This window comes from Sphaerodactylus townsendi, linkage group LG14 (assembly GCF_021028975.2).
Source record: "Sphaerodactylus townsendi isolate TG3544 linkage group LG14, MPM_Stown_v2.3, whole genome shotgun sequence".
NCBI classification, from domain to species: domain Eukaryota; kingdom Metazoa; phylum Chordata; class Lepidosauria; order Squamata; family Sphaerodactylidae; genus Sphaerodactylus; species Sphaerodactylus townsendi.
Genome location: NC_059438.1, coordinates 9,995,374 through 10,067,462, shown reverse-complemented (window position 1 = coordinate 10,067,462; position 72,089 = coordinate 9,995,374). Strand labels below are relative to the sequence as shown.

Genomic DNA, 72,089 nt, shown 5'->3' with positions numbered 1-72,089 from the left:
AGACTCACTACAAGCATCTTATGAAAGAAGACCAAAGCCTACAAAAGCTTCTCCCACGATAAGCCTGTTCATCCTTCAAGTGCCAAAAGACTCCCTCCTTTTTCTCCTTTGAACTCTGATATATTGGATGTAAAATAGCTTTAGTGATTAATTCCTAATGAACAATGGTGTAAGTGCGCAGCAAAAACATTGATTTGATTTGTGACTCTACCACTCCCTCCCCCCCAATGATGAGTGTGTCCTGGCACCCTGGAGTCCTCATGTAATACTCATTGGGTGGGATAGGATTGCTCCATCTTAAGAATCCTTATTCTGGCAGCGCATAACACTGTAGCACCAAAGGGAAAATGTTTGTGTTTCCCAGCGATGTTTGTAATGCCAGCAAAAGTGGTGGCATGATTTTTAAAATCCCGCTGAAGCCTCCCAAGTGAAGAGATGTCCCCCTCCCAACAGCAACCTCCACCTCCTACCCAATGACCACAATGAACAACAAGATCCCACTAACTCTGCAGGACTGTATAAGGCCCTGGAGAAGGAATGACAGTTCTCATATGTCAAGATGCATGATGTGGGGACGCCTCGGCTCTCCCACTGCCCCATCTCCAGAAAAGGAGTCTGCTTCCACACACAGATTTTGCCCCAGTTTTGTGTCTAAAATAGGAGGAGGAGAAAGAGGGCTAGATACAACCAAGAATAATCTAGATACAACCAAGTTTCAAAAGAATCGGCACCTTTTCATCCAGGTTCCAACATCCTCACTGCAGCATGTTTCTAGTGAAGACGTCTAGCCCTGCCCCTTGGGGGGTGGGGTGCCTGCTATCAGGGGTGCAATTGTTAAGCTAGAAGCACCAAAATTTCATAGTATCTTTAGGGGTCCCTCCTGATGATACCACCCAGGTTTGGTGAAGTTTGATTCATGGGGACCAAAGTTATGGACCCTGAAATGTGTATCCCCCATCTCCTATTAGCTCCCATTGGAGTATTTTTTTCAAAAAGGTGCATATACAAGCAGGTCCAGGAAAATCCCGTGATAAGGGTGGGGGGAGCGCCAGAAACGGGACTGATCTGTGGTGTTCTGCGGTTCGGCAGTGGGGAAATACCAAAGAAACCTGGATATTTCGGGTGACTATCCCAGGATTAATCGCCAGTGGGAAATTGCCAGAGGAGTAGTAGTTTGGCTTTATACCCCCCCCCCACCTTTCTCTCCTGTAAGGAGACTCAAAGGGGCTTACAATCTCTTTTCCTTTTCCCCCTCACAGCAAACACCCTGAATTGGTGTGCCATTGTATTGTCAAAGGCTTTCACAGCCGGAATCACTGGAGTGTTTTGCAGATCCCGTGTGCATACCAGTGCAATTTTTGTCCTGTCTTTTTGCCTTCAGATCCTCTGAAAATGCCAGTCACAATGCACGCGAAACGTCAGGAGAAAATGCTCCAAGGCCCCTTCCGCACAGGCAAAATAATGCGTTTTCAAACCACTTTCACAACTGTTTGCAAGTGGATTTTGCCACTCCGCACAGCTTCAAAGAGCGCTGAAAGCTTGGCAACACCCCACTGTTGCTCTATGGCTACTGTAAATGCATTGGCAGCTGAAATGGAAAGAATGTAGAAAATTGCCACATTGTGGATGTAGTGCTGGTCTTTCAGGGACAACAGGACTCCTTGTGGGTTTTATGGTGACTATGAAGTGGTACAGTGGTTATTGTTTAACTAAGATCTGGCAGATTCTGGTACAGACTCCTATTCTGCTATGAAAGCTTCCTAGGAGACCTTGAGCTAGTCACTCTCAACCTAACCTACCTCACAGGATTGTTGTGAGAATAAAATGGAGAAGAGAAAAATGATGTACACCACCTTGGGTGTCCCCACTGGGGAGAAAAGTGGGGTGTAAATGAAAACTGTTGGAATTTGTTTAGCATGGACACAGCCTTTTTTTTTCACAAGGAATGATCAGAGAACACTGAGAGAGAACAAGATGAAGATGGAACTGTGGTATCCAGTATTAGAATGTAGGGGTGGAAATATTGCATTTGCTGATCCACTGTTTTCCTCTCTGTGTAGAGGATAAGCTGAGGGGGCACAACCCCCACCCCTACATCACTTTAAGAACTCCCCACCACCACCACGGAGATTGTTAAACAAAAGTGCCGGCTTTTTTAATGGAGATGGTTGACTTTTTCATCCAGTAATATCTGAGATTGTATTATGCTGATATTTGTCGTGTCGTAGAACCGAAGTGTTTCTGTTGAGTCTTTCCAAGTCCACCAGGTTCTTTTTTCCCCCTCCATTTTTAAAATTCCATAATGAAGCATGCCATTCATATAACACTTTGGCAGTCTAGACGCGCCATGTGGGGAGTAGCCCAGCTTCTGGATCATATCTTCACAAATTACAGACCATGTGAAATCTGCCCGTTTGCTTTCAGACTCCAAGATTCAAAACAAGGCCAAGTTTACATAAACAGCGCAGGAAGGTGGAACACTTGTATCATTTCAGAAAGCATCTGGACTCTCCTGTGATTGCAGGTTCCCTCATATATATACACTAGCAATAAAATGGTACATGCGTGCAACCACGGCTGCACCTCCTCCCATGCGCTCTCCCTTCCCCATCTCTCCCACACATCACTTCGGCCAGGTTCTCTAGACCCCTGCCTGTAGTTCTGCTTATCGGTTTCCCTGTTGCCTGGATAAGGGAACTTTGGAGGTGGAGAAATCCAGGAGGGCAACAGCCATCCTGCTCCTGCTGCTCCTGTGCTGCCTGCGCTGCTCCAGGTGGCAGCATCTCAGCCAGCCTCGCTTCTGTTCTTCGTCTGGCCACACCCTTGTGGCTACACTTCCAAGGACCATCCCAGGCTGTCAAACCCAGCATGGAGCTCATGGGGAACAGACCTGGAACGCCCAGCCCAGCCCAGCCCAGCCCAGAGGGACGTCCTCCACCCGAGAGGGCAAGCAGTACAATCTTCCCAGTGGCTTTCACCGGAGGGATGTAGGGGGCAATTTTGCACCCCCATGTGATCAAAAGAGTGGCACCTGGGGACATGTGACCCCACATGTTCCTCTGGCAGATACGCCACTGTGCATATGTGTGTGTGTATGTATGTGTATATATATATATATATGTATATGTACACACACACACACATATTCGCTCCCTTCATACAGAAAATTAGATGCCAAGGTGATGGCATCTGATGTGCTAGTTTTCTTACTGTAAGGGATTTTTTTCCTCCCAAAGACAAGGATATCATCATGCAAAACCCCATTTGCAGTCTGAAATGGCACACATATCGATCACTTCCTTGATTAAAAATACCTATGTTGTTTCCACACACTCAATTATCCATGGACCTGTCATTGTGGTTTTCCTCATCTGTGCTTAATTTTACTCCTCCTGACTAGCGGCAGCCCCCCTCCCGTCCCCCCAGGTTATGGAAGGATTTTTTTTAAAAAAAGAAAATATCAGTAATGGAACACATCGGTCCCACAACATCAGGATGGCAGTTCTGCAAAGTCAGGCTTGGGCTGAATCCAGGGCCACAGGCAGGTGCGGCTACACCTGCTGTCTACAAAACCTTGGCTCTGGGCATGCCAACTTTGGCGCACAAGGCCAAGAGCTGGGCCAAGCTGAAACTCACTTGGCGGTGAGATGCAAAGCAGGCAAGGGTTTGTGCGTGATTCCTCCATGAGCTGGAAGCTGGTAGGTGTCAGAAGAGGTGGGGGGAAAGAGAGGAGAAGTGTCTCCGGGAAAAGACAGGGCCACGGCCGTGTTGTTCAGGTGACACAGAGCTGCTCCTCCTGATTCATGGACTTGCAATTGCCCTCGGGGTGTTTTCAGGCAGCGCTCACAGCCGTGTTGCTTCCTCAGGGCAACATGGGGATGTTTTGTCTTCTCAAATTTCCATGCAGTGACGCCTTCCTCCAGTCTGGCCCAGTGTTCCAGATCCTTCAGTTTTGCCTTGGTGAGAGAATCACCCAGTCTTGTTTGGCAATGTTTTCCGAGACTGGTGCCAGAATGTTGTTCTCTGGGAACCTTCCCCCTCACATCGCGTTGGATTCATAGCAGGGGCAAGGAGCTCTGTGATTGGATCTCCCTGTAATATTTGTTTTTTTTTCTTTTTAATTGGGTAGAATTTTGCAGCAACATATTTGCTGTTTCCTTTGAGACTGAGGAGTACCAACCAAGATGCAAGCGTGGTGTAGTGGTTAAGAGCAGGTGCACTCTAATCTGGAGAACCGGGTTTGATTCCCCACTCTGCCCCTTGAGCTGTGGAGGCTTATCTGGTGAACTAGATTAGCTTGTGCACTCCAACACATGCCAGCTGGGTGATCTTGGGCTAGTCACAGTTCTTCAGAGCTCTCTCAGCCCCATCCACCTCACAGGGTGTTTGTTGTGGGGGAGGGGGGCCAGGAAGGGCAAGGAGATTGTAAGCCCCTTTGAGTCTCTTTACAGGAGAGAAAGGGGGGAATATAAATCCAAACTCCTCTTCTCTTGATTCATATTATGCTAAGAATTCTAGGAAGTAAATTTCATAGCTTTGTAACAAATATGTTGATAGCAGCTAGGATTTTATTTTCACGGTCACGGAAAGCAAGTCCCAATAAATAATTTTGCTCAAATAAATAAAGCATCCCCCTATTCTGTGGATGTAGATCTCTTAAATGTCGATCAAACTAAGAATGAAGAACAATTGTCTACATTATTAGGGAAATGTACTGAAGAGCATATGACTTCTTATGGGCTGATTTTAGCAGTTCCTATGAATGTACACATTTGAGTCTGTAAAAGCAAGTGTGCCTTCAAATTCCATTTGAGAAGGGCTTTCTGTCACCTTCTCAGCAGAAAAAAATCTTCTTTTCTTATCAGAGTAAAGGGACCTTTTCTACAGAACCTATATTGCTAGGGGCTACACATAATTAAAGTTTCAGTTTAGGATGCGGAAAGCCCATGTTCAAATCTTCATTCGGCCATGGAGGCTCACTGAGTGCTCTTGGGCCATTCATAAAGAATCGGCCTTGCCTGCCTCACCGTATGAAAGATAGGAGAACAATATTGTAAGCTCCTTTTGGGTCTTTGTTGTGGACACCCAGTGCCGTCTCCATCCCCAAACCAGGTTGAAGCGAGACGGCTAAGAAGTATGATGCCTCAAAATTCAAAATGTAAAGAACAGCAATTATTTTGGTCTTCGAATACAAAGAACAACAATTATGTATAAATCTTCAAACAACAAGGTTTAGAATGCCTCACTGTAATTAATATGCTTGGTCTGCTTCTACAAGGTGAGCATTCACAAATTTGATTTCACTGGAGCTGCGCACATGCAGAGGCATGAACATTGGCAACGAAGCTTCCACGTGGTGAATTTTCTGCACACTTCCTTTCATCCCCCCCCCCCATATTTTCCTTTCCACAATGCTCTACCTGTTGGCTCTTGGGGAATATGGTCACAATGGCTACCATAGCCACTCACTGCCCTGTATTTTTCTTCACTACAGCACACCACTGGACATATAAATAGTATTGCAGCCTTCCCTCCCTATTCATTTCCAGACAACCAGAACAAACACTGTCCTACATTTCCCCTTATATCTCAGCAAGAAAAAAGGATCTGAGTTTTTAAAAAAAGAAAACTTGGAATTCAGAGGAACTACATTCTGAAATATAAATAGGTACATGGCGATAGATCGTTGTACTGTCATAGCACAATAGCAATAGTCAGTGTGGGTTTTTTTAATTGCAAAAAGCTCTGCAGTGACTCACCAGGAAAAACTGCTGGGCAAATGGCACCTGCAAAGAGCTTTCATTAAGAAAATGGTGCAGATGTGGACCATTTCTTTCACATGATAAGCTAATGCACTTGGCCTGTGTTGTTTGGAAAGAGGGCAATTAGAGCACAGCATCATGCGGATGTTCCAAAACAAAAATGCTCCAGTTTGGAAGCCAAGTTTGGAAGTAGGCTTGGAAATTTACACACCCACACACCCACACACCCACACACACCTCTTTTAAAAATAAATGCTGGATATAGGATCCAAGCCTTAAGAAGAAGAGGAGGAGGAGTTTGGATTTATATCCCACCTTTCTCTCCTGTAAGGAGACTCAAGGTGGCTTACAAGGTAGGTGGGCCTGAGAGAGTTCCAAAGAACTGTGACTAGCCCAAGGTCACCCAGCAGGAATGTAGGAGTGCGGAAACACATCTGGTTCACCAGGTAAGCCTCTGCCAGGTGGAGGAGTGGGGAATCAAACCCAGTTCTGCTCTTAACCACTGCACCACACTGGCTCTCAGAGCATTATCCATAACTGCTGTTACAACTCAGGTCAGCATTATCATTATAACTCACATCAAATTGCATACATATGTTATACACATGACCCAATGTGGTGTAATGGCTAGAGCATTGGACAAGGATCTGGGAGAGACCCAGGTGAGAATCCTCACTCTGCCATGCAAGCTTGGGCCAGTCACTTTCTTCCAACCTAACCTTTCTCTCAGGGTGGTTGTGTTGAGGATAAAATGAAGGATGGGAGAACAATGTTGTAAGTGGCTTTGGGTTCCCAATGGGAAAAAAGCAGGGTATACATTAATAGTTACATAAATGTAAAAATTGTCAACAGGTATTAATAATTGCCCAAGGAAAACGACCATTACAATGATAAAATATCATGCCTCAGTCAGAGAAAATGTCTGCTTTGAAAACAAAATCCTGGTCACCCAGATACAGATCCACCAATAAACCTCAATCAGATCAAACAGAATCAAAGGCATTGCTCTGTGGCCGAAGCCCAAACTCTCGTCGATGGTTTTGATGACTGCGGAGTTTCTCTCTGAGCCAAGCCCAGAGTCAGCTGGATTCTTTCAATCATATGTCAGCACCTTAAAATCACAACCTTAATTACTCCTTAAAACAAATTTGCAAAAGGGATTTTGCAGCTGATCACAATAAGTGTGTGGGAGGGGGAGTTTGGGTTTTACACATAGATCAAAGCTCTTAATTAGCTTTTATTTCATTTGGAGCAGCGTGAAGGTCTTGGAACATGGTTATCGATGGCTTTGTAGCTGGGTAACTGTGGTTGGTCCTGACCTAGATGGCTCAGGCTATCCATCAGATCTTGGAAGCTAAACAGGGTCAATCCTAGGGTTTTGTGGGTTTTCCGGGGTGTATGGCCGTGTTCCAGTAGCATTTTCTCCTGACGTTTTGCCTGCATCGGTGTCTGGCATCTTCAGAGGATCATCTGAAGATGCCAGCCACAGAAGCAGGCAAAATGTCAGGAGAAAATGCTACTGGAACACGGCCATACAACCTGGAAAACCCACAATACCCTAGTGATTCCAGCCATGAAAGCCTCCAACAATACAAGGTCAATCCTGGTTAGTACATGGGTAGAAGACCACTAAGGAAGTCCAGAGTTGTAATACAGTAATTGCAAGCCACCTCGGTTTGTCTCTTACTTTGAAAACCGTACATCAGTAGTCCCCAACCTTTTTTGAGCTTGCAGGCCCATTTGGAATTCTGACACGGCATGAAGGGTGCAGCACCAAAATGGCTACCACAAAATGGCTACCGCAGGAGGTGGAGCCACCCACACATGATTACCACAGCTTAACTTCAGTCACGAAGTGTAGATCCTTGTGCTGTGGTGGCAGCTGCTGCCAAAACAATATCTGCACAGCCAATCAAATCTCCAATAGTTAATCAGAAGCTTTGCTGGGCAAAACCCCCAACTGGCCCTACCTGCTTCTTAGAAACACTGGGATAGGGTCAGAAAAGGTATCAGTGGTCCCCATGAGGACGCTGTCTGACATGGTCCCCATTGGTTGGCTGAGACTTGATGGCTCTTTATACCTTTAAAATGTAGTGATTGTAGAAGAGTTGGCTGAAAACAAGGTTTTATAACGAGACAGGGTGATGGTGCTCAGATGTCCGTAACAAATATTTGTATATAATAATTAAGTATTTCAGGTGATATTTTTCTCTTACGTAAATTCAATTGGGAAGTAACAGAGAAGGGGGTTACTTTAACTGCCCTTCCACTCAAGTTACTATAAGCCGGCACTTTCAAGAGCAAGATGCAATTCCTTTCCATTGTCTTTACTTCAAGGTTGGTTCTTAAACATCCCTTGGCATGAACGACATTGTTCTCTTTGCCTTTCCTATACTGACTCTCTTGAACACATCTTGCTCTCCTGCACAAAATATAATAGCTTTAGGCCCAATTTCTGTGCCTTAACTAAGCTGACCAGACGTCCCGCTTTTGGCGGGACAGTCCCGCCTTCAAACTATTTGTCCCACATCTCGCGGGTTATTTAAATTGTCCCCACGCGCCTCCCACGCGCGCGGCAGCCTCCCACGAGCGTGGCCGCAGGAACATGGCCTTCTGGGGCTTGTCTGTGACAGGGCAGGCAAGCCCCAGAAGGCAGTGCGCTCCTGCAGCTGCGCACGTGCAGCCGCCTACCCCCTGTCCTGGTTCACAAAGGTGACCATCTGGTCACCTTAGCCTTAAACTCCAGTGGTGGATCTAGTGCAGTGGTTCGCACTCCTAACTTCGCAGAACCGTTGTTAAAATGGTGTCGCTTGTAAACAAACTTCAGTTGTTAAATTCATTTGAATCCCAACCACTGGAACCATTGTTTCTGAGTTAAATTTACTTCTTGAATCCCACCACTGCCTTTAACTCATATTATTGGTTCTTGATCCTCTCTACCAACAGCAGAGCATGATTCCTTCTTCCGCCTTCAATAATCCCGATGCTGAAATAGTGGAAATCATAACCACATTTTTGCTGCGCACTTTGAATAAGGTTCCCTTGGCTTCTGTTCACACTATTTTCACTGTTCTCTATTGGGTTTACTTTTTCCTTTTGTCCACATGTTGTGGACAAAGGTCTCTGAATCTATAAGCCCTATGGGGATGGAGAAATCTATAAGCCCTATGGGGATGGAGAAAGGTACTGTTTCTTTCAGGTATATAAGGCTGTTTTCTAGGGTTCCCAGGTCCTGGCCATCATTGTGTGGGGGGTGGGGGGGGAGAGGGTTGCCAGGTTCAAGTTGGGAAACTCCTGAAGATTTAGGGATGTCACTTGGGGAGGGCAGGGACCTCAGTGGGGTTCAATGCCCGTAGAGTCTATCTCCCAAATCATTTTTTTTGGAGATGAGATATAATTCCAAGGGAGATGAGATATAATTCCATAAGACTGATAGATAAATAAATAAATAAATAAATAAATAAATAAATAAATAAATATTAAAAAAAAAATCTCCAGGTCCCACCTGTAAGCCGGCATCCCTATAATTTTTGCAAGTTTCTGTGGTTTTGATTATGATATTTGTATAAAAGATTCCTCTCATACACATCTGGAAAAGTGAATCCTGACCCATGAAACCTTATGGCAGAACAAACTTGGTTAGTCTTAAAAGTTCTAGGTGGCTCCTCTTTTACTTTGCTACGACAGCCTTATGTGGCTTCCCTTTTAGAATTGGTATGATCCAGGGATTCCTTAAATATTTTTTTTTAATTTTTCTATGGATCCTAGTAATAAAACAGCGGAAAAGCCAGCAGAAATGAAACAAACATTTTAATTTAAAACTAGCCGTGAAGGAGCAAAAGGACCACCAGCAGTGATGAAAAATAAAACAGAGCAGGATAAACCAATCGATCAGCGGGCATTTTCCCACTTACCTAGCCTCCGCTTTGCTGCGTGCTTCTCTCAGCGGGTGTCATTCCAGGTGCGTGCCCCGGCTTCCCCACGGCGGTCATCAAAAGGCGCCGTTGCAAAGAGCACCTGGAATGATGCGCGCTGAGGGGGCGCGACAGCAGCAGCGTCGGGGCGGCTGCGTTGTCACCGCCCCTGTAGTGGGGTGGCGCGGGGGAACCCACGCTACTTGCAAGCAGCAAAAGGTAAGTGGGAAAACACCCAGTGTTATTTATTGCTGTCCAAGGCCAGCATATAACAAATACAATAGAATAGAATAGAATAGAATAGAATAGAATCTTTATTGGCCAAGTGTGATTGGACACACAAGGAATTTGTCTCCGGTGCATATGCTCTCAGTGTACATAAAAGAAAATACATTTGTCAAGAATCATAAGGTACAGCACTTAATGATTGTCATATAGGTCTAGTAAGCAATCAGGAAACAATCAATAGTAATAAAAACATAAAATGTAAAATCATAAAATAAAATGAAATGTCAGCACAGGCTATAGTCATACAGCTTCGCAAATTGGGAGGAGATGGGTAATAGGAATCGATGAAAAAAAAGGTAAGTGCAGTAATTATATAATAAATATATAATAAATAGTTTGACATTATCGAGGGAATTCATTTGTTTTAACAGAGTGATGCAGACATTCGGGAAAAAACTGTTCTTATGTCTAGTTGTCTTGGTGTGCAGTGCTCTGTAGCGACGCTTTAGAGGGGTGGCAGAGTTGGAAACAGTTTCATGGTCCAGGGATGCGAGGGGTCAGTAAATATTTTCACAGCCCTTTTTTTGATCCGTACAGGTATATGCTATGGTCCCTCAAATGGAAGGCAGGTTAGCAGCAATTGTTTTTTTCTGCAGTTCTGATTATTCTCTGGAAGTCTGTGCTTATGCGATCTTGTTGGGTTGCAGAACCAAAACCACACAGTTATAGAGGTGCAGATGACAGACTCCAATGATTCCTCTGTATGAACTGTATCAGCCCAGCTCCTTGGGCAGTTTTAGAGCTTCCTGAGTTGGCGCAGAAAGAACATTCTTTGTTGTGCTTTTTTAATGACATTTTTTGATATTAGGTGTCCATTTTGAAAGGTCAGTGAGATATGATGGAGCCTTAGAAATTCTAAAAGGTCTCTACTGTTGATACTTGTGTTGTCTAGTATTGTGGAGGAGGAGGGTAGGATGGGAGTGGTTTCTCCTGAAATCTACCTACCATTTCTACGCTTTTAAAGTGTGTTCAGTCTCTAGATTTCTGTTCCAGTGGCACCACGAGGGCTAGTTGTTCAACCTCCCGTCTGTATGCGGGTTTCTATCAAGAAACTCGAATGAGACCAATCGACTGTTGTAATCATCTGCAAATTCTCAGGTATTTTAACAGATGGATCATTTGAGATGCAGTCATTGGTTAAGCAGAGAGAGAAAGAGAAGTGGTGAAAAGTACACAACCTAAATGGGGCCCCTGTGCTCATTCTTACAGGTGTCTGATGTAATTTTTCCTAGCTTCACCTGCTGTTTCCTATCTGTTAGGAAGCTTGTTGTGATCCACTCTTACAAAATATGCCTGTAGTGTACCCTGCTAGCTGATTTAGTTTGAGTTTAGGAAGAATGTCCTGGGTCTCGATAGTATTGAATGCTGAACTAAAGTCAACAAAGAGGACCCTGTGTATAGGTCTTTGGCGCATTCAAGATGCTGTAGGATATAGTGCAAAGCCATATTAACAGCATCATCTGGTCGGCATCTATTTGTCCTTTCGGTATGCAAATTGCAAGGGGTCCAACAGTGGATCCGGGTGATGGTTTCTCTAAAATGGTACATCACTAGCTCCTTTTCAAAAGTTTTCATAACTACAGATGTTAGAGCAACTGGTCTGTAGTCGTGCTCAGTTCCCTTTGATGGAAGGCTTCTTCCGACACTTTGGGGACGATAGTGGGAGCTGCTTGAAAGCAGGAAGGAACATAGCACATCTCCCTAGCATTGATTTGTTAAAAGATTTGGGTGAAGATGGGGGCCAATTTGGACAGCACAGGACTCTTTTAAGGCAAGAAGGTGTTATCTCTTGTCTGGGCCTGGTGCTCTCTTCCCAGGCTTCCTGTCTGTGAAATAGGATCTTGCACTCTCCTTTCTTCTTGGAGAGATCACCAGGCTTGTAAAACCCAGCAATGAAATGGAGTCTTCAGTTATAGGAAGTTCTGGCCATTGTGGTTGGTGCATCTTGAGATAGAGGTTGTGGAGAAAGGTGCTCAGGTACTGCTAGCTGATTTAGTTTGGTTAGAAGAATGTCCGGTCTGATATGTTCTTATGGTGTGTTTCATTGTGTCAATAGAGTTTAGGGAACATATGAATGTTCTTTCCTGCCATGGGATCTTTTAGTGTCTCCCAACCAGTACTTTTGAGGGAACAACATTAAGCTGAGCTAACATAAAAGCTTTATGATGAGAAAGATCATCTAAATTATATAAATATTGAGACACTCTCCCATAGAAAGTTGATAATTTTAATACAGCAGGCGAACAAAAAGGTGGTTGAGCTGGAAACATTTTTTTTGGTATTCCAGATCTAATAATCTCTGTTTTAGGGTTCTGAATACATGAGACTCAAGTGAGAGTCCGAAAGAGTCAATTGAGAATCCAATACGTTGAATTTTGGTCTTTATATTGGAGAACCGTGAAATAATGTAGGGGTCATTTTTTAAGATGAAACATCAGGGAATTCGGATTCTCTTTAAAGAGAATTTTGATCCAGAACCTCAAGACACTTAGCCGAGCCTTAGGCTCATTCCGCACAGAATAACGCACTTTCAAACTGCTTTCAGTGCTCTTTGAAGCTGTGCGGAATAGCAAAATCCACTTGCAAACAGTTGTGAAAGTGGTTTGAAAACGCATTATTTTGCGTATGCGGAAGGAGCCTTAGTTTCAAGAAGGTGCTGACTCAGTTCAACACAGATGACAGAGTAGGGCACATATTTAGGAACTCCTAGGAGTTGGAGAAAACAATTTGCCTGGATACCTTCAGTGTTATTATCACATGCTTTTATCCAGACAGGAACTCCGTATAACTCCGTGCCAAAATCTTGGCCTCAAAGATTTTAATAACGGCCTGGAGATGTTGGTTATGTGATTATGTGAATTAAAAATGCTAATAAATTATGGCTTCCCAGAGCGAGTAATGAGAGCCCCATTCCACTGGTGATTTGTATCGCTGTAAGATCATTCTGAAATGGTTCAATTTTGGAGAGGGAATTTGATGTTGGGCATCAGTGCTGTAAACGGACTTGGGACTCGAATTCTGGAATCGCCCCATTCTGCTTAGCCTCCAAAAACTGAAGGCATAATTCAGACAAGTGAGGGAACATTCAGATGACCAGATCATCACATTTAAACTACCAGAAAAAGACAACCTCTGGTGATCCCTTCCTGTGGCATCTAGGTAGGCTGTTTGTCACATGACTGGAGACCCTTGCACTACTTACATGGCAAAATCCAAATGGAGAATTGTTGCCGCGCTTAACACGTACTGGAAATCCTTTGTGACAGGAGCCCGTGTCCTTTGCCTTGTGTGGGTCTTCTCAAGTCATGGTGACAAATAACCAGGAAGCAAGATGGGAGAACAGTCCCCACACAACGTGACTCAGCCTGCTGGAAAGGGGTCATAACCCTCCTTGAAAACAACCCTAAAGAGGGAAACTCAACTGTCAGCATATATAGAAGGGAAAGGAACAGGCTACTGCCAGGATATTGCAAGATAAAGATGTAAAGGACAGCGCTGTGGGAAAGTGGTCGCAGTCAACTTAGGATGACCCTGTAAGGCATAGGTGTCAAACTCACGCCCCTCCAGATGTTATGGACTACAGCTCCCATCATCCCCTGCCAGCATCATGCTGGCAGGGGATTATGGAAACATGTATCCCATAACCCTGGAGAACGATAGTTGTTTACACTAATATATGGAGTTTTCAACGCAAGAGACAAACATAGATGATTTGGTATTGCCTGCTTCTGTTGCCTGCATAGCAACCCTGGACTTCCCTGGTAAAGTCCTATTCAAGCGCTAACCAGGGCCAAACTTTCTGCTTCTGAGACCTGATGACAGGGAGCCTGCCTAATAGAAAATAGATAAGATAAAACGAGGTGTAGGCAGCACTGGAGAAACCAGCACAAGCAAAGGCAAGCGATACCCAGGCTGCAAGGTAATGATTCCAAAATGTGTTCAGTGCAAAAACTGCGGAATATGTTCAATAGAAATGTGCGCATGCAGGGGCGTAATGCCCATTGAGCAAGGTGGGCAGCTGCCCAGGGCATCACCTTGTGGGGGGCATCAAAACGCAGGGTTGAGGTTTGGGTATTTTTAGTGGTTTTCCATTTTTGGCCTGCAGGGGGTGCAGTTTTTAGGCCAGCGGTACCAAAATTTCAGCGTATCATCAGGAGACTGTCCCCAAGTTTGGTGAGGTTTGGTTCAGGGAGTCCAACGTTATGGACTCCCAAAGAGGGTGCCCCCATCCCCCGTTGTTTCCAATGGGAGCTAATAGGAGATGGGGGCTACAGTTTTGAGGGTCCATAACTTTGGCCCCCCTGAACCAAACTGCAACTCCAAACCTGGGGGGGGTACTCGTAAAATTCTTCTGATGAGACCCTGAAAGTTTTGAGACTGTGCCTTCAGAAATGTGCCCCCCCCAGCCTGCAACCTCCATTGACAGCAATACAGAAAACTCAATGCAGAACAAAGATTCCTGGGCAAATTTCTGGGATGTTCCTGCAGGGGGTGAATTTTTGGACGTATCAGCACTGAAATTTCAGGGTATCTGGAGACTGTCATGATGGAATCCTCCAAGTTTGGTGCATTTTGGTTCAGGGGGCCCAAAGTTATTGGACCCTCAAAATGGTAGCCCCCATCTCCTTAGCAAAGAATGGGCGATGGGGCACCCCCTTTGAGGGTCCATACTGCACCAAACTTGAGGGGTCCCATAAGGACAGTTTCCAGATGATACCCTGAAATTTTGGAGGTCTCCCATCCAAATATTTGCCAGGATCGATCCTGCTTAGCTTCTCATATCTGACAAAATCAGGCTAACCTAGGGATATCCTGGGCACTTGCTATTTACATTTTAATTTTAATTATTTATTATTTTAATTATTTTAATTATTTATTTAACTCTTTTAATTATTTATTGTGTACTGTTGTTTTACTTGCCATTTTGCTGTACACTGCCCAGAGCCCTTCGGGAGTGGGCGGTTTATCAAGTTTATTATTATCATTAATATTATCATTAATATCAATATCAATATTGATATTGATATTGATATTGATGTTATATTAATATTAATATTAATATTAATATTAATATTAATATTAATATTAATATTAATATTAATATTAATATCATCATTAATATCATCATTAATATCAATATTGATATTATTATTATTATTATTGATAATATTAATATTGATGATATTAATATTGATGATGATGATGATGATGATGATGATGATGATGATGATGATGATGATACATGGAACTTTAAAACATTGTTAATTTAAATTATATTCATGGTTACACTAGACTTAAGTCATGTAATTCCATCAGTTATCTTTTTCTGTTTCTCCTTTTACTGTATCCTTCCCTTTAAAGAGTAGCCACAAAAGGGACTTATCAAAATGACAGCACAGGAAATGGAAGGGGGAGAAAACCACTTCTGTGTTGTGGTGACATTTGGCAGAGTTGTTCAGAGCTTGGCTCATGACCAGTTCCGCTGGCTTCTGTTGTGTTTTTCCCTTCGACCCAGCTTAAGAGACAAACCACACAACACTAAGAAAAAGACGGCTTTTGAAAGTCTGGTCCCTGTGGAAATGTTTCCCAAGCAAAGCAGAGGAACAAGAAAATCCTCCAGGCATGACACAACATGTGGCTGCAGGGACTTTGCCCATTCTTGTCGCTAATGTGTACACACAGATGTGTGATTCATCAGAAAATATTGCAGTGCGTGTTTTCTAACAATAAAGATACGGAAGTAGGATAGTCGTCTTCTTAGCTATTCTGAATTTTCTCAGTGATGGCTGTGAATAATAATGTGTACACACAAATGTATGATACTTCAGAAAATATTGCACCTTTATGTGTGAAATGGAAATTCAAGTAAAAATAGAAAGAAGTCTATATAAATGTGCAGACATACAAGTACAGAGAGAGTAAAGTGACCAGATTTTTTCAATTAAAAGCAGGGATAGTGGCGTGCCGCAGCAGCACCTTACAGCAACTTACTACCTTTGTAAGCGTGACACTCCCCGTCAGGGAAACAGAGGCGCCCCATAAGGCACCTGACGGCATGAGGGGGCGCTTGGCGCCAAAGGCTGCCTTTTGCGGTGGACCATTCCCCACTCGGACAGGTGGACTCCATCTGGCCGAAAAAGCACCTCTAGCGCATGGGATATGTCAACATGCTGGATAATATCCCCACCCATATCGCGCACTATCCAGGCCGCGGCCTGGCAAGTTTTCCTCCTGGCCCAGTTGACCTTTCCAGGGTTCACCGTCTTCCTCCATGACCTCCGTTCCAGTAAACTGGACCAGAACCATTTGGCCTTTGGCAGCCGACAATTCGGTACTTGTAAATCTGCGGCCATCCGCTGTGCCAACCACCCCTTTCTGGGTTGGGATGCCATTCTCCCCCAACTGAAGAACCACAGTGTGGGGAGGGCCGTAGCGCAGCAAACCATGCCCCAATGTCCCAGCCGGCGAATTGGAAAAAACATTGTCTAGTCCAAGGTTCGAGCACCATCCAGATCTCACTGGCATAGCTGACCTGACCAATAGTACGCGATGCTGTGTCCCACCAGCCATACTCAGTTCCACTGGTCCGGCGTAACTAGAAAATAAATTATAACAAAAGGTGAGGGTGCACATACCCCCGGTAGGCTAGAGACCTTCACTGGCCAATAGCCTGAATTTGGTCTGGCGAGAAGTCTTCTTGGGGCGCCGACGTGGCCGCACCAATCTGGAAGGAGTGCGGTCCAAATTCCTCAGCAGGAACCCCCAAAGCCCCTATACACTTCCGTAGCACGGCTGTCAATTGAAATCTGGATAAAGCTGACCCACCCCTATGCAGCAGGAGAGGTCCAGGGCAGACTGGCCAGAGAGCCAAGAATGCCGCGGTTGCAGCAGCTGGACAAGGAGACCCCATGGGGGCTGCTGCTACGATAAGTCGCCCACCCCGATACAACTGGTCGGTCTTTGGGCTTCAGCCAGCCAAATGTACAAGCCATCCCCTTGGCCGTAGTTGCATCGTGATTCGCTGGATGGCCAGGGGCCAAAGCGGTGCTGTTGAAGGTTAACCAGTGCGCACTGAAAGGTGCCAAAAATGCTAATATGAAGGCTGCTCTAAAGAGTTCCACCTCATATTGAGAGGAACAGATTGAGGCAGCGACTGTTATCAATGACTGCAGCAAGTCTTTGGTGATGGGCCAGCGGCTATCAGGCAGCCTAGGATAAGCGCTGTGCCAGCCTGCCACTTCCCTGCGTGCTAGGAACGACGTTGTAGGGTCCAGGATACCTAAGAACCTACTAAAAATGAATTGGCTGCCAAATGGACCATTTATGTAACCTTTCGTAAAATTGTTTTTTGTGCTCCTTCGGCGCATATGCCCCTACTAACGTCACATTTATATTATTCCATTGCATCTCAACCATCACGTACCGTCCCTCCGGATCATTGTATACCTCTTTAGGATTCAAGTCTTGTTTAATATATAAAGCTACTCCTCTTTTTTTCTTCTTGTGCCCTGTATGAAATACATTTCCAAGGTTTTTATTGTCAATATATTGTTCTTCTCCTTTTTTAATGTGTGTTTCATGCTAACAGGTTATTGTACTGAAGTTTTTCAACAATTCACAAAAAAATTTTTTTTCTTTTCATCACACTATTTACACCATTGACATTCCAAGAATTTATTCCGCAAGCCATGTTTTATTTTAAATATAACATTATTTTAATCCGTCACGTCACTTGACTTTTTCCCACTAGGGATGCATCCACATTCCTACCATTTGTCTTCTGAGATTCCTCCAAAACGTTATGTAGCTCAATTATCTGTTTTTCCAGCGATGTTATTTTGTTTTCTGCTTCCTTAAGTTGTCATTCTTTTGACTGTCCTGCTGCTGTTTTTGCAATGAGTTCTTTTCCTCCATGAGCTGTGCGATCTGGTCCTTCTCTCCATCTCAGCTGTGACGTTCCAAAGAAACCTCTTCTATGCGCCGCTTTAATTCTTCCGTTTCTCTTTGGAACCTCTTCAAGAGGGCGTCATTTATTTATTTATTTATTTACATTTTTAGACTGCCCTCCCCTGAAAGGTTTTGCCTGAATCGGTCTGGTCATGTGCCAAAATAGTGCCTAATGCCAAGAATTTTGTTCCATCCACTTGAGAGATGCTGCATTTCTCACTTTTCCAGGCAACAGTTTCTTTGCCTCTGTATTCTCTTTCACACACCGGCAGCAGCCTCACGCAGACCCTTACAGCGTCCTCATCAACCATCGCACCGGCGGCTCGCAGTGTGTGTTTTCTAACGATGAAGTCATGGAAATGGGAATAGTTGGCTACGACTGAATTTTCTCAACCCTGAAAGAGAGGGAATAAGTTAGGATTGTTTTGCTTTTGCCACTCAAGCGCCCGCGTTTTTTTGTGTGTGGGTATTTTCACACGTGGTCTGCCTCACAGTGAGCTTGCGTTATTTTCAGGTTAGTTTCTCAGTTACGATTTCCTTTTGGCCTGTTCAGAACTGAGAAGCCCTGTAGTTTTTAAAACCTGGTAAAGTCAGAGGTGGGATCCAGCAGGTTCTCACAGGTTCCCGAGAGTAGGTTACTAATTATTTGTATTATTATTGCCGGGAGGGGTTACTTTGGTGATTTTGCGCATGATTTTTTTGCCCTGAGTTCGCCCTCCTCCTCTCAACAGTAGTCGCGCCAGAACTTGAAACGAAGTCTAGCAGGAGGTGCACCCGGCGTAGCGTGGCAACCTGCGCTTCGTGCATTAATTTTCCTGCCCAAGGACGAGCGCAGCAGCTGTGTCCTTGCCACAGCCCGCCCAGGAATGCCCCACCCGGAATGCCCGGCCACACCTGTGGTGCCCTCCGGCCCCATTGGCACTACGCCACAGTTTGAATCCCACCACCATGGAAACCTGTTACTAAAATTTTTGGATCCCACCACTGGGTAAAGTGTGACTTTTCCTTCCCCTTCGCTTTCCTTGCTAAGGGAATCAGGATGGCTTTCTCTTCCATTGGGGTCTCTTTCTCCTCCATGCCTTCCCCTGCCCCACCTATCAGCTCTTCCAGCCATCCTTTTCTTTTTATTTGTATGCTGCTGATCTACTGATAATTCAGAAGATCAGTGACATTGACAAGGCCTAGTGATGATAATGGTAATGATAATGAAACCTTTAATGGCATATATAAATTATGCAATGGAAATTTAAAAATTGCTCGTAAAAAAAGTTTTAAAAAACATGCATCATAAGAGCTAGAATATTAAACCACCGGATTGGGGTTGAGTTTAATAAGCATTTGGGAATGTTCAGTGATGGCAGCACACAAGAAACTAGCAGTTTGTTCAATAGCAGCAGTTGAAATTGCTGTCTAACAAGAACAAAGTTTTGACAACATCTGTAGTGTTGCCTAGATCAATTATGAGAGGATTAAGTAGTTTTTCCCACTCTACAGCATATAGAGGGCAATATAATAGAACATGATGGACGGTTTCTTCAAGACCAGGGTTGCAGGTGCAAGATCTATCAGAGGATGGAAGATGGTGCTCTCTGTTGTATCGTCTGGTAGAAGGAAGAACATTGCATCTGGCTAAGGTGACAGCGCGTCTCAGAGTAGGCTCAGATATGGCCTGGTGAATTACCAATAGACCAAAGATGGTAATACTCCTCAACCCTAAAGGCAGATGTTTGCAAAGTTAGGGAAGCCTTTCTGTGTTTGTGTGTGTGTGTGTGTGGGGAGGATCTTTACTTTCTGTTATTCTGTATGAGAAAACATGGTTTCCATTATTCTCTGTGAGCAAGCATGGTTTCCATTATTCTCTATGAGCAAGCATGGTTTCCGTTATACTCTGTGGCAGCTTTGCTTTCCATTATTTTCTAAGGACAAAACGTCCTTTTCATTATTCCCAAGGAGCAAGCATGCTTTCCATTTTTTTTTTTGCGGGCAAAACATGTGTTCCATTATTCTCTATGGGCAAAGCATGCTTTCTGTTATTCTCTATGAGAGCCTGCATGGTGTAGTAATTAAGAGCAGGTGAATTCTAACCTGGAGATCTGGGTTTGATTCCCCACTCCTCCAGCTGAGTGGCAGAGGCTTATCGGGTGAACCAAATGTGTTTCCGCACTCCTACATTCCTGCTGGGTGACCTTGGGCTAGTCACAGTTCTTCGGAACTCTATCAACCCCACCCACCTCGCAAGGTGTCATTTGTGGGAAGAGGAAGGGAAAGGAGCTTGTAAACCACCTTGGAATCTCCTTTACAGGAGAAAGGTGGGATAACCGAAATCAAACTCCTCTTCTTCTCTATGAACTTAGAAACATAAGAACATAAGAACAAGCCAGCTGGATCAGACCAGAGTCCATCTAGTCCAGCTCTCTGCTACTCACAGTGGCCCACCAGGGGCCTTCGTGAGCTCACTGCAGGAGGTGAAAGCAATGGCCTTCTGTGAAACCTTTGCTCCCGATCACCCTGGTCTGTTGCAGGCATTTGCAATCTCAAGATCCAAGAGGATCAAGATTGGTAAGCCATAAAATGGAGCTTCTCACTCCATTAAAATCTACCAAATCCAAGCCCTTTTAAAGCTATCCAGGTTGGTGGCCATCCTGCCACCTCCTGTGGCAGCATGTTGAAACACCAATCTTTACGCGTTGTGTGAAGAAGGTGTTTCCTTTTATTAGTCCTAATTCTTCCCCACAGCATTTTCAATGAATGCCCCTGGTTCTAGTGATTGTGAGAAAGAGAGAAAAATTTCTCTCTGTAGGCAGTATTTTCTACCGCATGCATAATTTTACATAGACTTCAATCCCATATCCCCCCCCTCAGCCGGTATCTCACTCTCCAAACTAAAGAGTCCCCAAGCGCATGCAGCCTCTCCTCATAGAGGAAGGTGCTCCAGTCCCTCAATCATCATCCTTGTTGCCCTTCTCTGCACTTTTTTCTATCTCTTCAATATCCGCCCTTTTTTTTTTTTGAGATGCGTGACCAGAACTGGACACAGTACTCCAAGTCGCGGATGCTTTACCGCAGTGTTTATATAAAGGGCATGACAATCTTTGCAGTTTTATTATCAATTCCTTTCCTAATGATCCCCAGCATAGAGTTTGCCTTTTTCACAGCTGTGGACACATGTTCTCTATCATTCTCTACAGGCATTCATGTATTGTCAATGGGCAATTGTCCCTAGTTGTAGTACGTCCTGGAAATACCCTTTAAAACCAGTACTGAGTCTGACTCAGCGTCTTGAAACCACATCTCACTTCCAGAAGACAGAGGAGGATGCTTTGATGCTAATAGTTTATCAGGCTTGGTAAAAAGGGGTTTACTGTGAGTCATCGTCTAGACACATGACCACCAAAAATATTTATTCTGCCACTAAAACATCTGTGTTAACCATGTAAGCAAAAAGACTTGCTGCAAAACACATAGTGCACACAGGTGCACTCGTGCAGACAAAACTAACTTTTCGTAAACAAGGAAGTCTTTGAGATTTGGAACTGTCCCTTGACGATAGTCAGTTGTGGGAAGGATGAAATGGAGTCACATGTCCACTATCCTGAAGTTCCTGGAGGAAGAGCAGATGGCAAGGTGATGGTCATTCGGGTTCTTCTTGGGAAATCTAAGGCAGGGTTTCCAAACAGCCTTAGAAGAGAAAACTCTGACAGAGCCAACATTGAACCACACCTTCAGGTGACAAGAGATTGCAAGGCTCATCTACCTGATTAACCGCCTGATCTTGCATAGATAAAGGGGGTAAAAGGGATTAGCCTTTTGGTTGGTTCTGGTGGGTTTTCAGGGCTGTGTGGCCATGGTCTGGTTAGCAAATCTTGGCTCCCAGTACTTAAAAAATGGACTGATAGCCCCACCCGCAATGCACTCAACCACATCTTTGCATAGCAAGTTCCACCCAAACACTTACTGATTGGTTCCCCACCCTGGGACATGGACAATATACCAAACTAAATTTTCCCTTCTCACTAGACACAGTGTGAAACACTTTTCTCTGTGATAAGCCTCTGAAGATGCCAGCCACAGATGCAGGCGAAAACGTTAGGAACAAGATCCACCAGACCACGGCCACGCAGCCCGGAAAACACACCAGAACCAGTTGAATCCGGCCGTGAAAGCCTTCAACAATACTACTCAAGAGTGTTCCCCTGACTCATCCTTCTTGTGAGGAAACCGCATTTGAATATGGACAACAGCACACCTGGGCGAAACCAGTTCTTTTGCCTAATCTCTTCATCTACTCTACTCCAGATGAAATCACAGCTTTGTTTCAACACTGCCTAACAACCAGCTACTTCCAATGGGACAATGATTACCATGAGCTGGCAGATGGGGGTGCCATGGGAAGCTCCCTCAACCCGGTGATAACCAATTTTTACATGGAACATTTTGAGATTCTGTAGGCGCAGAAGGCATAAAAGGAATATTCTCAGATTTTCTTTTGCCCCCCATTACTTTCTTTCTGTAATGGGTAGTTGGCAACCATGATGCAGCGGAACAAAGAAAAAATGCAAGCTTGGAAATCTATCCTTTTTCTGTTACTAGGCAAGCTTGATGACCCAGCTTGAGAGATGCCCTATGTTCAAGAGTTACACACAGAATGTGCAAATTCAACTGTTTTTAAGGTCTTACCTGCTCCCCAGACAGATACATGGATTTGCCCTTCTTCCTAGTGACAGAAGAGAGCGTCGAAAATGTTTGGAAGCTCTTTGTCTAAGGAGAAGGGCAACAAAAGACAACTTATAGATTAGAAAGAAACAGGGCCCTAGTTCATCTTGAATTCAAAGAACCAGGTGCTGACATCTTCCAATAAGGGCACTAGTTGCCCCATCCCCACCCTTTCAAAATGATTGATTGATGATGATGAACTTTGGGGTGTATTCTTTTTTACTGCTTATTACTGATGTAACCTATAAAAGTAAGAGACAGCAGCCATTTTAACGTGGTTCCCCTGATGCTGTTTTGCCCGTCTGTTGCCGTGAATAAAATATTTATCTGATTTTATTCCTTTGTCGGCTTAAGCTTTTTGGCTTAAATATTTTGAACCCGTTACCCTGTTGTAACAAAACAAGCCCTCAAAACAACACCCAGGAAACCTGCAACTTGGTTCCAATTTGTGGATGACATTTTTACAATCTGGAGCCATGGTGAAGAGGAACTGCTGAATTTTCTGGACCGTTTTAACAGCATCCGCCCAAACATCAAAACCTGCCTTTTTTAAAGATGTCTTGGTCTTTCGCAAACACAATCATCAATTGGGCCACACAGTATACAGAAAAGCCAGTACCCACAGAGACCGAGGTATCTACGTAAAAGCTCCAGCTTCCACGTTACAACAAAAGGGGTATAAATCCAAAGGAAACTCCTGACAAGATCATACCAAAAGAATGAATTTGTGAACCTCACCTCCTCCCTGATGAAATCAATCATCTAGACTGGGCTCTGCAGGCTAATGGCTACTCCACAATAGAAATCAGAAGAGCTTTCAGACCAAAAGAAACCCAGAAGACTGAGGAGAAACACCAGAGGAAAAATATTTCTGCTATACATCAAGGGAATCACCAGATCAAAATGGGAAAACTGATGAAAAAACAACACCCAACCTACAAACCATCTTCAAACCTATCAGGAAAATACAGCAGATGCTATGCTCAGCAAGACCAGAGAGACCCCCTCTCTTCTGCAGGAGTCTATCACATACCCTGCAGCTGTGGAAAGGTCTACATAGGAACCACAAAGCATGGCATTCCAGACTCATTTAAGGAGCACTTGTAAATAAAGAAGCTGTGGCTTAACTAACCATCCTGAAAATCTTAGGTAGCAGAGACATGTCCTAAACAAAACTGGACATAGCGTTTTTATTTGAAAATGCTGAAATTATCCTGGTCGAGGAAGGTTACTATGTCCGAGACTGCACAGGAGGAGCCATTGAAATTCACAAACACCTTCAACAAGAGTGAAGAGACTCTGAGAATTAATGAAAAGCTTGGCTACCAGTATTTAAAAACACCAGAATCAAAGACCAAGGGCATGCTAACTTCATGGACAATGGACTCCACCCAGAAACAGGATTTGTATTCACCAACACTACTGCTGCTGCTGCAGGGAGTGCGAATGCGACTACAAGTGTAAATGGACTGATAACCCCACCTGCAATACAATGCACTCAACACACCTTTGCATAGCAAGTTCCACCTAAACACTTATTAAGAACATAAGAACATAAGAAAGAACCTGCTGGATCAGACCAGAGTCCATCTAGTCCAGCACTCTGCTACTCGCAGTGGCCCACCAGCACTCTGCTAACCCATCACCACCTCCTGTGGAAGCATATTCCAAAAACCAATCACTATATATATATATATATATATATATATATATATATATATATATATATATTGTGAGAAAGAGAGTATTGTGTATTGTATCTCACAATACTATCTTAGTTGATAGTTCCATGAGAATGTCAACTCAATGCGCTGGCAACTAATTGAAAAAAAAAGCAAACTCTATGCTGGAGGGATAATTAGGAAAGGAGATTGAGTAATAGAAAACTTGCAAAGATTGTCATTGCGCCATATATAAAAGCAGCGGATCCGCGACCGCTTTCGGAGTACTGTGTTCACAGTTCTGGTTGCCCACATCTCAAAAAAAGGATATCGGGAGAGATAGAAAAAAAAAGTGCAGAAAGGGCAACAAGGGCGACTGAGGAAGAAGGGCTGCGGCGTTTGGGACTCCTAGTTTGGAGAGGAGGCGTCCTGAGGGGATATGATTGAAGCCTATCAAATTATGCATGGGGTAGAAAATGTTGACAGAGATAAATTTTTCTCTCTTTCTCACAATACTGGAACCAGGGGGCATACATTGAAAATGCTGGGGGGAGAATTAGGACCTAATACAAGGAAACATTTCTTCCATAGCTTATGTGATTGGTTTTGGAATAATAAAAGCTTCCACTGGAGGTGGTGATGGCCACTAACCTGGATAGCTTTAAAAGTGGCTTAGATAGATTTATGGAGGAAAAGTCGATCTATGGCTACCAATCTTGATCCTCCTTGATCTGAGATTGCAAATGCCTTAGCATACCAGATGCTCGGAAGCAGCAGCAGCAGAAGGCCATTGCTTTCACATCCTGCATATGAGCTCCCAAAGGCACCTAGTGGACCACTGCAAGTAGCAGAGTGCTGGACTAGATGGACTCTGGTCTGATCCAGCTGGCTCTTTCTTATGAAATCCGTTATTCCAAGAGGTTATGCGCATGCTTATTAAGTGGGGTAGAATCAACTGAACATATGTTGTTTAGATGTCCTTATGATAAGGCAGCTCAGAAATTATCAACCCACTACTAGATAGGAATCTTTGTAAAGCTGATACAATCAAACTGGATTATCTTTTATCAGATAAGACTCCTCAGATATTACACCAAGTCACCAGATTTTGAGTCTTGACTTGAAGGTTCTGAAAAGCAGAATCTTAACGGGATTTTAAATGTGGTGTCCTAATTTTTTTTTAACTGTTGCAGTTTTGTAATTTGAGAAGGGTGTTTGGTAAGCCTCTTTATTATCTCGGTTGCTTACATTTCTGGTCTGTCACGATAATAAACGAATGAATGAAAGATTACTGAGGGGGCATTGAGTATGATGCTTTGTTTCTCTTGTGCAGATGTTCTGAAGTGAATGCTATTTACTCGAAGCAACAGAAGCAATCTGAGAGTACTTTTTCAGTGGGTGAAATTCTTAGTATCTTTGATTTCCAACTTCCCTGACAGAAAATTTAGGTTAAGAGATCATGCCTCACCCCAATGCATTCAAACATGGACGGGCATTTTGAAACGTTTCGTTTTAAAGTGCTCTTTTTTTTTTTGCTTTTGCAGGAGAAACAAGCGAAATGAAAAGAGCCGTAGTCCCAGGTATCACCTTCTATCTCCTCTTCACCTTTTCACCTTGCCACATGACTACCTATTCAGAGGGCAGAGAAGAAAATCCTGATGCTGTGGTTGGTAAGCGTTTTGGCCGTATGTTACAATAGCTTGAACTGAAAGCCCCGACTCCTCTTTTCCCAAAGGACAGCATCTGTGTGTAAAAGAATATAGGGTGAATTCATTTTTGTGCTTTTTTTGTGGCGTAGGAGGTTAAGGGCTCACATATCTAATCTGGAGGAAGCGGGTTTGATTCTCCGCTCTGCCGCCTGAGTTGTGGAGGCTTATCTGGGGAATTCAGATTAGCCTGTGCACTCCCACACACGCCAGCTGGGTGACCTTGGGCTAGTCACAGCTTCTCGGAGCTCTCTCAGTCCTACCTACCTCACAGGGGTGTTTGTTGTGGCCCGAGGGGGGGGAGGCAAAGGAGATTGTCAAGCCCCTTTGAGTCTCCTACAGGAGAGAAAGAGGGGATATAAATCAAACTGCTTCTTCTTCTTCTTCTTCTACTGCAACTGGATTTACTGGAATGTAAGTGGTTCATTCACATAAGACATGTCGCAAACACCAGGAATTCAGCACAAAACAGCTTCAGGTATGCCTTCTGAATTACAGCTGCAGGCCCGTTCCGCACGGGCCTTAGGAGCGGCGGTGCACTGGCGTACTTGATGCCGGTGCATTCCCTGGGGCCGTTTGCATGCTGTCAGCCTTCCGCTTTAGTCCCCCTCTTACCTCCTCTTGACTGCCGTCACTCTGCAGAGCCACAGGGACATGCCCCTGTGGCCATGGCGATACCTCTGGAGTCAGAGGCCAAGAGGCGTGTCTGGCCTCCGCAGAGCGATGGCAGCTGAGAGGAGGTGAGAGGGGAACTACGCAGCGTGGAAAGCGAGCAGCATCCAATCCTGTGCCATTTGGCAGCACCCAGGTGGATCTGCCGCCGTTTTCCAAAACTCTTTTCACTTGTTGGCGAAGATCAGAAAAACACCATTGTGGGGGAGGTGGGCTGTTGTGGCTTTGCTCCAGCTGCGGCAGTTGTGCGAAGTCCTCCCCCACAACAGTGTTTCTACTGACCCCATGCCGGTCTTTATGGCAGAATGGGCCACAGATGAAAGAATGGGCCACAGATTCACTTTTATTCTTAAATCCCCCTGCATACACACAATCTTCTTCAATGAGAAAAAACCCCTGTACGAGGTGAAGACTAAGGAAATGAGACCTTGAAACCATCATGGTCTCTTTTCTTCATCTACACTGTGAAATCCTTCCCCCTTGGTGTGCCAGAACTTGGAGTGTTCAGATATCTATCCTGTATGTCAATCATCCAGTGGTGGGATCCAAAAATTTTAGTAACAGGTTCCCATGTTGGTGGGATTCAAACTGTGGCGTTAGGGCCAATGGGAGCTGGGCCGGAGACGCAGTAGGCGGTATTGGCTATAGGGAATTCGAGGGGCAGGGCGATTTCCTACGCGGGGCTCTGGCAAGGACACAGCTGCTGCGTACCAGATCCCATGGTGAGAGAAAGCAGAATGCATGCGCAGGCATGGAGTAAAAGCCACCTGCGCCGGTGCACCTCCTGCTAGAACTGCTTCAAGAGTTCTGCTTGGCGCTACTGCTGAGAGGAGGGCGTAACTAAAGGCCAAAATCACCCATTGAAAGTAACCCCCCCCTCTGGCACACAAATAATTAGTAACCTACTCTCAGGAACCTGTGAGAACCTGGTGGATCCTACCTCTGTAAACAAATCTATTCATCTTCAAAGGAGTGTTTTTGTCATGATATAGTTGTACTAATTACTGGGGTGAATCCAATCATTGTCTAATTAGCCCTCCCTCAATGAGTGAACCACTTAAGTTGTAGGAAGTTTCCTTATACTTGATGAGTATTTCAGACTTGGGCCAAAAGGAAAGTTGAGGCGTGAATGTCATCGATAAAGTTGCTAAGTGGAGTGGTAGCTTAGGGGCAGTATCCACCCCATAGTTTGTTGGTGTACGGGCTCATGATAGGGTTCGGGTCCAGGCTCATGATAGGGTTGCTAACCTCCAGGAAAGACCTGGAGATCTCCCAGATTGACAACTGATCTCCAGAGTTCAGAGATTAGTTTCTCTGTAGGAAATGACTGCCTTGAAGGTCATATTCTACAGTATTACACCATGCTGGGGTCTCTTCCTCTGCAAACTTTCTATCCCTAGATTCCACCACCAAATCTCTAGGAATTGCCCAGCCATAACTCTATACCCCTTCAGAAATCTCTTTGATAGGGGAAAAGAAAAGGTGATATGAGCCTACTCCATCTTGAAATGTGGATATGGCTGCCAGATATACTTTGAGAGAAGAGTTGGTCAGGTCAGCTCCTTTTAGCAACAGTAACTTAGCAAAAACGCTATCCATCGGGCAAGAATAAGGTTCCAAATCTCTTGATTTTGCCAAGTCCATGAATCTAGCCCATTAGGCTGTGTATGATTTTCTGGTTGAAGCTTTCTTGACTGCCAAAACCTCATCTGGCCAACCCATCAAGGAGTGAGGAGCCAGGCTGTGATGTGTAGTGAACCTCGTTTGTGATGAAGTATCTGCTCTTCAGGCTGCCAGGCATCAGGAGGAGACTGAAGATCGTCTAGAATTACGACTGATCTCCAGACTATAGAAGATGCCAAAGGGCATTAACCTCCAACTTGCTGAGTCTGGGGCAGAGGTGATAACAGGTCTCGAAACCTTCCTCCTCTCCCCTATGGAACTCTTATGTCATCTGACTTCCTGACTGTAATACTGCCCCTAGCCACCTGTGGCAGTACCACTGCAGTGCAGTAGAGTTAAGACTGACATGCACATAAAGTGTTATTTTCAGCGTTCCAAATTGCTTAACTTTGGCTTTTTTGAGTATTGCATCTCTGTGAGGTAGAAGAAATGCATACCTTGCAGCTACGCTGGCAAAGCAGGAAGCGGGCTTTATATGAAAAACACTTGTCCAGCTGTATGGAGGGATGAGTCATCTGAACACCTCACAAATGTTGAAGTGAAAGGGCGATAGGGTAAGGTGACCAGATTTTCACCTGTCACAGGGCGGGAAACGAGAGCGCCCCAGAAGGCAGTGTGGCAGCCTCCCGTGTTGCCGCTGCCTTCCTGGCGCTCCTTCACTGTGAGAATGAAACTGAGGGAGTGCCCTAGAAGGCAGTGCGATCCTGCGTGTGCGTGCGGCTGTGACAGGGCGGGAAAATGGGAGCGCCCCAGAAGGCAGTGCGGCAGCCTTCCAAAAATCGGAACATTTTAAAAACTCTGCGGAACGCGGGACAAATTAGTCAAAAGCGGGACGTCTGGTCACACTACGATAGGGTGGGAATTCCCCCGTGCCTTAAAAAGTCACCCGTGTTTCAGCCCTCATACTTGGTTTTAACCTGCTGGGGCCTATTCTGATCATTATCAAGGGGAAACCACGTTGAAATCCTTGCTCTGTCATGAGAACCAGTGGGATATAAAGGTTGTAGGGGCAGACTAGGATGTGGGGGATGCAGACTCTAATCCCCTCACCCTGAAACCTCCTGGATTACCTTGAGTTATTCATCCTCTTTGAGACTATCCTATCTCATAGGGTTGTTTGTGAGGGTAAGAGAGAAGTGGAGAACTATGGAAGCTGCTCTGAGTTCCTTGAAAGAAGACTGCAGTAAAGTCTACTAAATAAAACAAAATTAACAAAGGCTGAAAGAGACCATCTTCTCCCTCCCAGCCGTATAACTACTTGCATCCCAAGACCATTTTCTGAGAGTGAATGCATATGCAGAATACTAAGACTGGAACCTCCCAGAATTATAATGGATCTCCAAACTACAGAAAACAGCTGCTTCGAAGGGTGGACTCTATGGCTTCATAACAATTTGCTTTGGGCCTTCCTGTTCCCAAAACCTGCCTTCCACATACATTTCTCAGCCTGGGGTTGGCTACCATACAGAATACCGATGTTCTGATCCCAATCCACAAGGAGGTCATAGGAGGGGTGGAGGGGGCCAAAAAGACTTGGAAGAAGCCCCAGGAGGAAGACCTACCCAGTCCCCAGAGTCACCCATGTAGCTATGGCCTGACTCAGGGCTTTATAGTTCTGAGGAAAAAGTCACTGAAGCATAGCTGCACACAGACACCCTGTCTGAGGCCAGAGGAAGTGCTCCTCGGACCCTGGGGAGGGGCGACCCAGGTGGTTCCGAGACTCAGGGGCTCGGCATAAACAGTTGCTAATTTTCAACAAACATCCTTGCTCATAGGTTGACAGGGTCTCTGCTGGTGGTTGAAATCTCAGGTTGCTATGGAATTTGTCACCTACCTCATTATTAATAGCATATCATAGGGACGAACAGATGTTCCTGATTTCATTTCTTTGTGTATATTTAAACCAATATTCCTTTTTTTCCCCCCACTGCTGGTTTCATAGATTCGTTTGTACACAAGGAGTAGGGCTTTTATATTCAGTTCTTTTTGCTGTATTCACTTATATCCCGCCTTTCTCCCCAAAACAGCTTACATCATTCTCCTCTCCATTTTATCCTTACAACATCCTTGTGAGGTAGGTAAGCGTGACTGGCCTAAGGTCACCCACAAGCTTCTTTGACAAGTGGGGATTTGAATCTGAGTCTCCCAGAGACTAGCCCCCACACCATAACTACTGCACCACATTGACTCTCAACAATAATTGAGCAGCGTCAAGTTGCTGCTGACTTAGGGCAACTCTTCATCGAGTTTTCAAGGCAAGAGGTGAACAGACATGGTTTGCCATTGCCTGCCTCTGCACAGCAGCTCTGGTCTTTCTTGGTAGTTTCTCATCCAAACACTAACCACACCAACCTTTCTGAACTTATGCGCTCTTGGGCATTGTGGGCAATTCAGGCAATAAGTATACAGTGGCATAGCTACCATGGGATGGGGGGGTGCGCCCACAAGCTTGGGCTCATGTGGGCAATTCAGGCAATAAGTATGCAGTGGCGTAGCTACCATGTGGGATGGGGAGTGTATTACAAGCTGGGCTCATGTGGGCAATTCAGGCAATAAGTATGCAGTGGCGTAGCTACCGTGGGATGGGGGGTGCACCCACAAGCTTGGGCTCATGTGGGCAATTCAGGCAATAAGTATGCAGTGGCGTAGCTACGAGGATGGGCAAGCTTGGGCTCATGTGGGCAATTCAGGCAATAAGTATGCAGTGGCATAGCTACCATGAGATGGGGGGGTGCGCCCACAAGCTTGGGCTCATGTGGGCAATTCAGGCAATAAGTATGCAGTGGCGTAGCTACCGTGAGATAGGGGGTGCGCCCACAAGCTTGGGCTCATGTGGGCAATTCAGGCAATAAGTATGCAGTGCGTACTTCATGAGATGGGGGAATTAAGCCCACAAGCTTGGGCTCATGTGGGCAATTCAGGCAATAAGTATGCAGTGGCGTAGCTACCATGGGATGGGGGGTGCGCCCACAAGCTTGGGCTCATGTGGGCAATTCAGGCAATAAGTATGCAGTGGCGTAGCTACCACAGGATAGGGGGTGCGCCCACAAGCTTGGGCTCATGTGGGCAATTCAAGCAATAAGTATGCAGTGGGATAGCTACCATAGGATAGGGGGGTGCGTCGCACCCGGCGCACGCCTGGGGGGATGACAGTGAAAATGTATTTTGATATTTTTAGTGTTTTTACTTTGTCGACCGGCAGGGGGCGCAGTTTTTAAGATAGTGGCACCAAAATTTCAAGATATTGTCCAGCGACACTTCTGATGATACCAGCCAAGTTGGGGAAGTTTGGTTCAGGGGGTCCAAAGTTATGGACCCCCAAAGAAGGTGCCCCCATCCCCCATTGTTTCTAATGGGAGCTAATAGTAGATGGGGCTTCCTTTTGAGGGTGCATAACTTTGGACCCCCTGAACCAAACTTCACTAAACTCAGATGGTATCATCAAGATAGTCTCCTAAAGATACCCTGACATTTTGATGCTGCTAGCCTAAAAACTGCCCCCTACAGACCAAAAACTGAAAAACACTAAAAAATACAAAAAACACAAACGAACATTGGGGGGGGGGAGCAAAACTCCAATTTTGCACCGGGCTCCATTTCCCCTAGCTACGCCTCTATAAGTATGCTACTTAAATGCAATATGTATGGCATTTATACGTAAGAAATAAGTATGCATAAGTATCATATTTATTCGCTCCATTTGGTGCTGCCATGTCACAATTCATTGAGAGCCAGCGTGGTTTAGGGGTTAAGAGCAGTGTACTCTAATCTGGAGAGCCAGGTTTGATTCCCTAGTCTTTCACATGAGCAGCAAACTCTTATCTGGTGAACTGGATTTGTTTCCCCGCTCCTACATGTGAACCCTGCTGGGTGACCTTGGGCAAGTCACAGTATTTTTGGAATTCTCTTAGCCCCACCTATCTCACAAGATGTCTGGGTAGGGAGGAAGGGAAGGAGTTTGTAAGCCATGTTGTGTTTCCTTGCAGCAGGGAAAGGCAGGATATAAATCCAAACTCTTCTTTTTCAATGTGAGTGCACAGAAAGCCTTAAAAAGTGAATGTCTGAGGGGGGAAGGTGTAAAGGATTGAAAATGGCATATCTATGTATTTGTCTGCTGTCTTGCTATCATTCACAGAGAAGTGAAATCAAAAGGGGCATTTGAGAGTCCAAATATAGCAGCCGAGGAATCATTCCTAGTACAGAGATTGTTCTTGCCCTTAACCACTAACTGGCTGACACACTTCTGTTCTGTAGCTTTCAGTTCTATGTCTCGTATCCTGTAGTCATGCAGGGCTTTTTCTGCCCTGACTCCAGCCTGTGGAATGTTATGTCAAATGAGACCAGGCCCTGGTGGGACTTATCCCAATTCCTCAGGGCCCACAAGACAGAGGTGTTTCACCAGGCCTATGGTTGAGGCCAGTGATGGGTATGTTTAAGGTGACCAGATGGTCACCTTTGTGAACTGGGACGAAGGGTAGGTGGATGCACCTTGTGGCGCGTACTGGCGCAGCATGAGACCGCGCACTGCCACCTTCGGGGAAGACTGCCGTTCCAGCCCTGCCACAGAGCAGGAAGCGGCAAACTGAAAGGCACGTGCTCCCTATTGGCGCGTCTTGAGGAGGGCTGCCGCACTGCCTTTAAGCCCAGAAGGCGCGAATCTTGACAGCCTCCCAAAAATAGGGACAATTGACATAACCCACGGGACGCGGGACAAATTGTTTGAAGGCGGGACTGTCCCGCCAAAAGCGGGACGTCTGGTCAGCCTCGGTATGTTCCATCTCAGCTGGCCTCCCTTTCTCCTCCCCTCCCTTTTTTGGTTCAGGTGTGATTATATGTTTACAGTACAGGTTTGGGGAGTGTCTTGGGGTAGTCATGAGCTTGCTCCATCCTTCTTTGGTTAAGCACCATTTGGGTTATGTATGGGAAATGTGGATTATAAATGGGGAGGAGATACTTGCATTTGTTTGAGTTAGACTATGATCCTTTCTTAGAGCCTGTTGAGATTTTAAATATGCTTTGTCACCATCGTTGGCTATGATTTATATATTTGATATTTTGGTGTTTTGTCATCCTTTAATTTTTATATCATATGGTTTATTTTTTTACCCATGTGTATAAGCTGCTCTGAGCCCAGCCGTCTGGTTGGGAAGAGCAGGGTAGCAAATTTAATAAAATAAAGATATATTCAGAGGTGGGATCCAGCAGGTTCTCACAGGTTCCCGAGAGTAGGTTACTAATTATTTGTGTGTGCCGAGAGGGGGTTACTAATTGGTGGTTTTGCCGATGATTTTTGCCTTAGTTCGCCCTCCTCTCAGCAGTAGTAGCAGAGCGAAGCAGTCTAGCAGGAGGTACACGTGCGTGGCAACCCTCTTCCTGGAGTACGTCGTTTCCAGCAAGTGACTCGGTTTTGGGTGCAGCGTCATACCCCAGCTACAATGCCCAGCCCTATAGGAATGCTTATGCGCCCTGTTGTGCCCTTAGCCCATTGGCTACGCTACAGTTTGAATCCCACCACCATGGGAACCTGTTACTAAAAGTTTTGGATCACACCACTCGATATATTATCTTTATTTTAATAAAATAAATTTGATACAATTTAATAAAGTAAATAACTTTAATAAAATAAAGATATATTATCTGTAAAATAAAGATATATTATCTTAAAATAAAGATATATTATCATTCTTTATTTGATTTCTATCCCATTCTCCCTGTTGCAGTGGGCACAGAGCACTTAACAACAATATAAAATAGTTACTGTTTTATGTTGTTGTAAGTGCTCTGAACCCGCTTCAACAGGAAGAGTGAGGTAGAAATCAAATAAATAATGATAATACTTGTAATAAAAAAAAGGCCAACAACTAACTAAAGAACTGACAGCTGTGAAATCTACAATAATTCCAGAAAGTGCCAGGTGAGAGGCAAGGAAAATTCACGAAAGAAAGAAAGAATTAATTTTATGCAACTCCCCTGAGGATAAAATGACAAGCTAAACAATCCGTGTGAAGTGAAACGTCTTCTGTGGATACATTCTGTTGGTTGCAGGAAGAATCTCTAGGGAACAGGTATTTTCCTTGCTTTTATCATGCCATCCACGTTTTCCTGCTCACCCTGAGTCAGAGCACTTAACATTCTTTCCCCCTGCAAACGGGGAAGTCCGCAAAGAATTAAGCACAGTTGAAGATTAGATAGCGTAGCAGGAAAAGCTCCAAACAGTGTGGGAAGTTGTCGCATCAAACTCTGCTGGCAAGTTGTCACATCAAACTGAGAGGGTACAAAGAAGACGCCCTCCTTCCCCATTCCAGACAAGCTGTTTTGCCTTGATAATGTTCACCAGAAAAAAAGCTTTTGAAAAGAGCCACGTATTTTTCACTGCTCACTTCAGTGTCTAAAAAACTAGGGACAACGCTACATCAATAAAGACAATTTTCACTGAATTTAGCAGAAGTGTGCCAATGAAGGAAGTACAGGGCTGTTCCTGTTTCCATTAATGTGCATTTAGCATGAATTAAAGTGCAGCATTGAATCTGAATTGAAGTGCATTAAGTTAACTAGTATTAGTTAGTTAGTTAGTATTAGTGAGACTGGACCCATTTTTGTGGGAGTTTGTCGGGCTGCTTAGAGGGAGGGAGATTAGTAGGAAATGGGGGCGCCTGCTTTGGGACTGGGAATCCCGGTGGTAATGGGGCGGGGTAAATATAGCGGTAGGCGGTGGCCAGATTATAGAAGGCCGGACGAGATATGGGAATGCTGGGATTAGCCTTCTGGCTATCAAACCTATCTCGAGAAGAAACGAGGATGCTTGGGGGTTCAGGAATACTCAGCTTAGGTCCCTGGTGTTGATAAATGCCAAGGTCCATTGGCAGCAAAACCGCTATACTCCGAGATTTTCTCCGAGGAGGCCAGCATATGGACCTGGCTTGTGTCACTGAGACCTGGAGTGCTTGTGAAGGTGGGACCGCCTTAAAGCAGTAGTCAGCCCCAGGTTGTGATGCCTCCCACCCGGTCCGCGAACCGGGGCGGGGGGGGTGGAGTGGCAATGTTCATCTGTGATTCTATCCCCTTCAGGGCTGCCCCAGTCGAGGAGATCTCTGGCATGGAATATTGTCGGTTTTGAGTGGTTGGCCTTGGAAGCGGTTGGCTGTTCTCCTGGTGTACCCGGTCGCCCTGGCGCACCGGAGACAGCCTGCAGCTGCTTGCTGAAGGTGGTGGCAGACTGGGCATTGCGGTACCCCCTAGACTTATAGTCTTGAGGCGACTTCAATGTCCATGTCGAGCACCGCCCTAAATACGCTGTTACTGGGGACCCTAGGTGTCATCCATGGTGACACTGGGCCTCTCCTTAATAAATTCTGGCCCCACCCATGAAGCGGTCACAGGCTAGATTTGGTCGCCGGGCTGAGGGATTGATGCTCGATAAGTGTCCTCTATCGATAGAGTGCCATGGTCCGACCATTGCAGCCCTGAGGTTGGGTAGACCTGCCACAACACTCCCGTCTAGAGGCGACGGGCTGATTTATGCCATGCGAGAGACTTATGGATCCACTTGGCTTCCTGGAATGCTCTCGGGATCCTGCCCCTGCCGGCACACTTTCGATGAGCAGGTGGATGACTGGTATTCCGGCTTTCCCGATGCCACCATCGATGTTTGTTGCCCCTGGCCCTCTCGTCCCGTTGGTGAAGCGGGGCTCCATGGTATCTGAGGAGGAGCTCCATACACATGAAATGAGCACTCAGGCGGCTTGGCGAGTGTGGAGGAAATCTCGTGTGGGCAGCGAACATCTTATAGGGCGCTTATGAAAGCCTGCCAGAGATGGTGGCGAAGAGGCCGAAGAACTCTCTTCTCCTCTCTGCAGCATCTGCTGCTCCGCCCAGCACAATTGTTTAAAGATATAATTAGGTCCCTGACCTCCCTTATCGGGAAGAGCTCTGTAAATCATCAGTGGCTGTGGCTGTGAGGCATTTATGAGCTTCTTTGCAGAATAAATCTCGATGGCTCCGCCAGGATCTTCCCTCCACTGACTGTGTGTGAGTGAACTGGAGGCTCCCTTGCCGGAATCTTCGGTATGTTTGGCCCAGTTCTCCCTGCTCTCTGAGGCCGCTGTTGACAGGGCCCTGGCTGCTGTTAGACCTACTACCTGCCCTCTGGATCCGTGCCCTCCTGGCTTATTAAAACCTGCCGAAGCGGGCTACGACCCCATCTGTTGAATATCATCAATAGCTCCCTTGAGCAAGGAGTTTTCGGATGGGTTGAAGGAGGCAATTAGTCCGCCCACTCTTGAAAAGACCATAATTAGATCCAGGGATCTGGCCAATTACCGCCCATCTCGAATCTTTTCGTTTCTGGGGAAGGTAGTTGAGAGAATGGTGTTGGAGCAGCTTCAGGGCTTCCTGGATGACACATTGGCCTTTGACCCCTTCCAGTCCGGCTTCCGTGCTGGAGCGCGGGACAGAAGGCGGTTCGTCGCTATTGCGTCTGGAGCTCCCATCATGCAGCTTGACCAAAGCGGATCTGTGCTGCTGGTTTTGTTAGATACTTACATGGCGTTTGATGTGGTCGATCCGGCACCTTTTGACCCACCGCCTGCGTTTCCGGGGATACGGGGCACTGTCCTTCAATGGATTTTCGTTTCTCGGGACCGTTGCCAACAAATTGTGTCTTGGGGACCAAGCCTCGGAGGTGCCCACTTCAATGTGGGAATTGCCTCGAGGGCCTCCTATCCGCTATTATTAACATCTATATCGCGACCACTTGCTCAGCTGGTGCGGGCTTTGGGCTGATTTGTCGCAATGCAGCTGATGACACTCCAGCTCATTCTGTTGATGGAGGAGCTGTCACGCGACCTACAGCTCTACAGCATTGTTTGGAAGGCGGTGGCTGGTTGGTTACAGCAGAGCAGGCTGAAACTGAATCCATCGAAGAGCGGAGATCCTTTGGTTGGAGCGCAAGAACAGGCAGGGATTTCCAGCCGCCCGGGTAGGAGGGGACCATTTTGGCGCCCGGCCCCTCTGTCCGCAGTCTGGGGGTCCACCTGGATTCGTCTCTTTCAATGGAGACCCAGGTGGCCCTTGTAACCGGACTGCATTTTTCCATCTTCGACAGGCCGGCGGCTGGCCCCTTCCTCTCTCTCAGGCAGACCTGGCCACTGTGATACATGACCACGTAGCGGTCACCTCCAGAGCTTGACTATTGTAACTTCGCTCTCGCGGGCTTCCGCTAGCCTGATTGAGGAAACTGAAACTGGTCCAACATGCAGCTGGCGTTGCTCACAGAAGCCTTCTGTGATCATATTCAACCTGTGCTGCGCCAGCTGCACTGGCTTCCAGTGGAATTCGAATCATCTTCAAGGTGTAGGGTTTTAACCTTTAAGGCCTTCGCTGCCTGGGACCTGCGTATCTGAGAGACGCAGATACCCATATGCCCTACTGCGACCTCTCTGCGATCAGCAGAGGCCAATTACTGGCGGTTCCTGGCCCCTCAGTAGTCGGCTGGCCTCCCACGGGCCAGGACGGCTACGGCCTGGCCCCAGCCTGGTGGAACACTCTTCCTCCAGCTGTCGGGCCCTCGCGGGACCTTGGTGAGTTCCATAGAGGGCCTGTAAAATTCCGAAGTTGTTCCACGGGCCTTTGGAGTGTCCAGTGGCTGAGTGGCCCCTTCCCCCTCCCCTCTCCTTCCCCTGCATCTTTTTGCACATACCATCTGATGCACTTTACCACCTATTATCCTCCCAGAGAGGAACCCTGGCCCCTCCCTTTTTTCTTTTTTTACTGGGGTGATCTTGAATTGAATTGGCCCATAATAGGGCACCTATTATGATACAAACCGCTGTTTTTAAGTAGCTTTTAATGGATTTTAGTATTATATTGTTGTTATCGATTTAATTAATTGTATATGTGAATGTTGTTCACCGCCCAGAGCCCCCAGGGGATGGGGCGGTTTATAAATCGAAACAATAAATAAATAAATAAATAAAATAAACTACAGAAATAAATTGTTGTCACACTGAAGGAGGAGACAGCAGAGAATGGGAAGTGACCACATTAGCGTCCCAAAGACCCATTATTATTTTTTCAGGCCTTGGGTGTCTAGATTTGTGTACTGAGTCATATGCAAACTACAGATATAACTGTTCAGTATCACAGGGTCTCTGTTTCACTGTCACTATGTGTTTTGTACCCTGTTGAAGAGCGAGGTATAGATCCTTCAAATAACTACTCGACAGGCCAATTCCCCCCCACCCCCACAATTTAGGGTTGCCAGCCCTCAGATGGGGTCTGGAGATCTCCTGGGATTACAGTTCATCTCCTGACTACAGAGATCAGCTTCCCTGGAGAAAATGGCTGTTCTGGAGGGAAGACTCTATGGCAGTGGTGGCGAACTTATGGCACGCGTGCCAGAGACGGCACTCAGAGCTCTCTCTGTGGGGATGCACGCACAGAGTTTGTCATGTAGGGCAGCGGTGGGATCCAAACATTTTAGTAACAGGTTCCCATGGTGGTGGGATTCAAACAGTGGCGTAATGTCAGTGGGGCTGGGCGGGGCATGACGGGGCGTGGCCGGGCATTCCAGGGGCAGGGCATTAATAATTTCTCTGTTACTGTAAAAAACTCTTACTGTAAAAAAAAAGTTCCTAATTTCCAGCTGGTATCTTTCTGTCCATAATTTAAACTCATTATAGCAAGTCCTATCATCTACTGCCAACAGAAACAACTACTTCTCCTCTAATTGACTGCATGTCAAATACTTAATACTTTCAAATACTTAATTTTGTTTCTAGAAATCAAAAGAAGGATACTTTCCTTAAGCAAGGAACTTTACCATATTACTAAAATATGTTTTAAAACAGCCCAACAGGGAGAATTATCCCGTTTTCTACCTTTGCTAAACAGCCACATAGGAAACAACAGGACTTTATGATTTTTTGGACCTAATGGAATTTCTAACGGAAAAGAAGACCCAATTAGTAACCCCCTCTCGGCACACACAAATAATTAGTAACCCACTCTCCGGAACTGGTGAGAACCTGCTGGATCCCACCTCTGATGTAGGGGGAGCGGAAAATCACACACACACACACACACACACACACACACACACACACACACACACACACACACACACACACACACACACACACACATGTAGGCTTGCCTTGCTTCTGAGTAAACCCTCCTAGGGTCATGATTCACCCATTCGAAGCACAGTTGCACAGTTGCTTCACCAAGCTTACTCCCAAGTAACACGTGCCTCGGAGCAAACCGTTTTTTTCTAAACTAAAACCTCAGTATTCAGGTTAAATTGCCATGTTGGCGCTTTGCGATAAATAATTGGGTTTTGGGTTGCAATTTGGGCACCTGGGCTGGAGTTGCAAACGCTAACAGTAGTGAACTACGCTCAGGTGACGACCCCTGGGTTTGATTGTGCCCACCTTCTTCTAGACCCTGCTTTGCCCTCACTGAAACTTGGCCTCTCCATCTGTGCGATGAAAAGCGATTCTGGGCCCTGCAAAGCACTACACAGCCGGTATCACTTCAAACTCCAGACCTTGCAGTGCGAACTCTTTGACTATGGGGGCTGCGGAGGCAACGAAAACAACTTCCTGACCTTGGAAGAATGCCAAGCGATGTGTGTTGTCCCAGGTCAGTACATTTCTTCCTTCCTTCTGATTAGGACAAAGAAACCAGGGTTATCCTCCATTGTGAGCATTGAAGGAAAAAAAGCCCCGGTTGATTTAACCATGTTATTGGTCCAACTTTCTATGCATAATTGTGTGATGTCCTTTCTTGATAAGGTTGATAACTTAAATGTCGAGCAGAACAATTCTCCCAAACTCTGTATTTCATTGAACTCATTTTCATCAAGCAGGAAAATAGTGGTATATTTAGTTTTGTCTTAATTGGTTCTTGGTGTATAATATTTATTATTATTCATTTATTATTTAGACTTTTATGCCACCCCATCTCCGAGGGGCTCCGGGCGGTGTACAACATAAATCTCAATACAAATAAATATAGTTAAAACCTTTAAAAACAGCAGTAAAATAATAAGAGGCGTCCAAGAGACCCTAATTTTAAATCCTCCCCAAGAGGGAGGGAACGGCGAGTCCCATGGATGGAAAGGGCCCAGATGTTAAGAGCTAAACAGGGGGGGCACCTTCAGTGGCTGGTCCCTCCAAAGGCCCGGCGGAACAACTCCGTCTTACAGGCCTGCGGAACTCACCAAGGTCCCGCAGGGCCCGGACAGCTGGAGGAAGAGTGTTCCTCCAAGCCGGGGCCAGAGCCATAAAGGCCCTGGCCCCCGTGGAGGCCAGCTGCATCATTGAGGGGCCAGGGACCACCAATAGATTGGCCTCAGCCGAACGGAGAGGCCGTGTAGGGACATATGGGGTGATGCGGTCTCGGAGTTTTGTATAAGGTTTTGTTTCTCTCTGAAACCCTTATAGGTAACACCTGTAAAGGCCTCTCTTAGTAACGGTTCGGAGGTGACACATGTTATGCTGCCTCCTTTATTTCCTTCACATTTCCTACTTATTTTCACAGCCCCCACAGACTTTTGCCTTTGAATCTTAGTTAGACCCAAAGAACAGGATGGCTTTGTTGTATATGATAGGTTGACAGAATGGTCAGCACGTCGGAGGAGTTCTGTGGTAAAAGCAGATTGTTTACTCTAAGGCCCCTTCCGGACACACGAGATGACTCAGGTTCCCACTTCGTGTTTACGAATCATTACCCTCAACTTCGGGTCCTCCGTTCCTCCCATTGCACAGCAGCCGACTTCGTGTCTCGGGCGAGCCGAGCTCAGAGGGCGGGACCACCTCCCCATGGCCAGCTGCGTTCCAATTGGTTTCTGAGTCCCCGTTCTGTGCATGCCCAAAGCTTTTCGCGCCGCCACGAGTCTCCCCTTCTGTGCATGGGCGAAATACTTAGCTGTGATTGGCTACATGGCAGAGTCGAGTGATGGAGATTCCACACTCCGTCAGCTTCGGCTCGAGCACAACCCGAGTCGCCAGTCGACTCAACTCCCCAGTAGAGCTCAGAAATTCAATGGCGAGAGGGAGGTGAGTCGAGTCAGACACGAGTCCAACGCTACGTCTGTGCGGAGGACTCGGGTCGGACTCAAGTCAATCTAAAGTCGACTCCGACAATGCGGAAGGGGCCTAAATAAAACAGCTGTTTTCTCTTAAACATAAATATATTTTATGTTGAAGTATGATACTGCAATGGTTTCAGTAAGGTTCATGACTATAATGGTTTCAAAGAGGTTCAGCTCTTCTTTCTCTAAAGTTCTATACTCAGACCTAAACAAAGACTGATTTTCTGACTTGCAACTTAGGCAAATAATTTCTCCAAAGAGCACAGATTTTTTTTTTCACAGTTCCTCACACTTTTTCTGACTCAACTGCCTTCTTCTGGATATGCAATCTCTTCCCAAAACATAAGAACATAAGAACATAAGAACAAGCCAGCTGGATCAGACCAAAGTCCATCTAGTCCAGCTCTCTGCTACTCGCAGTGGTCCACCAGGTGCCTTTGGGAGCTCATATGTAGGATGTGAACGCAATGGCCTTCTGCGGCTGTTGCTCCCGATCACCTGGTCTGTTAAGGCATTTGCAATCTCAGATCAAGGAGGATCAAGATTGGTAGCCATAAATCGACTTCTCCGCCATAAATCTGTCCAAGCCCCTTTTAAAGCTATCCAGGTGAGTGGCCATCACCACCTCCAGTGGCAGCATATTCCAAACACCAATCTGCGTTAACGTGAAGAAGTGTTTCCTTTTATTAGTCCTAATTCTTCCCCCCAGCATTTTCAATGAATGCCCCCTGGTTCTAGTATTGTGAGAGAGAGAGAAAATGTCTCTCTGTCAACATTTTCTACCCCATGCATAATTTTATAGACTTCAATCATATCCCCTCAGTCAGCCTCCTCTCCAAACTACAGAGTCCGCAACGCTGCACCCTCTCCTCATAGGGCACGTGCTTCAGTCCCTCAATCCTCCTTGTTGCCCTTCTCTGCCCTTTTCTATCTCCTCAATATCCTTTTTGAGATGCGGCGACCAGAATTGGACACAGTACTCCAAGTGCGGTCGCACCACTGCTTTATATAAGGGCATGACAATCTTTGCAGTTTTATTCTCAATTCCTTTCCTAATTATCCCCAGCATAGAGTTTGCCTTTTTCATAGCTGCCATGCATTGAGTTGACATTCCCATGGAACTATCAACTAAGACGTCCAAATCCCTTTCCTGGTCTGTGACTGATAGCACTGACCCCTGTAGTGTGTATGTGAAGTTTGGATTTTTTGCCCCTATGTGCATCACTTTACATTTTGCTACATTGAACTGCATTTGCCATTTCTTAGCCCACTCACCTAATTTATCAAGGTCCGCTTGGAGCTCTTCGCAATGGTTTCAAAGAGGTTCAGCAATCACCTCCATCCCCTCAGGTACAGCTACCACTGAATTATAACACACTTCAATCTCTCATCCAGCCCACCCCACCCCCGTTGTTACTGTAGAGCAGTGGTTGTAACCTGGGGGTTGGGAATACACAAAAAAATGTAATGGGTTTGCTAATATGGGGCTACAATTTTAAAGAAATGGATTGCCAGCGGTTATGCAAGGAATGATTTATGGACAGATTTATGGAGGAGAAGTCGATTTATGGCTGCCAATCTTGATCCTCTTTGATCTGAGGTTGCAAATGCCTTAACAGTCCAGGTGCTCGGGGAGCAACAGCCGCAGAAGGCCATTGTTTTCACACCCTGCATGTGAGCTCCCAAAGGCACCTGGTGGGCCACTGCAAGTAGCAGAGAGCTGGACTAGATGGACTCTGGTCTGATCCAGCTGGCCTGAGCCAGCAGTGGCATAGGAGGTTAAGAGCTCGTGTATCTAATCTGGAGGAACCGGGTTTGAGTCCCAGCTCTGCCGCCTGAGCTGTGGAGGCTTATCTGGGGAATTCAGATTAGCCTGTACACTCCCACACATGCCAGCTGGTTGACCTTGGGCTAGTCACAGCTTCTCAAGAGCTCTCTCAGCTCCCACCCACCTCACAGGGTGTTGTGAGGGGGTGTGAAGGGAAAGGAGCTTGTCAGCCACCTTGAGTCTCCTTGCAGGAGAGAAAGGGGGGATATAAATCCAAACTCCTCCTCCTCCTCCTCCTCCTCCTCCTCCTCCTCCTCTTCTTCTTCTTCTTCTTCTTCTTCTTCTTCTTCTTCTTCTTCTTCAAGAACAGTTCAGAACCACTGCTCTAGAGGCCTGCATTTTAAATCGCAGCAACATATATATTAAACCTGACATTAACACACACCAAAAAGCACATATAAAATATTTACATAGCAAAAGTCTATGTATAGAAATCCAGGCAAATACTTCAAGACGAGCTTGCAGCCTGGGGCATGCGGCCTCTAGTTACAAATTATATGGAGATGCATTCATCGTTTTAGTTCAAGAGGTTCATCGGGGAGAAAATAAGGAGTTGGGCTTCGTGCTGAAAATCTTATTCTAAACTTGTTTCTCATGCATTGCTAAGTCAGTGGGAGTATTTTCCTGGTAAGTATACCTATATGATTGCTGCCCCAGGGTAGTTATGATAATAGCTTAATATTTCATCTCTTGATGACTCAGCTGAATCACGTCAGTTCTGCACTGAAAACATTGTGTATGAACTCTCTGGTCTGCAAGGCCAATGACTAGGTGAAAAATTAGCTCTTTTGACTTTCCTCTGCTCAGTTTTCCTGCCCCCCCTTTTTTAAACTGGTGCCAGTGTGATGTAGTGGTTAAGAGCATTAGACTGTGATCTGGTGGCCAGGTTTGTGAGGTGGGGGCAGTGGTGGGATCCAAAAATTTTAGTGACAGGTTCCCATGGTGGTGGGATTCAAACTGTGGCGTAGCACCAATGGGGCACAGGCGAGAGAGGAGTGCGAGAAGGGGGCATAGCCGGAAGACATTCTGGGGAGCCCCGGGGGGCATTCCTACTTGGGGCGGGGAGCTGTGGCAACGGGACACAGCAGCAGCTGCGCGCCCGATCATGAGCGAGGAAGCGAATGCGCTTGAAAGAGCGCGGGGCTGCCACGCACGCCGGTGCACCTCTGCTAGACTGCTTCAAGTTCTGCTTGGCGCTACTGCTGAGAGGAGGCGTGGCAGTAACTTGGCAAAGCATCATTCTTGGCAAAATCACCCATTAGTAACCCCCTCTCGGCACACACAAATAATTAGTAACCTACTGAGGGAACCTGCTTGAGAACCTGGCTTTGATCCCACCTCTGGGTGGGGAGAAACTGAGAGAGAGTTCAGTGAGAACAGTGACTGACCTAAGGTCACCCAACAAACCAACCCCAGGAGTGGGGAAACAAATACAGTTCACCAGATTAGAGTCCTCCACTCATGTGGCGGCAAGGGGGTGGGTGGAGCACGATGCACCGGGCGCGCTGGTGCCGGGGCAGGGCTGGGGCAGGGCAGAGGTGCAGGATGCAGGCATGCCCCAGGCGCAGTTCCCCCTTGCTCCACTCCGTGTGGCGCAAGGGGGAATCAAATCCTACTCTCCAGATTAGAGTGCAACTCATGTGGAGGAGTGGAGTATCAAATCCAGTTCTCCAGACTGGAGTCCACCGCTCTTAACCACTATACCATGCTACCAGTGGATTTGCACATGGCGCCCCCCAAGTGACAACTCCTAAGATCAAATAAGGGAAACAGAAAAAATTGTCTGTGATTGTGAAATTTGGACACTAACAGTACAATCCTAAAGAGAGTCACTGCAATCTATACCCATTTATTTCAGTGGGTATAGATTGGAGTAACCCTGCATTGGATTGCACTATAAATCAAGTAATGACCCTAGGATATGAAGAAGAGAAGAAAGAGAGAGGGGATTTGGATTTATATCCCCCTTTTCTATGCTCCTGTAGGAGACTCAAGGGAGAAAAACTTACAATCTCCTTTCCTCCCCTCACAACAAACACCCTGTGAAGGTAGGTGGGGAGCTGAGAGAGCTCGGAAGCTATGGCTTCATCGCCCAAGGTCACCCAGCTGGCGTGTGTGGGGAGTGCACAGGCTAATCTGAATTCCCCAGATAAGCCTCCCACAGCTCAGAGGCGTGAAGCGGGTGAATCAAACCCGGTTCCTCCAGATTAGATACACGAGCTCTTAACCTCCTACACCACTGCTGTTCCTATGAAACTATTCTAATGTTTTGTTTCAATTGCAGATTTGCCTGAGAAGAAAAAGAAGACAAGATTTAAGAAAGGTAACTCGCATGCTGAAGAATATTCTGTTTTGCAAGGTTTGTCACCCAACAGAAAAGTAATTTGCCATGACTGGCGCAATGGAACAAAGTTACTACAATGGATTTACTCAGTGACTTCTGAGGTGTAATGATCACCCTGTAAGCAGCGTAAATGTTTCTGAAATAACAGCTATTGTTCAGTTATGAACCAAATAGATCTAAACTATTCCACAGAAGATATGAAATGAAAGCCGAGGAGGGTGAAACTGTGTGAATAAAATAGGAAGGATTGTTGTTAATATTATTTTAATCACCTCTATGCTAAGAGGTGCTTGTTTGTCTCCCACTGGAACAAATCTTCCACAGCTTTGATCTGGAAAGATTTTGCATTTCTAGTTTCTGACAGAGTGTTCAGTTGAGAAAGAAGAAAAACTATGGTTCATTAAATGAACAGTTGTTTTACCTTTTTGAGTGTTCAGAAAAATTATAAAAATTCATACCTCCTACAGTACCAGACAGGTGTGCCTTTCCTTGTTCAAACGTGTGTATATCATTCTGTTACCCAAATGCCCTATATATGTATATACCCCAACAATAGGAGCATCCAACTTTAATGTTTCCGAAGCCTACATGCATCTGTGCTCAGGGCAATTGTCATTAGGAAAGTCAAGAAAATACAAAGGGGCGCTAATTACAAAATTATAAAAATACAGGATGTATGTAAAACAAATTAAAACCGTCAATATGTGTTAAGGGCTCATAACAGCCTACATTGCAAATATTCCCTTACATATGCATAAAACAAATAGGTACAGCTAGGCTATTTTGACCCTGTTTTTGTCTAAAAGATCTAACATGTTTTCTACTAAAACACCTAACATCCAGACTAGAAATAATGTTAGATGTTTTAGTTTTGACCACTAGGGAGGGCCATTTGGCTGAAACACATCTGGTTTGCTAGGATCAAAAATTGTCCAGCTGTATTTATTTGCGTTACATATACTTACGCGAATATTTGTAATGTTGGCTGTTAATTTGTAATAAATATCCATGTAGGGCATTGTGGGTTTTCCGGGTTGTATGGCCGTGTTCCAATAGCATTTTCTCCTGACATTTCACCTGCACCTGTGACTGGCATCTTAGATGCCAGCCACAGAATCTGCAGAAACAAACACCTTTCCGTCAGTACATCTTTCAAAGGTAAGCTTCTATAATGGTATTCCACCCAAAATAGGGTGTTGCTTTTAATGGAATTTTGTCCTGATACAACTGATACACTTTCTCATATTCTGCTTCATATTTCTAAAAAATACAACAACATCGAGAACTGATTTGAGAACTGTATTACCAACAGGATTTATGCTCCTTTCGATAAAATAAAAAATGGCTAAGCTTCTAAATATAACTCTGATGTTGAAATCTCTGAAGCTGTTGCTATATTTTTACTCTGTGTACTGCAAGTTGAGCAATAATGATCTTTTTATTGTATTTGAAATTCTTGGCACCGGTTTTATGCCTAATAAAGGTTTTGGATTTGGATTTGGATGTGCCAATCCAAGAGCTTTCTCTCTGCTGATACTTCCACAGAAAAAGCCTACAGATAAATTGTCAGCACAGTGTGGGAGCTGTAGACAAAGTTAGAGTATCTTTTGATCCTTTCCACCCTAACGCAGCTAGCAATTTGGTGTTGCTCCATCGTAGTCCGAAGACTATTGTCGCTGGAAAGGAGATGCCACTCACAAAACTGTAGGTGTTTCAAGCGAAGCATCCTCCTATAATGGAGGCTGCTCTTTCCACAGGGATTCTTCCTGGAAATGCAAGGATGTTGCCTTTCCCAGAATTGTCTGTTTGCTCTAATAAGGTGATGCTTTGGAGCAGGGGTCTTCCAACTATGGCCCTCCAGATGTTCATGAACTACAACTCCCATCAGCCCCTGCCAGCATGGCCAAGTAGTAGGGCTCATGGGAATTGTAGTCTATAGTGCATCTGGAGAACTCCCACTTGGAACTGAACCTAACTATGGAAAGAAAAAGGAGAGTAAAATACAGAGAAGCCAATTCGTGAGCTACATTGAGCACAACGTACCCACAGGCTTCCTCTTTGGGGGGATTTTTTTTTTTTTATAAAGGAGGTACCAGGACTGCTTCTCGGCAGTTCCTTGGTTTACGTGATGAAGATAGCCACAGCTCCTCTAAATGTAACTGTTGTGTGTAATCATTTGGGGTGTGCCGAGCTCGCTAGTTTTATAACAACAGATTGTCTTCTGGGCCTCCAGGGAAGAAACGGCTGCTCGTATCTTCAACTCTAGCAGATGCTACTCCTGAAGGCCCCGTTCAGCTTCTTATCGCCCTATCTCTGCTCTTTCACCAGATTAGATTTCCTATCCCAGCAGATGTGTCTCACCTGCAGAGGTGGGATCCAGCAGGTTCTCACAGGTTCCCGAGAGTCGGTGACTAATTATTTGTGTGTGCCCAGAGGGGGTTACTGAGTGGTGGTTTGCCACGTGATTTTTTTGCCTTATGCTTCTACCCTCCACACCTCTCAGCAGTAGCAGCTGCCATGGGAACTTAGGAAGCAGTCTAGCAGGAGGTGCACTGGCGTGCGTGGCAGCCTGCGCCCTCGTGCGTGGGTTTTCTTGCCCAAAGGACCAAGCGCTTGGCTGGCGTCCTTGCCACACAGCCCCCCGCCAGGAATGCCCAGCTCCTGGAGGATGCCGGCCGCGCCCCACCGTGCCCCATTGGCTCTACACCACAGTTTGAATCCCACCACCATGGGAACCTGTTACTAAAATTTTTGAATCCCGCCACTGCTCACCTGTCTTGAAATGTTTTGTTACAGTGACTGTCACAGATGTGTACAAAGGGCAGCCATTTTCAAGATTTGTCAGGCAGCCTTCTGCTTGACGTATCACCTTCAGCTTCCTTCCTTCAGACTTTCTTGCATAGCTCTCCTGTCTGATAATCACCCTGATTATCCAAGCCGATTTGAATGAGAACTGCATTATATCAGAGGTTTGAGCATCCAGTGGTGTAAGCCAATGTGAAAGTGCGTGGCGCCCTGGCGGAGTTTCCCATGGCAGAAGCCAGGCTGGCAGGAGCATGAAGGCGTGGCAGAGTGTTCCGGACAGGGTGGGCGGCACCGTGGCAGGGGCGCAGTGCATGCACGTGCCCTGGGCAGAATTTCCCCTCGCTCCACCTCTGTAAGCAAAGTTTCGTGAATACCTTCATATTCTGGTTGGGTTTGTAAGCCCAGAGAGTCATGGGCAAATAATTTGGGGGCACGAGCAATTAGAAGGGGCAGAATTTCTGCAAGAAAAAAAGAAAAAAATTGGATTTATACCCCGCTTTTCTCAACCTTTAGGAGTCTCAAAGTGGCTTACAAACTCCTTGCTTTCCTCTACCCACAACAGGCGCCTTGTGAGGTAGGTGGGGCTGAGAGAGTTTGGAGAGGGCTCCTGACTAGCTCCAAGGTCACTTGAGCAGGCTGGCATTGAGGCTGGAGAAACAAGCCTGATTCCCCAGATTAGGAGTTCACGGCTCATATATGGAGTAGGGGGGAATCAAACCCAATTCTCCAGATTAGAGTCCACTGCTCTTAATCACTACACCATGCTGGCAAAGGGTTTAGAGAGCTTCAGGAAGCTCAACTGAGCCTCCCATTCTAAAGCAGAGCTGATAGCTGTAATTGGAAGGGAATGTTCTGGCTTGGGGCGAGGCACAGTGGTGCTGATGAATAGCTTTGCATTTGATGTTTGTTTCTCCTTCAAAGATTTCCAGGCAGTGGCGTAGCGTCAAGGGGCTGGAGGGTGCAATGCACCGGGCATGCGCCCCTGCGGGGGCATGGCAAAGGCATTTGGGGGGTGTTTCAGGGCGGGACGGGAGGCAGGGCAGGGGCTCAGGGTGTATGTGTGCCCCAGGCAAAGTTCCCCCTCACTCCACCCCTGTTCCCAGGGTGGTTTCTAGGTGATCAACCGAGAGATTGGTGGGTGGACAACCATCATGGTATTGATCTCTAAACTGACCCTAACCTGGGGAAACACTGAGGAGCAGCAGTGGCGTAGGAGGTTAAGAGCTCGTGTATCTAATCTGGAGGAACCGGGTTTGATTCCCCGCTCTGCCGCCTGAGCTGTGGAGGCTTATCTGGGGAATTCAGATTAGCCTGTGCACTCCCACACCTGCGCCAGCTGGGTGACCTTTTGGGCTAGTCACAGCTATCGGAGCTCTCAGCTCGGCCCACCTACCTCACAGGGTGTTTGTTGTGAGGGGGGAAGGGCAAGGAGATTGTCAGCCCTTTTGAGTCTCCTACAGGAGAGAAAGGGGGGATATAAATCCAAACTCTTTTTCTTCTTCTTTCTAGTGAGACACTTGGCCTGCTCGACTTACTGTGATTCTACAGGGCCTATAAGTCAGAGTTGTCTCACCAAGCCCATAATTTTCCCATCAGGTTTCCATCTTTGGGCCTCTCTTTTTTCTACCCCGATTTACTTCCCTCTTGTATTTTTGTTAGCCTGATTCAGTCACCAACTCATTTAGAGTTTTAATGGCTTCATAAATCATTTTGAGCTGAGCCCACAAGGAGAAGGGCAGCAAAAAAACCTAATTAATAACAACAGTAACAACAACAACTGTCAGTCAAGAATGCAAAGCCTGGTAATCCAATTCTCTTAGAGGGGCCTGAAGGATGTTCCTCGAACTCCAGTTCTGATGAGGCATCAGCAAACAAGGTGATCTTGTCAGGCAATTAGTAGAGCTCAAATAGGCCTCGGGGAGGTGTATGTTGAAAGAAAAATGACACTTTCCCCCTGTTATAATCTTGCTTCCCAGAAAAACCGTCATTCTGCTTTTTGGAGGAGGATCCTGGAATCTGCCGGGGAATGATTTCCAAGTATTTCTACAACAAAGAGTCTCAGCTGTGTGAAAAATTCATGTACGGTGGGTGCCTGGGAAACCAAAACAATTTCGATTTTTTGAAAGAATGCCAGGATATCTGCGAGGACAGCCGTAAGTAATCTTTTCTTGCAGTGCTGAACTTCTTGCATCTCTTTGTTCTTGGGTGCATGGCATACCTGGGCCATTGTCTGAGTTGATAGTTCCATGGGAATGTCAACTCAATGCATGGCAGCTGTGAAAAAGGCAAACTCTATGCTGGGGATCATTAGGAAAGGAGTTGATATTAAAACTGCAAGGATTGTCATGCCCTTATATAAAGCTGTGGTGCGACTGCACTTGGGAGTACTGTGTTCAGTTCTGGTCGCCACATCTCAAAAAGGATATCGAAGTGATAGAAAAGGTGCAGAGAAGGGCAACTAAGATGATTGAGGGACTGGAGCACCTTCCTTATGAGGAGAGGCTGCAGCGTTTGGGACTCTTTAGTTTGGAGAGGAGACGTCTGAGGGGAGATATGATTGAAGTCTATAAAATTATGCATGGGGTAGAAAATGTTAAGAACTGGATCAGACCTACTGGTCATCTGGCCAGTGCTTCTCATCAGAGGACTTCTGGTTGGCTGACTCTGAGCCCATGACAGTCCCCTTCTGTTGCTGTCTTCCACCAGTGAGTGAAGACTTCTTTGTTTCATTCGGCATTCCCTCAATGATCTCTCCCTCCTTCCTGATGTTTCAACTATTGTTTTGACTTTTTGGACTTATTTTCAACACTGGGTGTTTTTTTTTAACGTCTTAATAATGTGTTTGTGTGTCGGTTTTAATGGCTTTCGAGATGCAATTTTAATTTGCGTGTTTTAATTGGTTAGCCACCTTGGTGGCCTGATGGGCAAGAAAGGCTAGATAAAAATCTTGTATAACAATAACAATAACAATAACAATAACAATAACAATAACAATAATAATAATAATAATAATAATAATAATAATAATAATAATAATAATAATAATAATAATAATAATAATAATAATAAAAAGAACACGAGAAGATCACTAGATACCCTGATTTGAAAATCGAGCTTCAGAGTGTATGGCACAAACCAGCTGAGGTCGTCCCAGTGGTAATTGGCATGCTGGGCACCATCCCAAAAACACTAGGGCAGCACTTGAAACATCTTCGAATTGACAAAATTAATGTCTATCAAATTCAGAAGGCAGCCCTGCTGGGATCCACACGTATCGGCTTCACGCTGATACATTACAACTTCCTAGGCCTCTGGGTGAGGCTGGAATTGTAGTGAAGGCCAACAACCAGCTAAAGATCTGGCAGCTGTGAAATCTACAATAATAATAATAATAATAATAATAATAATAATAATAATAATAATAATAATAATAACAACAACAACAGTTCAGTGGTTTTCTCAGACATATTGAAAGATGGCAAGAAACTCAAGTCTATTATGCTAACTTTCTGCAGGCATATTTATTTGTATCCCACTTGCTTCCTTTTGGGGACATAAGTGGCTTATGTCATTCTCTTCTCCTCCCTTTTATACTCACAACATTCCTATGAGGTAGGTTAGGCTCAAGCTTCCTGGGCAGAGTAGGGTCTTAGACCTAGATCTCCCAGATCCCAGCCCAATACTTTAACCACTATCAGCCCCATCCAAAAGGCCAGGCACCTGGACACAGCACTGCAGTTGCATTGCCCAGTGGTGTAGCATCAACGGGGTAGCGGGGCATGACGCCCTGGGCAGGGGCATGGCTAGGCCGTGGCCAGGGTGCTTCGGGGTGGGGCAGAAGCAGTGCAGTAGGCTAGGGCTTACGCCTGCCCCAGCGAGCTCTCTGCCTCCACCACCCCTGCACTGCCCCCATTGCCGGGAGGGCTTTCCAATGGTATGTGGAGCCAAAAAAAGCAAATCCGCACCCCCGCCTCTAGAAAGTCCTCCAAAGAGCTACCATGGACTTACAACACTGAAAAGGTGGTATAAGCCCAGCAGCCAGGTGCCAGTGTTTCCAGTGGCAAAGTGGGGATGGGAGTCAGCTCAAATCTGCTTCACCCTGGTCATGCCTCCAGAACACTGCAGCAACACCAGCATAGGGAGCAAAGGTGCATGAGCACTGGCAGGGGGTGCGCTGCCACGTCTAGCCGTTTCAATGGGCCACAGCAGCTGCTCACTGGCAGATCCATCTCGGGGAGGTTTCTTGCGGAGGGCAAATCCACTGTGCCACCTGTAGTGATGGATTTCCCCTCCCCCACATGGATGGGTCTGTATATCACTCTTGCTTTTGTTTGCGCATGTATGCGCTTTCCATCTGAAATTGTTCAATTCCAGAAGGAAGATGTGCAGGCACTCTATTTCTTTGGTGACTTTAAGAACATAAGAACATATAAGGACAAGCCAGCTGGATCAGACCAGAGTCCATCTAGTCCAGCTCTCTGCTACTCGCAGTGGCCCACCAGGTGCCTTTGGGAGCTCACAGGCAGGAGGTGAAAGCAATGGCCTTCTGTGGCTGTTGCTCCCGAGCACCTGGACTGTTAAAGCATTTGCAATCTCAGATCAAAGAGGATCAAGATTGGTAGCCATAAATCGACTTTAAGGATGGTAACCTAGAAGTGCAGTTAGCCATTAATCCCCCTGGAAAAGTTTTCGTGAACAATATTGGAAGAAAGTACAGAATTCATTAATGAAATGCCTGTTATGTTTTATTATTTTTCGATCACATGGTATGACTGATACAGTAATGAACTGTTAATATGGAAATGCCAGCCATTTTTCTTTGCCTGCTTTTCAAATCCTTCTATTTTCTCTTTCCCTTCTGTCCTTCAGCCAACTCTTTGCAACTGGAAGATGAAGAGAAGGCCCTTCCTAGTGTGTCCAATAACAGTGCCCCGGCTGTAAAGCAGGGTAGGTATCAAAAGCAAACACGGGCTTAACGCAGCCTGCAGTGGTATATTGAAGATGGCAAAATGTTTTAAGGCTATTTCATGCCAGATGTTCAGGAACTTCACAATTCCCATCAGCCCCTACCAGCATGGCCAATTGGCCATGCTGACAGAAACTTTCGATAAGGGGAATTATGTAATTCCTAATTTATCTGGAAAGCATACAATCTAACACCCTAAAGGAAAGCATGACAAGCATGTTCCAAGCATTAGACTACCTCAAAGATTTGTTCACAAGTTACAGTGAATGTGTGTACAATCTATGTACAGTAGATGCCCTTTGTTGATCTTTATACATGTTCTGAGTATTTCTCATGTTACATTCAACATGTACAGCTAAACGAGTAACTGAGACCTCATATTTATCCATGTTCCTGGTTTCATTTTTAAAGTGAATGTGTGTTCCTGTTATTTACAAGCAGGTGTACACAGGTACATGCAGGTTGTATATTTGTTTACTGTATCATGTGAACAGGGCTATTACCATAGGAGACTATGATGATGCGTAAGCCCAGTTTAAGCAACCTTAGAATGGATGAGCTTTGAAGATCACCCAGTGAGTAGGATTGTTTTTCCTGAGAATGCTGTTCAACTATGTAATGCGGTGTCCAACTCTGGCACTTCAGATGTTCATGAACTACAATTCTCATCTCAGCAGGGGCTGATGGGAATTGTAGTCCATGAACATGTGAAGTGCTAGAGTTGGACACCCCTGATGTAATGTGTATGCAAGATGGTGTGTGTATGTAGTGTGTGTGTGTTGGGGGGGGGGTAACCATCCTGCAAAATTTAATGAAGGACATTGGATACGAGCCAAAGAGGCCCAATTCTGGGTTGACAACTGCCAGATGAAGTTCCCAAACTCCCGGGATTCTCATCAATCTCCAGATCTTCAGATGAGAGATATCAGTTCTTCTGGAGGCGATGACACCATTTGAAGACAGATCTATGTTATCACATTCTCACCCAGTTCCCTTCCCTTCCCAAACTTTTCCCTCTCCAGATTCTGGCCCAGATTTCCAGGATTTTTTCAGTTTAGTGTTGGCAACCGAAAGGACCTTTTCAGATCACAAGCAGAAACATCTGGATCTGTTCACGAGACAGACTTTGGTATTGCAGTCCACCTCTTAGCAATCTCTTTATGGTGGTCTGTCTTCAGGAAGCTGCTAGGGATAGAACTACCCAGTGCAGAACCTTTAAATAGTTTATGACTGACTCTCCACCAATGATAGCCATTTTGTGATTCACCTCAAACCTCCCCTCCAATACAATGTGGTTCCCACTACCTTTCTTACCAACCACCTTTTGACTATTCCTATAACAGAATGGTGCCTACTTGTGTAATGGTGTTCACTACCTTTCTTACCAAATCCTGACAGTGCTCGCAGATTCAACGAAGTGGGGGATGACTGGGTAAGACACACATGAATACGGTCAGTGCGAAACCTCTTTTTATCACATACTGATGCATGGTTGGTTGCACACGGAAATGAGAATGTTGGATGGTTCCAATTTATGATAGGCTTATGCTATTGCTCTATCCCAGGACGATAAAAGCAGTTGTAATCCCCATTATCATTTTTAACTCATTCAAATGTGTGCTTTCTTCCTTCATGTTCTGAGGCATCTCTTTCATCTTTATCATCCTATTATGAAAATGTGGCTGGCCTCAAATCACCTGTGGCATTGCAACAGCAGGTGCTTTTCCTTTGAAAAAAAATTCCTGCATAATCTCTGTGAACTGGGATTCTCCATAAGCCCAACCGCACTCTAGGCGTGTCTGCAACGGCTGGGCCATGCAAACTGTTTGTGCAGAAGAAGACAGCAATGCAAAGGACTGGAAGGGACCCAAAGGTTGCCAGTGAAGCAGGGCTGTCCATTTAGCATAGTCCCTCTCAACCGTTCAAGATATGAGCCACAAATGTTTTGGTCTAGCACCTAAAGGAAAGCATGATAAGCATATTTTAAGTATTAAGACTCCCCCTCTCTAAGTGAGCCAATCTCCAAATGAGCTAGCTTGTGTAAATCTCTGCAGAAGATGCAGAAGGTAGCTTGGGGTCATTTACCAATCTAGACCGGGAAGACATGTTGGATTCCTCTTGTTAAGTACTATTTAGTATCCAAAAGTACTGAACTGAAAGCTTGCAATGGTATCCAATATCTGCAAAGAATATCTGCAAAGTGCTGAATCGATTGATTGCAAATTGGAGATTTAGCATCTGATTGTCGACAGATGGGTGTATATTTTATTGCAATTTCCAGTTATTGCACTATATTTTGCCTTTGTTAACTCAGACAGTTTGGGGGTGGCGTGGGGGGAGGGAAGGTTGTTGTTTTGATTTTTCGTATTCTCACTGTTGTTCAGTTAGTCTAACTAATTATCCCCCATTGGCACAGGCTGTCCTGTTAACCTTTACAAACAGGAAAATAGTATTTGTCAACTCCTATATCCCAGGCAACCTGGCAAAAAGTGCAACAGTTGACCACTGGGACAAACTAACATCTTACATATTAGACCTTAAGTCCAAGAACCCCTTGTGTGAATTTATTCTAGTGGGTGACTTTAATGCAAGGGTAGGCACTAGCTTGCTGAACTTGATGAGAGAAGAGGGCCTGGACGAAGACCCCTTCCTCTCCTTATTGACACCAGAAGCCTGACACGCTAAGGATCAAATATGCAACCAAGCTGGGAAATGCTTGATCAGAATGGCCACACAGCTTAACCTTCTCTGGCTAAACGGGCTCATCCAATTCCCAAACTCAGGAGAATACACCTTCACTTCATCAAGGGGCTCCAGTGTAATAGACTACATCTTGACCTCTCCCCTTATAGCAAGTTGCATTGATCTATTTGCCGTAGACAACTACTTGCTGAGTGATCACCTTCCTCTCCCCCTTATCCTGGAATTGGACAGAAGAAATACTTCCTCACTCGAACAAATCTACTAGATTGAAGTGGAACGGAAGGATGGATAGGGTGTGTATAGATATCCTAGGCTCCCAAGGAGTTTTGTCCATGAAAGGCAAGATAATCGAAAACTTAGTTCTTGAGGAGACTATCATAGGGTTTGAGTCCCTTGTAAAATCTATTTTTTTCAAAATTACACAATTGGCAACGAACACCGAGGCAATCTAGTGGCAGACCTAAAAACTGGTTCGACAAAGAGTGTATAATAATAAATAAACAGATACGCTCTCTCTACAATGATTACCGCTCTACACATCATGACCTCCTCCTCACAAAAATCAGAGAAACTAAACAACAACTCCAATTGCTCATGGGCCAAAAACACAAAGCCCACATCGTGGCTGATTGGGAATCGATGTTAAAGGCATCCCAAACAAATGACACAAAGAAATTCTGGTCAATAATAAACAGGACAAACTATCCCCAGGGACCACCTAAGGCAGATATCACCTTAGAGAGATGGGGTGAGTACTTCTCAAAAGTGTTTGCCGAAACCAACTCCATCCAAGCCAATGGCGACAGCAAAATCCCAGTGGGTCCAAGCTGGGATCCAGTAAATTGTCAAGAGATCATCCCCTTGATACAGAACTTAAAGTCAAACAAGGCTCCAGGCAGCGATGCCATTATCCCCGAAATATTGAAAGCAAACCCACAATGGTGGGCAGACTTGCTTGCAAATCTTTTTACAAGGATCAACGAAAAGGGGATAATGTCGAAGGCATGGACTTCCTCCATGCTGGTCCCAATATTCAAAAAAGGTGACCAAAACGATCCAGCAAATTATCGACCCATTAGCCTGCTCTCTATTATAGGGAAGCTATATGCTAAGCTTCTCCTGACTAGATTAGAGTTATGGGTCAAGCAAAACAGTATTATTGGCCCTGAACAAGTGGGCTTCTCCAAGGGGAAATCAACACTAGACCAGGCCCATGTCCTGGCCCACTTAGCTAATAAATACTCCAAGAACAGCTCTTCCAAACTAAGTGTGGCCTTTTTGGACCTCAAGGGAGCATTCGACTCGGTGAACAGAGAAAAACTCTGGAGAAAACTTGCAGCCCTTAACATCGACCCAAGACTTCTCTTCCTGATTAAACAACTGCACACCCAAAACTCATGCCAGGTGAAAGACCATAGGGGATTTCTATCAAACCCGGTCCAGGTAAAAAAGGGAGTCAAACAAGGCTGTGTTTTAGCCCCTTTACTATTCAACATCTTCTTGTATGATCTCCCCATAGCCCTGCCTTGGGTGGATGGGCATAGCCCTAAGATCGGCCCAAAGCATGTCCCTCTTCTGCTATTTGCGGATGATGCAGCCCTACTGTCCCTCACTCATGTGGGTTTAACAAGACTCCTGCATAAATTTGTCGACTTCTGCGAGACAAATGACTTGCAGGTGAACTATGATAAAACTAAGATTCCAGTCTTTGGGAAAAGTAACAAAAAGCAAACCTGGAAGATAAAGGGCCATTATATTGAGCAAGTAACAACTTTCAAGTATTTAGGACTCTGGTTTAACAACAACCTGTCCACTCATCTAAAATATGCACTGGCCCGGGCTCAATCAAGTATTAGCACCATTAAGAGGTTCTATTACTCCAGGGGTAACCAATATATCCCCCCAGCTCTGCAAGTCTTCCAAGCGAAGGTGAGAGCACAGCTACTCTATGGAGCTCCTATTTGGCTAATTTCGAATAACAGCATTATCAAATCATTCCACTCCAAAGTCTTGCACAAATTATTTGGCATGCCAAACTGCGTCCCATACGCAGTCTTATGTTTAGAATCTGGCCAATATTCTATAGAGGCCACTATTTGGCTAATCATTATAAAATTCTGGTTAAATATTCACTACCGAAGCTCCAGAAACTCATTGACTCAACTTACCTTGAGTGAACTCCACCATTCAAAATGGTGCACAATAGTTACAGCAAAGATCAGGGAACTGGGTTATGACAGTGACTCCTTCAATATGCTAACCTTTACTGAAACTTTTGACCTCATTAAAGAGAGGCTGTTAGCAATGGACTATCAACAACTGCAGAGCTTGGCAAATAAATCTTGTTCACCAACAAATATGTCAATTCCTTTCACGCAGGGATACCCAGCCTATTACATTACAGCGCTTACAAATCCCATACACAGGAGAGCCTATATGCTGGCTAGATTTAACATCATGCCATCTCCGCTACATAGAGGAAGACTTAAAATTCTTCCAAGCGATAAGAGGTTCTGTACCTGTAGCATAGGACAGCTGGATTCCATCCCACACATTCTCCTGAACTGCGTATTATACCAAGAACTCCGATCCAGCCTGCTATTCCAAGCTATAGACCCTATGATTGATTATACTGAATCAGATAAAGTAGTTACGCTTTTAAATTGTCAGGATTTTCATTGTTGCCTTATAGTGGCAAAGTTTTTGTCAGAAGTTTGTAAACTGAATGTATGACAAACGCGAAGTTTTTTACTATTCACTTTTAACTGGAACTGTATTTTTTAACTGGAACTATATTTTAACTGGAACTATATTTTAACTGGAACTATCGTGTATATGCCAATAAAGGCTTATTGAATTGAGTTGAGACTGTTGTTCAGTTTTGCAATCCTTTCTTTTCCAAATAATTTCTATTTTATCTACAAAGAATTGCAGGAGAGGGGAAAAAATTAGAAGGAATTTTAAAAAAGTAAACCCGAAAGCAATTTTTTAAAAAAGGAAATAAAAGCTGAAGAAGGCAAGAAGAAAATTGATATAGAAAAAAGGGAGAGGGAGGGGAGGCTACTTCTAAGAGCTTATGGCTTAATCAGGCCTCTTCCACACATGCGGAATAATGCACTTTCGATCCACTTTCACAATTGTTTGCAAGTGGATTTTGCTATTTCGCACAGTAAAATCCAGCTGCAAAGCGCATTGAAAGTGGATTGAAAGTGCATGATTCTGTATGTGCAGAAGGGACCACAGATTTGCTGATCCTGGATTTTCTCAGAATTAGTGGGTCTGTATCAAACCCCTTTTAGTCCACCTGTTGAATTTTAGGTCCCCAATATCTGAGGAGGTGTGAGAAAACTCGCTCTATAGGCAACAAAATAGCTCCTTTCAACAAGAATGGTTAGAAGCATCCAGAGGCTCAGTTGAAGTGAAGTACCATTCCCAGCCGGAAGTCTCCAGTTTTGAAAATCCTATGGCAGTGTTTATTGGTAGGCCTTGTCAGCTGATTGAAAAGGTTTTTTTAAAAAATTACAATCTGCTTTGAGTCTCAGTGAGGAAGTAAATAAAATAAAATAATACTGGACGCTTGCCAGAAAAGATCCCAGAAAATTTAAAACTTTCAAGAACACATATTTGGAAACTAAATTCAAGATTAAAATTGACTGATCTGAACCCCCCCCCCCATAAATGTCAAATAGTTGTAAATATTTCTTTCAGCACTGTTTGTCAGAAACATTCCTTTTCCACAAGGATACACCCACAGGATCTCAGTCATATCATGGGAAGAATCTACCTCTTTTGCAGAGTTATCTGTGTGTACACATTTATACAAGCTAACACAGGAAACAGAACATGCAAAAGTCCTGTTGCAAATGACCAGAGGCTACGGCTCACTGGAAGAGGGCATATTTTGCAGGTGGAAACTTCAAAGAGAATCAGCCAGAGCAGACAATATGGTCTGGATGCTCCAATGGTCTGGGCCAAAGGTAAGCTGAAATGTAGTTCCTAATAAACATTTGACTTTAGATCAGTGAGTCTGCTGCCTTTTGGCATAACTGGCAATCTACCAAGAAACCCAGCTGTTGGTGAGGGGAGGACTGGTAACCCTAATTATCCCCCACCTAAAAGCTTCAAAGCAAATTTGGACAAAATTAGGCCATTCCTGGTCACTGTGAGGATATGCAAATCCACAACAAAACCATCCAGAGCTACTAATGAGGATTCTGCAAACGAAGGGGACATCCCCCCATTTTTAGGAAATGTATTTACTTAAAAAAAATAATTTGGACGTACAATCCCCACCATTACCATGACCGATGATGCAGCTTGCAATGGGGAGGGAGGAGCTATGGTGTTTGGGAGGTGTTTGGCATTCCTGTCCCAACCTAAATTGGCATGTGGAAAACACCATGGGGTGGGGAAGCTGGAGCCATTTCTGGCTCCCCCCCCACACACACATACACACACTTCTCCACACCTCCCCTATGCAGCGAGGGAAAAGTGAGTAGACAGGAGGGAGGATAAGTAGGAGATGGGAGACAGAGCTGCCAACCTCCAGGGTGGACCTCACGATCCCCTGGATTTACAACCGATCTCCAGGTTCTACCATCATAGTTCCAGAAATTTTCCAACCCAGAGTTGGCAACCGAAGTGGGAGGTGAGCCAATTCAGCAGAAGGATGGAGACTCATTGTTATGAAGGCAGGAGGGAAGCCACAGATGGGGGTGGGGAGTCTGAATTAAAAGAAAGGGGGAGCTGAATATCCCTGTGAATCCTCGTGGGTCTCTCTTTTGAGTGTCCGTGAAGCACCAAAGGACCATGAGAGGTGGCAGAAGCACCTGCATCACTTCGCTACTGGAATGACAACGTAAACAACTGCCTGTTGACCCGATTTGTTTTTAATCACATGCTGTGACATGAAAGTTCATAAAGCCTCTGTACCAGGTGCAATCATTAGTCAGTAAATTAATCATACATAATTATCTACTTTGAATTTAATTCACTTGGCTTCCAATTTCCCACCAGTGCTGTAGTGAAACTCACCATCTCTCTCTCTCTCTCTCTCTCTCTCTCTCTCTCTCTCTCTCTCTCACACACACACACACACACACACACACACACACACACACACACACACACACACACACACACACACACACACACACACACACACACACACAGAGGAACACAAATAGTCACACACTCACATCCACAGAACTGCACCTTATTAGGGTTGGTAAATGGGAAAAAAATTCGGCCCCGGTTCGGATTCGGGTCCAGTTCGGATGTATGGGGTCGGATCCCCCCATATCTGAGCCTGCCAGGCTCGGATACACCCGAATTTCCGAGATTCTCGGGTTCGTTTTTATTTTTTTGCTGTTTTCCCCTGTTTTGGCCTGCAGGGGGCGCATTTTTGAAGATATTGGCATGAAAATTTCAGGGTATCTTCAGAATACTGTTCTGATTATGCACCCCAAGTTTGGTGCAGTTTGGGTCAGGGGGGCCCAAGTTATGGACCCTCAAAGATAGCCCACATATTCCATTGTTGTCAATGGAAGCCAATGGAATATAGGGGCTATCTTTGAGGATCCTGATAATAAATTCAGCTGTACCAAACTTAAGCAGGTGCATGATCAAAACAGTATTCTGAATACCTATTCATGCTGATGCAAATGCGCCCCCTACCAGCACCCCAGGTGAAATTTTGCCTAAAGATTCTGTGGTTTGCATTGAATTTTTCAATTGCTTTCAATGGGGAATTCCTGGGGTGCCTGTAGGGGGCGCATTTTTAAAGGTATCATCACCAAACTTTCAGGGTGTCTCCCAGACGCTATTCTGATCATACACCCCATGTTTGGTGCAGTTTGGTTCAGGGGGGGCCAAGTTATGGACCCACAAACAGGTGGTCCATTATCACCCAATGTCGAGGAGGGGGGGGATGAAAAGCGCCAAACCATTTTTTAAAAGCCTTCGACAATACATTTTTTAAAGCTAGAGACACAAAAATTTCAGGGTATCATCTGGAGATTTTCATGATCATACCCCCTAGGTTTGGTGCAGTTTAATTGAGCGGGACCAAAGGATCCTTGCGGATCCTTGCTTTTAAAACAGATTTTGTGCTACTGTGTGATGTTTGTGTGATTTTGGGGTGACCAAGAGAAAAAAATCATTAGGATGCGGTGAGGATCCATTCTTTTTTGATCATGTTTTGGGGCACTGTTGGGCCATGAAGCGTGGGATGTGTGACTGCTTTATTGCAGACATGTGTCTAAGGACTTGTGCCATGATGTGGTGGTGATTTTGGGTGACCAAGTGAAAAAAAACCATGTGGATCCTTGAGGATCCATGCTTTTAACTTTCATGTTTTGGGGCACTGTTGGGCCATGAAGCATGGGATGTGTGACTGCTTTGTTCAGACATGTGTCTAAGGACTTGTGCCATGTTGTGGTGGTGATTTTGGGTGACCAAGTGAAAAAACCATGCGGATCCTTGAGGATCCATGCTTTTTTTAACCATGTTTTTCGCGGCACTGTGGTAAGAAACTCCCAGGCAGGTGGAATTCACACATAAATTTATTAAAGTTTTAGTTAGTTGTTCAGTTAAAGTAGTTGATTTTTTCAGTTAAAGTGTTGTTTTGCCACATTTCTAACATTGGGGATGTGGATTCTCTGCTTTGTTTCTTTTTCCCCAGCACTTTTCTTCCAGCCTTACTGTGCTGTCCTGCCTTCCACTGGAGTGGAGAAGCCTGTGAACAGTGGGCTTTTCCCCACTCCCTTCCATCCCCTATGCAGCGCTGCTCTCAGCGGCATCAGCAGCGTCCAGAAGCGTCCACCGCGACCAGCTCTGTGCGGGGAGTCGTCAAAGCGCCGTTCAGAAGAGCGCCTGGGATGCAGCTGGCGCTGAGGAGCCACGGTAGCGGCAGCGGTGGGCGACTGCGCTGGCCGCCTGCCGTGGGGAGGGAGGAGCCCGCACTACTCTCCTCAAGTAGCGGGAAAGGGGCTTCACGGTAAAGTCGAGGAAAGGCCAGCGGCAGCGGCAGAGGCGGCTGTGCTGTGGCCGCCCTGCCGTGGGGATGGAGGAGGAACCCAGCTACTCTCCTCAGTGGCGGGCTTCACGGGTAAGTGGGGAAAGGCCCAGCGAGTGGCGGGCGGCTGCGCTAATGGCCGCCCTGCCGTGGGAGGGAGGGAGGAACCCAGCTACTTCTCCTCAAGTAGCCGGGGGGTTACGGTAAAGTGAGAGCCCAGCGGCAGCGGTAGGCGGCTGCGCTGTGGCGCCCTGCGTTGAGGAGGAGGAGGAACCCCGCTACTCTCCTCAAGTAGCATGGGGCTTACCGCGGTAAAGTGGGGAAAGGCCCAGCGGCAGCGGTAGGCGTGCGCTGTGGCGCCTGCCGTGAGGAGGAGGAACCCGGCGCTACTCTCCTCAAGTAAGCGGGGCTTCGACGATGGGGAAAGGCCCAGCGGCAGCGGCGAGAGGCGGAAACTCGCGCTGTGGCGCCCTGCCGCGAGAGGAGGAGGAACCCGGCGCTACTCTCCTCAAAGTAGCGGGGCTTCGGTAAGTGGGGAAAGGCCCAGCGGCAGCGGCGAGCTGCATTGTGGCTGCCCTGCCGTGGGGAGGGAGGAGGAACCCAGCGCTACTCTCCTCAAGTAGCCGGGGCTTCTGCGACAAAGTGGGGAAAGGCCCAGCGGCAGCGAGGCGGCTTTCTTTGCTGTGGCTGCCCCTGCGTTGGGAGGAGGAGGAACCCGGCGCTACTCTCCTCAAGTAGCGGGGCTTACGGTAAGTGGGGAAAGGCCCAGCGACGCTGGCGGGTAACTGCATTGTGGCTGCCCTGCCGTGGGAGGGAGGGAGGAACCAGCTACTCTCCTCAAATGGCGGGGGCTTCACGGTAGAAGATGGGGAAAGGCCCAGCGACGGCGGCTGCCGCTGCTGTGGCGCCCTGCGTGGGTCAAGGGAGGGAGGAACCCGGCTACTCTCCTCAAGTAGCGCCGGGACTTCTAAGTGGGGAAAGGCCCAGCGGCAGCGGGCAGCGGCGGAAACTGCATTGTGGCCGCCTGCGTCGGGGAGGAACCCAGGCGCTACTCTCCTCAGAATGGCCAGCGGGAGGCTTCACTGCAATAAGTGGGGAAAGGCCCAGTGACACTGTGGGTAGTGGGGTCTCTTTGGGTGGGAAACTTTGTGGGGACCATTCTGTGGGTTTTATTTTTTGTAGTTTGAAGCCCCTTTCGTCCCGCCCACTTGCCAGAGGCGGCATGGGAGTTCGGGGGGGTCTTGGGGTTTCGTCGCGGGTTGGGTGGGAAATGAGGCTGGGTAGGGGTGGGTGTTTGTAGGACTTCCCGGGAGTGGGGTGGGGATTGGCGGCTATGCGGCGGAGTAGGGTTTGTTTTGTTTTTTACTTGGGAAGCTGCTTCGTCCCAAGCTTACTTGGAAGCTCCGCTCGTCCCCAAGCTTGCCAGGGCCGAGCTGGGCCAGAAGGAGTTAAATTTTATTTTCCCCAGGCTGACTCGGAGAAGCCGCTGGCTCGGGGGAAGGGCCAACTTCGGATTGCGTTTAGTGAGGAGGGGGCAGGCTCGGCTCCTCGGCCCTCCGACCCCCTCCGAACTGACTGATCTCGGCCTGATTTGCCGTTCGGGAGGGGCCGAACCGCCAACCCTACACCTTATGGAAAGGAGCCATGACTCACTCCTCAAACCTCTTGAGTGGAATGGTGAGCAACCTAAATAGCCCCATTGAGGAGCATATGGTTGTTTGCTGTTGTGCTAGGAAGAAGAAGAAGAAGAAGAAGAAGAAGAAGAAGAAGAAGAAGAAGAAGAAGAAGAAGAAGAAGAAGAAGAAGAAGAAGAAGAAGAAGAAGAAGAAGAAGAAGAAGAAGAAGAAGAAGAAGAAGAAGTAGTAGTAGTAGTAGTTTGGATTTATACCCACATTTCTCTCCAGAGACTCAAAGAGGATACCTCACAGGGTTGTTGTAGGGATCAAATAGCAAAAGGGAAACTGTTGTAAGTAGGGTTCCCAGGTGCCTGCTAACGGTGGGCAATCACCCACCTTCTCCTGGGGCTGCCTGCCAACATTCAACTGGATGATAGGCAAAAGCAGGCACGCTTAAAAAGGGAAGCAAGCCATGTCCCAGCATGTTGACATCACTTCCAGCACAATTCAAAAGCCCCAGCAGGAGGGGGGGGGGTTATCACTCTCCCAAAACTCTATGGTATCTACCTCCCAAAAACCTCTGCCAGTTGTCAGGTGGAACCTGCAACCCTACTTTTAAGCCACTTTGGGCTGCATTGGGAAGAAAAGTGGGGTATACATGAAGTAAATAAAACAAAAAGTTAAAGGGTTCCTTGGGAATTACAACCAATCTCCAGACTGCAGAGATCAGTTCCGCTGGGGGAAACGACATCTCCCAAGGGCAACCTGATAGTCACAACTCCCTCTGACTAAGACCACTGCCTGTGATCTCCTCAGCTTCCACATTTTTCTCTCTGGTGAAGAAGGCAAGAGACATCAGTGCTGGCTGCCCACCTGGGACCTCCTTCCCCCCCTTGTCAACACATAGGGGTGGGAAATATCTAGAGATTAGTGTATAAGGGAGCCTGAGGAGTTTGAGGAGGGTTTGAGGAGGCGAGGGACTTCAGTGAGGTTTAATGCCACAGAGTCTAGTTTGGAGAACCAAGTTTGATTTCCCACTCCCCACTTGAGTGGCTGAGGCTTATCTGGTGAACCAGATGTTTTTCTGCACTCCCACATTCCTGTTGGGTGATCTTGGGCTAGTCACAGTTCTTCGGAACTCTCTCAGCCCTTTGTACCAAAGTCCATTGTACAAACAAATGCAATGGGCTCTACAAAACTGTTGGTGGTTAATAGCATCCACAAGGGTGCCAACCCCTCCTGCCTTTTCTCCCTGCTTGGGTCAGCAATTTATCACAGATAACCAAAACCTAGCCTAATTATTCCAAATCAGCCTTGTGTACTCAGACTGGCCGCAGCTCTCCAGGATCTCAGGCAGGATCTTTCATATCACCTGCTACCTGATGTGATCCTTTTGGCTGGAGATGCCACGGATTAACCTGAGACCTTCTGTGTGACAAGCAGATGCTCTGCCATTGATCCATGGCTAGAAAGCCCTCCTCCTAAGATCAAGCCCAACCAATGCAAAGACTTTGCGTTGCTTTCTGGGCAGGGGCGTAGCAAGGGGGAAAGTACCTGGTGCACAAGTGCATCCTCCACCCTGCCCCTGAACACCCCTGCCACACCCCCAGAACATCCTTGCCACACCCGCACAGGGGTGCGCCCGGTGTGTCACGCCCCTGTCCCCTTGGAGCTACGCCTCTGTTTATGGGTTCAGAGGCTGATGTCACAATGCTCATAACCCCTTCTGTGCCTAAAGACATTGGCACAAACACACACTCAGCCAACTCAATATGCTGGGGTCCAGCCTTGGAACATGAGATTCAATCCCTGATGTCCCCGCCTTCTGGCCTGCTACCAGGGCCTCCACAACAACTGCTGCTCAACCTAGTAGCCGCCAGCTAAGCCAGGAATTCCAAGCTCCATGTTTGTTTGGGCTGCGGGTTTACAGTCACAGACAAGCAGCCATCTATGGCAAAGTCTGAATGCCATCCGTGTTGATGGATTTGGGAGAAAATACATACACACTAATTTCTTGCAATTATTTCAATTTGAGGATTACAGACATTTGTGACTCATGGGGAAGAGGAGACTATGGTATCTTTGTTTTGCCGTGTCTCAAACCTACAGATCCTGGAATGTGAGATGCAAAGTAAATTGGCTGTGAAGATTGTTGGGGTTGGCTGCAAAGAGCCAGCTGAACACAGAACGACAATACCTTGCTTTCAGGAAAAGCAGTGTGTTGGCTTCCAGAAAGGAAGTTGTGTTGGGTCTTTGCACACTTAACCTTGCTGCAGTGCAACAAGAACTAGTTTGGCATAGCCCGACCCTCACAGGTACCTGATAATCCTCCCTCGAACCAGAAAGGAAGAAAACTGCATCAGAGAAGGTGTCGGAAGAAATCTGTAGCAATAGGAAAGGGTATCAGGGTATCATGGGAGCATCATAACAAGATGCTATGCTATCCATAGATCCCCATGTGTGTCACATCTCCATAATCTCACTCCAGTGAGAATACATGGAGATAAAGTTACATCCCAGAGCCCCTGATGAAGCAGAGTGCGAAACACACAGGGATCCACAACTATAAATTAACAGATATATTTTCCAGCTGCATCTTTTTTTGTTTCTTTCCCTGGACTCTGCATTGGCGTGGACTTCCATAAGATCCTATGCTGATTAGGCTTGGTCATTACCCTAGAAATTCAGTAAAATTCAGATTTATTCAGGCATAAAATTATCTGTATGCCTGAATAAGACAAATAACATATTCGGATATACCCAAACATTCGGGTATAACTGAAACATTCGGATCTGATTTTTTTGTATTTTTGGTGTTTCTTGCATTATGGCCTGCAGGGGAAGCATTGTTAGAGCTAGTGGCACCAAAATTTCAGGGTATTGTCCGGAGACTATCCTGATGACACTACCTGAATTTGGTGAAATTTGGTTCAGGGGGGCCAATGTTATGGACCCACAAAGGGGGTGCCCCATCCCTCGTTTCCAATGGGAGCTAACAGGAAATGGGGGCTACCAAATGGACCATTTATAAAGTGGGAACTAGAAGACCACAGTTGGTGTATGGGGACATAATAGGGAGAAAAGGCCCTTCATATATGGGAGTTTCAGGCCTTTAGGAGCTTTAAAGGCTACAATCATAATCCTCCCTGCCAGTTACCCCCATTCTTCCCAAAATTAGACCTGTTCACAAGTCATACTGAATGCATATACAGTCTATCTACAGCCCACACTCTTTATAGATGCATCATGCAATTATGCTCAAAAACCAATGCAGTGACTTTAAATAGTATTCCTGTTGCCAGCCCTTAAAAATAGTTGGGATGCCACAGTTGCAATTTCCAGGTTGTCTTCAAGAGCAGTCCATTCTAGAAGGTGTCGCAGTAGCCCAGATGTGAGGTTACAAGGGAGCATCAGTGTCTTCTGCATGTTGTGTATTTTACTCCAAGGTGGAAAGGGTGCTCTTCTGGCATGCCTGAGATTGCTTCTCCAGAGCCGTATTAAAAAATCCAGACCTTCAAAACAATTCACTCTTGTTTGTACCTGAACACTCATAAATTTGTCTGTTTGCAAAGCACTGGCATCTGGCCTAGATGCTCTCTTTTGCAGGCCTGGCGCTCCCTTAAGCTACGTGATGGATCTCTCTGTGTCAAAACTGGCATCTTCTGCATGCAAAGAATTTTTTTTCCCTGAAGCTGTGTCTGTGTCAAAGAGAAGGAAGAAGAAAATGTCCACTGACCACATGGGAATCTCAAGCTCTTCTCTCACTTTGTTTATCCTAACATTCCATCTCTTGCATTTGCCAGGATGGGGAAAACAAGAATTCAAAAGGCAAGCACAAACTGATGGCGGCATAAAAACTTAAAAGCCACACGGGGTCAATGCTCCACAGCAAAAACCACTGCCACTTATTTGGCCGGAGGATCATCTCACAGCAGTTATTCAGCGGAATATTATACATTTCTCTGTTCTCTTGCTGTCAGAGACCATCTATCAAAGGTTGGTTGATTGTGACAGCAAAGACTCAATTTCTGCATCTCGGAATAAGAACTGTGGTTAGGAAACAAAAGAAAAGAGAACATTACATATTCAGGTATATGGGAGAACTTATAACAGCAGCAGCAACCAACAACAATAATAAAGATGACATGATACAAAGATCTGAGAATGGAAGCTGAGAGATTATAGCACAAGCCGCCAGTTGAGGTCCCAGTGATTACTGGCACACTGGGTGCCGTGCCAAAAAGTCTTGGATGACTCTTGAACCATCCACATATAGATAAAAACTCCATCTATCAGTTATAGAAAGCCACATTGCTTGCATCTACACATATACTATGCCAATAAATTACAACACCCTAGGATCTTGGGAAGAACCCAATGCATGCGAAGGCTGGAGATCTGGCAGCTGTAATTTCATTAATAACGATGATGATGATGATGATGATGATGATGATGATGATGATGATGATGATGATGATGATAAACATTTCATTATTTTGCAGCCACCTCTTAGTCAAATTCTCTCAAAGGTTGTTAATCAACAAAAACAATCACAAAACCACCTATGCACAGAACATTCTGTAACACCTCAGCACTTGAGAGAATGGATGGGCTGACCGTACTTCATGCAGACAAACCCAGAAGTCTTACTGGCAATAGTTTTGGAAGTTTCCAAGCCTGAGTTTACTTTTGTGTTTTCCCACTTTGCATTTAATTTTGCAGATAATTTGGTAAAAACACACCTTTCTTGTATATCGGTACTGTTCTTTAATTGGATGCTACATCTATCTGTCACTCCACATGGGTTCTCGCAAACTGTTTCAACAAGAACTTTGATTTGACAAATAAACTGACGGTATCAAGAAGCAGCAGCTGCTTGCCTTTTTTAAAAACAACATGATCTTGTTTTTCAGACATTTTGATGAATGGTTTATCACATGTTCAGATCACAGGTATAGCCACACCTTGGAGGCTTATAGTCAAATTTCCCAGCATGAATTAGCCTGTGATCTGAACAGGTGGAAATCTGTGTGCATGCTATGTGCCTATTCCATGACTCTGCCATCTATGGCTCCAGAGCCAAATGCAGCTAAGCATGGAACACAATACAACTCTCTAAACAACAAGATAAAATCAAGATCTATTGGAGGGGTAGGAGGGAAGATAGAATAATCAAGATGTAAAGGGTATAGCAGGCATTTTTTTTTAAAAAAAAGGGATTAAAAGCTTCTTCAAGATGCTTTACAGCAAGGGACAAATTAGAGACAAATGGTTGCCAGTAATTCAAATGTGAATCATGAGTAGAAGTATGCCAGCACTCTGTGGTCCTTTCTGCACTGCACAAATAAAACAGCTTGAGGACATTAAAAGAAGCATTTTGGGGAGAATCTCTACACAGATTTTTCCCCAGATGTTTCATTTCAGCTCTAACTGAATTTTTTTAGAAAGTGCTAAAATAATGTCTCCCCCACCAAGATGAGGTAAAAGCAAGTTCTGTGTGGAGCGCACTCTGTGTTATTTTCCCCACCTGAGTTTAAAACCTACTTTTGCACCTTGCGCCCACCATTTTCTGAAGCCAGAAACTTCTGTTCAGCCCGCCATTTTATTGAAGTTCCCCTGGGATATTTCCCCTGCAGGCTTTGAATACTCGATTCGAGAATCCCTGCCAATATTTATTTATTTATTTATTTATTTATTACATTTATATACCGCCCTCCCCGAAGGCTCAGGGCAGTTTCCATCAACAATAAAAGTTTAAAACATCATATATATAATTGATCTAAAATACATAAATCTCACCTAAGTTTCAAAGATACCTCACCTAAAACAAAAACAAAACTAAAACAACTGGGGAAGCAACACTCTGCTGAAATTGCCATGGAATGCTGAGTTCATTCATGTACTTAAAGCTCTGAAAAGTTGGCCAGCCACGATGCCTGCTGGGGAAACATCCTAGGGGAACTTCAATAAAATGGTGGGCAGCATGGAAGTTTCTGACAGCAGAAAATGGCAGCTGCAAGCTGCAGGGGTAGGATTACACTTGGGCAGGAAAAATAATACGGGGTGCTCCGAGGTGGAACTTTAATGGGGCCACCTGGGGACAAATGCCCCGAGCGGCTGCCGTCCAGTCACATGGAGGGTGGAAAATCGTCCCCAAATGATTCTCTGTTTGATCTTTGTTCTTAAAGCCAGTGGTAGGAGAGATTTTTTAGGAGGAAATGAGATTATTTCTATTCTCTCCAACATGTCTTCCTCCAGCACAGAACCCCATGATGAAAGAACTGGCACCCCATTTGGCTCCAACAGTAAATATGACAGAGAGGTCCTCCCATAGGGGGACATAAATTAGTGCAGAAACTGCTTCTCTAAAATTGAGGGGCCAGCTGTTCTCTTATCTGAGTTCATAGTTAAAGACACAGTGTCCTGGTGAATTTTAGATGGGCATTCATCCTGGGATTTATGACTTGTTGGGTTCTCATGGTCAGTCATTCTGGAGGAGTGGATCAGAATTGATCCAATTCTGCAAGCTCTTGTGTCCAGGTTTTGCCAGTGCCTGTTGAGCAGGGCTTGATTTGGAGAACCCTGCTAGATCTAAGATCTATATCCAACTCAAGCAGGTCAGAATGGGTATGGATTGTAATCTGTCAATGCATGCATTGTAAGATAATTTGGAAATCTAATTGAATCCTGGAGGCAGGAGGCAGGAACAAGGAGGAAGGCACTTTCTCTCTCGAATGTCGCGTGTGCCCCCTGTGCCCCTAGCACAGTGCCATCTGCCCCTGCCCCAGAATGCCACACCACGCCCCTGTCATGCTGTGCGCCCAGGGTGTTGCACCCCACCTGGCCCCGTTGGCGCTACGCCTCACTTGTAAGGCAGGATTTAAATTATCCTCTGAGAAAGTAGGATAATGAAAAGCTTGCAACAACTGTTGATTGGGCTGCAGAAAGTTTATGGTTCTTAATACATCAGTTACTGGTACTGTTTCAGTTATGCAAATTGACTTACATATACTGCCTCTCTTTTGATCTCTTGCTTTGAATTTTGATGTAGTTTGGCTCTTTGATTAACAAAGGTTGCCCATCCCTGGGTTATCTGCTTGAGCACATGCAGCAGTTTATACATTTGGAAGTTTCTGGTCGATCTGGTCCCACTTGATGCTTTGTGGGAAGACGGTGGGAACTAAAATCCCATGCAACCATTACAGAAAACTTCCTGATCTCAGCAAGCGACAGCAGGCCAGAGCAGAAATCACAAGGTAGATTGAGCAAATATTTCCAAGCTTTAATGCCATCAAGCTTCTCAGTTCCTCTGCACAGATGTTTCCAGAACTACGTGCCTTTAATTGTTTTCTGATTCCAACCCTGTATTTTCC

General features: G+C 45.7%; 1 protein-coding gene across 1 annotated transcript; it reads left to right on the top strand.

Annotated features, from left to right (window-relative positions):
* The first annotated feature begins 25,823 nt into the window (after positions 1-25,823).
* On the top strand, positions 25,824-53,392 carry TFPI (tissue factor pathway inhibitor). Its single transcript, XM_048516060.1, has 5 exons — positions 25,824-25,955; positions 39,786-39,986; positions 45,552-45,590; positions 50,393-50,569; positions 53,286-53,392. The coding sequence occupies exons 1-5, from the start codon at positions 25,844-25,846 to the stop codon at positions 53,390-53,392; spliced, it is 636 nt and encodes a 211-aa protein (XP_048372017.1). The 5' UTR covers positions 25,824-25,843.
* The last annotated feature ends 18,697 nt before the right edge of the window (positions 53,393-72,089 follow it).

What these genes read in the sequence shown, in the direction of transcription:
- TFPI (XM_048516060.1), top strand. Translation starts at nt 25,844, where the DNA reads ATGAAAAGAGCCGTAGTCCCAGGTATCACCTTCTATCTCCTCTTCACC. An exon ending in AAATCCTGATGCTGTGGTTG is followed by an intron (nt 25,956 to 39,785) that starts GTAAGCGTTTTG and finishes ACCTTCTTCTAG; the next exon opens with ACCCTGCTTTGCCCTCACTG. An exon ending in GGATATCTGCGAGGACAGCC is followed by an intron (nt 50,570 to 53,285) that starts GTAAGTAATCTT and finishes TCTGTCCTTCAG; the next exon opens with CCAACTCTTTGCAACTGGAA.